This window comes from Lichenostomus cassidix, chromosome 7, assembly GCF_008360975.1.
Source record: "Lichenostomus cassidix isolate B80296 chromosome 7, HeHo_3.0, whole genome shotgun sequence".
Lineage (NCBI taxonomy): Eukaryota > Metazoa > Chordata > Aves > Passeriformes > Meliphagidae > Lichenostomus > Lichenostomus cassidix.
The window spans coordinates 8,770,099-8,842,187 of record NC_139488.1 but is presented as its reverse complement, the minus strand read 5'-3'; the positions used below and the strand labels follow the sequence as shown (position 1 = coordinate 8,842,187).

General features: G+C 38.4%; 1 long non-coding RNA gene across 1 annotated transcript; it reads right to left on the bottom strand.

Moving 5' to 3' along the window:
* Window positions 1-31,453: 31,453 nt before the first annotated feature.
* On the bottom strand, window positions 31,454-69,097 carry LOC146434482 (uncharacterized). The gene is made up of 3 exons (XR_014853402.1): window positions 69,033-69,097; window positions 68,594-68,811; window positions 31,454-32,533 (listed from the first exon to the last, which is right to left on the bottom strand). It is a non-coding gene; the product is annotated as an uncharacterized LOC146434482 (long non-coding RNA).
* Window positions 69,098-72,089: the final 2,992 nt, after the last annotated feature.

Sequence of the window (72,089 nt, the reverse complement as noted above, 5' to 3'; positions counted from 1 at the left end):
CAGTGCCTTCCACCTAGAATTTCCTATGGTTGTGCATAGGTTTCAGACTCCATACCTCTGGTCAATAAATAATGACTCATTTTGTACCCATGTTGAACCCAAATCAAATTATTTTAGATCAAGGGGGAAAAAAACCCACCAAAAAACAAACCCAGAACAAATGAGACTGGGTTCTCTGAGGAAATCCCACACTTTTCATCCATCTAAGTGCACAATAATAATAATTTTAAAAATCGTTCTTTGGAACTATTTTTTTCTTTGTTAAAAACTCTAATCAACACCCTAGGTTATCCTTTTTTAAAATTAAGCATTAGGGTAAATGGATTAAAGTATTCATAGTTTATTTTACTAGGCAAATTACCTGTATTACTTCATGCTTATTAACCATTCTAACTTAAAAATAACAAGGCTAGATTGTGCCTATGAATCCATTATTGGATTTGTGTCAGCAGGTGTGCTATAAACACCTTACACCTCACAGAAAATATTGCCAAAACAGTTCCAAAGTAGTTGAAAACAAATAATTTCTCCACTAAGAAAGTGTTTATTGTACATTGGGGTGGCTGCTACCTAACAAAGGATTTTGATTCTGTTGCTTTTGCAGTACTGTTGTGTTTTCAGAAATTTCTGGAGGAGCTGCTGTGGTTTGAGCATGCCTTGTTACCCACAGTCAGATTTTAGATATTTCATATCTAATGTCTTACTTGCATCCTCAATATATGAGCAATTGTGTTTATATACTAGGGTTAAATTTATTATTAAACTATCATGTAAATATCTGTCTTTGAGTACTAAAAAAAAAAAAATTGCAAAAGTTGAACAAAATTTTTTTCCTTGTGTATTCTTGGTGAAACAAAAGTATGCTTACAAGGCTATAAATACCTGTGGTTTGCAGAGTTCACTTTAGAGTTTCAATAATTACAGGATAGGAATGTAATGGGAAAAGTGTCTTTCCCGAAACAGATGGCAAAGTAATGTATTCTATACAGTTAGCACATTTGAAAGCTCACTGGGAATTAGTTCAAACTTGGAAAACAAGAATGTAAGCACAGCCAGGGAGAAGAGTTATAACATTCTACTAATTTGGGAAAAAGGGTTGATTGAATAAGAGATCTGGGTCAGTATTACCTACTGCAAAGACCAGACAAAGTGAAAGAAATTAAAAACTCCTGGAAAACTTTCCTAACTCCAGTCCATAGCATGCACAGTGCTGGGAGAGGCAGAGGCAGGAAGGGCACAGATTTAGAGAGGCAGCTGAAACCAGTGGTTTGATCTAGTGCTATCTTTCCTCCCTCTTTGGTGAAGGGATTTTACAAAAATTTCAAGTAGAGGTATAAATATTCTGACTGGCATTTGAAATCCATTTTGAGGCTGCCTGCAAGACTGAGATGCAAAAAGGGATTAATCTTGTCATAAACATTTTTTCATACATATTTATATAGGATGTGAAAAGCTGCTTCAAAGCTGCTCTACTATATGTAGGCAAAAATTAATTTCCCTGCACAAAGATGAGAGGAAAACAATTTCACAGCCATTTTTGACTAAGTCTACCATTTCCAGCATCATCACAATTATTCATTCACAAAGTTGGTTTCTCCCTTTGCTTCTCTTCCTTCTAGATTCTGCTAGAATCTGTAAGTGGTGTTTTCTGAACCATGCTTAAGTACTGAAATATAAACCAAATTACCCAACTTTCAGATTATTTAGCAGCTAAACAACTAGAGGCAGAGCTCTTCTCAAGCACAGCAATTCATCCTGAATGAATTATTATTCAGGAAGTTCTGAATGAAGAAGATGATGTCCTTAAAGAGTGAAGAGTGGATGGATGGATGGGTTTGTATCTTTGCTTTCTTTTTTCCTTTACAATTTCAATTTGACACATTTGGTAAGATCTGATGCAACCTGATCTTTCAGCCTTCTATTTCTAACAGTTTGTATTTCTAGCTCAACTTCTCCTTGTTCTCTTCTTTTTGAAGTTATCTGCCAGTTCCCACAGCAAATGCTCTTGTAACTCACAGAAGTCACTTATGTCTCTCCACTGGCAACACAGCCTTGCTTTTCCTACTTGTTCTGAAAGCACAATCATGTCTGCACACTTCAGCCTGAGAACAAGCAACTCTGCAAGCTCAGTGGCATCTTTCTCTCTCATCTCCAAATCCAGAGATGCAAAAAACTCTTTTTTTTTTTAATGGAAGCTTTGCTTTACCACCAAAAATGTCCCAGAAGAACCATTTTACTGATTTTGCCTTATACTCCAAATCCTTTTCCTTGACAAGTTAAACATGTCATTTGAATTGGGTACACAGCACATGTGATGTGCTCCCTTACTTGCAGAACTGTGTTAGAGCAGCAGCCAACCTAACATCTGTGGAATAACTGTCTAGTTCAACAACTAGCTGGATTTTTTTTTTTTTTTTATGAAAGAAAACTCAGAAATATGAGCAATTCTGCTCCAAGGACACTTTTGCAAGTTCTCTGCTTCCTAAAGTAGTATGCCACCACTTGCACACTGGTCCTTTTTTTTTTTTTTCATTTTCCTTTCCCCCTCCTACTGTGACAGCTGTTGCACAATTACTCGTGTTCCTTTGTGATTTGTCCCCAAGCCTGAAGTCAAAATTAAGTTGTCATAGAGTAGTGGATTTGACTTGCCAGATCAGCTCTGGGCAGAAAAGCTGCTCTATCAAGCTTGACCTGCTATTAAACATTTGTGGCCAAGAGCCAAAATATATGATCCTCTGAAAGTTAATTGTGAGGTTTTGTCTTTCCTCCCAACAAATTGCTCAGCAGCTCTTCCCCCACAGGGTCACTTAACAAGCAGGCTTAGTTCACCCAAAGAGATGAGGTTTCATTTCCCTGTGCAGGAACTGAGACTTTGGAAGGTGAGAGTCACCCATCCCTGCCTAAAAGAAGCACTAAAGGTTTGTGCAATCATCAAACCAGGGATTACAGAAGTGTGTGGTGGATTGCTAATCCTACAGAGCAGATCACAGCCTAGAAAACCATAGAAAACAGCAAACTTCTCATTTTTTAGCTTTCCAGAGGCAAGCTTAATAAGTTTTCACCCAGATTTTCAGGAAAATAATTAAAACTAGAACCAGAGCACAGCTGATGAAGATGTGGTTTTTCTGCCAGCTTCTTACAACTGTGAGAAAAAGATGGCTCTCCAGTCTTCCTCCATTTCTGCCAGCTCTTGCCATACTGTCCTGACCCTGGCATCCACAGGCACATTTCAGTTCATTGAAACTCACTGCACTATTGCAAAGCCTGGGACAGGAAAGGTGAGTGGAAGTAAAAAGCTAGGAGAAAGAGGAAGAAACAGAGGGAGTCCAATCTCAGGCACAAAAGACATGCTAACTCAGCTTCAAAACCATCTGATACATATTTCTAAGCAGTCAGTGTGAAGTTTACTCAAAAATCCATAGGAAGACTGGCTCAGTTATTCACTTGAGGAGCCCAAGGTGCCATTACAAAAGCTAGAAGGTGAAGGTTAAAATTGGTTTAAGATTTCCCTTAAAAGCTCCAAAGCCAAGGAAACATTTCCTCTTAATCATGTGAAATGTCTACTAGTAGTGTTTCCTCTGGGAGTTTTAATAAAATAAAACAGACCCAGGCAGCAGCACAAACCACAGCAAGCTGTTTTGGTGTGTGCATAACAGTCCCAAGCAGAGCACCAAAGATTCACAGAAAGCAGATAACTGAATTATCCCAGGCTTGCTAAAACCTCAAGTTAAAATATAATAAAAATTCTCCCTTTCTACCATTCCCGAACTCATTGAAGCTTTTTGGACCCCATCTTGTTTTGCAAGTTCCAGTAGCATGTGGCAGCACATTATCTTTGAGAAGAGATCTGCTCAGCAGGTCCTTCAGGTCTGCTTTTTTTCCCTGAGATGGTGAAAAGTAGATTGATTTGCACTGATACTTTGGCCAGTCCCTGTCTCCCCATTTGCTTCTTCACAGATTTTATGAAAGACATGAACTGCGTTGGCTGCCAGACTTTTATGACTTCATCTGCAACATTTACCATGTGCCTTTCCCAGGCTGAGCTCGTTTACTGCAGTGTCACTCTCTGCCAGGAAAGGTGAAGGCTATTTTATGGCTACACAGATGATTGCCCTGCACTCTGTACTGGCAGTAATGTCCCCTCGTTTGCCATGCAGCTTCCTGAAACGCTTTCCAGGGATTCCTGATGACTTCCCGTGCTGCTCGCACTTTGCCATCTGCTGCCCTGACACTGCTGTCACAAGGCTTGGGTCTTCTGGTGAGATGGAGCGAGAAAGTCCCGGTTTTGCATTTAATGACCCCTTTGTTTCTGTCTGCCTCCAAAGCCACTTTTTTCACATTCTGTTGGTTTTCAGAGGGTGTGATACAGAAAACAGCTCCTATGTCTACAATGGATGCTGCCCAAGCCAAAAATCTGTTGACCAGTGCACAAAAACAGGCAGCACAAGAGTCCAGCAAGAACAGAACATAAATGATGAAGGAAAATATCCCACAAAAGGGTCCAACATCCCAAAACTGACCTTCTAGTAAAGACTGCCTACCAGGGAGGAAGGTGGCAGTCCTTGCAGCAGAAGAGGCACAGGTTACAAGGAGCCACCAGGATCAGTGAGACAGAAAGAGTCTAATTGAAGGATTTGGAAGGTTTCCATGGCTGCAAGGAAGAATTTACAAAGCATCAAAGACACAAGCCAAAAGCTGTCTGCAGAGTCACTGCAAGAAGCCCCAGGGGCTGTGCTTACTGTTACTGCCCAAGTGCCAAGGATGAGGTGACTTTGGTACCCTTCACTCCCTTTTTACAGCTTCATATCTTGTGTTTCACAGCTGCAGCATTGCATGGAGGCCAAAGCTCCTCAAAATTTCTTTGGCATACTAATTAAACTGATAGATCCCTCCTAATATCTCGACTGAGTTGTTTTTTACAGACAACAATTTTTCAGTGCTTCTGAGAAATGAGCTGCAGGTCTCAAAGACATTCCCTAAAGAGCCCAAAATTCTTTTGAAAATAAATATGGCCTCCAGATTCTAAGTAGCATATTAAGCAAAAGTGTGCTTAAATTTGTTAATTGTGCCCCACAGTCTGTAAGCACTTGGGAGAATACTGGAGTTTTCCAGTAGTTTTTGAATTCTCCATCCCTACTCTTCCTTGGAAGTGACTATCAACTGATTTCCCCACAACTGTTATCATACTCACAATTGCCTTTTCACATCTGCTCAGACAAATCTGGCACACAAATAGAAAGATATTAATCATTTACAGAGTAGAATATTTAATGCCAGAATAGTGTGTAACTACACTTGTGCATGAACATATGTATTTTAGAGGTATACCAGAGAAAATGGGGTGCTATATGCTAAAATATTTCTTATCTCCATTCTTTTTAATTTGGAAGAAAAAGTAGGTTTGAATCTCGTATTTCAGGTGTTATTAAAGGGAAAGGTGAAAAACACTGAGCACTTGCAACCACTCTCAGAAAAAGTTCAAATAAAGTAATCATGAAAGTGTATGAACAAAGTATTTTCTGATGTACCACCTTTCCTTCTTTCAAGCACATTCTGTGGCTTCCCTCACCTGCTGTGTGGGTTGCACTTTATCATAGCACATTTTCATCTCAACTGTTTTATTTTATTTTATGATTGCTCTAAAGATATACAGCAACTCAGGAGGTGAGTGGTGACTGAGAGCAGGTTACAGCTGCTTGACCACACACTGCCTTTATGATTGAGATTTGTGCAACTGCTGTGTAAAATTATAAGCTAAGAAAAGATCACCTTTGCTCACGACCATATTGATGTGAACAGCTTTCAGGTGAGGGTGATCATCTGTAAGACACTTGCATGAAGAGGTTTTATAATTAGATTGGCTTTTTCAGCAGTACTTCAGTATGTTTTGAACTGCAATTACCTCCAGCTCTTTCCTGTGTCCTGCGATTCAGTATTACTGTACACTTATAAATTAATATTCACAAAATTCTTATATCTTTCTCCTACCTTCTGGAAACAAGTATCCAGGACTGAGTGGGGAACAACCATGAGTTGAGTTATCAAGAAATGGCAAACAACTGTCATGGCTGAACATGAAAAGCACATTAATTTTCTCCTCTACAAACATTCAGAGTAAAGGACAGACAGCAATTGTTTTTCTCCTCTCCTCTGAAAAGCAGCCTGTTAAGTGACACCTTGATGGGAAACTCTTTAAAGTTTTAACTAGGATGGCTTCATCCATGGAGCTAAGATAAGGAAGAAATCAATTTAAGAGCAAATGTAAAGCTTAACAACAGCAAAGGAGCATCTTTCAAATTACCTGACATTCTACCACTGATCATCCACCTCCTACTCTCATTTTAAAAGGAAACCTGAAGAGGACAGAGTGTTACTCTTGAACATTCCAGATGATGATGCAAAGTGCACAGGCAGCTCCAGGAGCTGCCAAAGGTGGCACAGAAGAGAAAGGTGACCAACTGTGGTGAAAATAGTAAGTAGACATGAAAGCCTGCATGACTGCTCAACCTTTCCTCCCTGGTGAGCCTTCTGAGGGCTTCAGCCACCCTAATGAACATGGCCCAACCTAAAAGGTGTCCCAGGCACAAGCAGAGCTTCCCCAGCCTTTGCTAACTTTTCCCTAGAGCTGGTGACATTCTACTGCTGCTCCAAGTTGTTGCAGCACCTGTACCACTCTAAGCCAGAGGAATTAACTCATATCTCAGAGGGACATTTAGACCTTACCCCTGTTGTTGTTACAGAACATTTTTTCTACTAAAACCTGTATGATTTTTGTAGTCAAATTGTTTAGGTGTCTAACACAGGAAAATTTCACAATCGTTATTTTGATGGTGTGCAGGTAAGTCTCCACTTTTTTGGCTAGAGTGGGCTGTCATTGTCAGCAAGAATCACTTAGCATTAGCTGTCCCTACAAGAGCAGTATAACTTGGGAAAGCTATAAAAACCTTTATTGTTGGTCAGTTCCCTCATTCCACAGAATTAGATTTTCACTTTGGTTATGAAGTCATTCCCAGGAGAGGAATATACACCATCTTCTTTTGAAAGAATTGATAACAACTGTGATTGTTGTGAATGGTAGGAAAAGCAGTGACAGACAAATGGGGTTTGCACCTGGAAATTCTGTCTTGAGCACATTAGAGATGCTCCTTTCTGCACAACAAGGATGAAAGGCATGGCACAAAAACCATAGCTGTGCATGCATTGCAGAAATCATAATGCCAAGCAAACTCTGAGTCACAAGGATTCTTCTGCAACAATTCTGATATTGCTCACTTACCTTTTGTTTGTCAGAGAGCTGAAGATTAAAGGCTTGGTTTGTACTGGAAAACATGAATTTTGATATTTATTCCCACATGAGGAATTCCCTGCATCATTCTGGAAACATATTATTTAAAGTATATCTTCTTTCTCACCCTGAGAAATGGATACTGATATTTTTGACAAAGGCCATGGTTTGGATGTGCCTACAAGTATATCTCAGCTCATTTAGGAAATAATTACTATATGATCACTGAAAAAGAGCTCAGATATATAAAAGTATCAAGCTTCTCTAACATAGGAATTGTGAATACAAATCATGACCTAAAAAAAAAAAAATTAAAAAATCGTCTGGAAGGCTAAAATATTGCTTTTGCTGAGAAGAACTAGGCTTTTCCCACAGCTTTCAATTTGTGATGGACTTCTTTTTAGGATCATAGAGACCTGCTCACAATTTCAATTCACATGTACTTCCCCTCCCAGTTACTTAGCGATTTTCAGAGAAGCCATGAACAAATGAGTTAAGTACTCACATATTCTAACTTGTGTTCAAAGCCTGAGAGAACTAGAAAAAAATTGCAAACTAGGTACAAGAAAGGCCCATTGACAAATGCACATGTATCATCATGTATGCATTCCAGTATGCATTGCCTGAGAAAAACACCTGAGGAAGCGATATCTTTAAATCATCCTGCTTCCACAGTTTGAAAATATTTCAGAACAAAAAAAAAAAAAGCTTACTTATACTACTTTGCTCTGAAGTTTTACTGTAGAAATGAAAGAGCAAGTTCTTGTAGTTGCCAATAAGTCCTTAAACTCATGCATAAACATTTAGCTAATTCCTGGATTCATACATAAAGACAGGATAGTTTGCAGCTGTGAATTGTGACTGTTTTTTAATAAAACCACTCTGTGTTTCCTGAGACAAAATCCTAAATTGACTTGTTGTGCTTTACTATAGTGCATGTATGGCTGTTAAATTCATTACTACATTTGGTGCAGTTTCACTTGCAGCAGCAGCAATTTAACACCCTGTAGTGGCAATCCTAAATAGAAAATTAAATTAAACATTTGCTTCAGTTCAAGCTCTGAAAACTATCTCTGTGTACAACAACATAAGATCACTGAATAATATGATATAACTTTTTCACACGTATTAAAAACAGGTCAACTTCAGCAAGGTAGGAGAGGTGATGAGAGAAATGGCAAAATGTTGTTGTTTAGCTTGATATGATTTCTAATGCAAAAACATAAATGACCTTTTTAACAATTGATCATGCAATAAAACCAGCAAGTATGCTCCTGGTAATACTTCCCTGGCATCCTACTATGGTGTTTACAATCATCTTCTCCAAGCTCTTCCAAATCGCTCTCCAAATGAGTCTAACAGATATCCTGGCAGGTTAATAGGACAGCTCTGCTCTCAGAAGTTTGTGCCAAACAGGTCATCCATGGATATTAACAGCTAGGAACAGTGCTATTAGATTAAATTGCGTATTTACCAGAAACGCATTAAACATCTTGCCCTTAGTAACAGGGTTTTCTCTTTTAATGACAATTAGTTTGTAAACTATTTATGGGAACTCAGAGACTAAAGTCAAAGAGGTTGTTAGGCTGCCTGTAAGCTTGGCTTTTCCTGTGTTCTGTTCTGAGAATTTGATTAAGGACAATGACTAAAATTACAGGAACAAGAGACGTTTCCCTTCACTGGTTTCATCTATGTAGTTTCAAGGAGAAAAGGAAGCATTCTATTCTCTCATTTGACATCCTCTTAAATGCACCTTAAAGAACACTGGTCTGAACCTGAACCTTACATTCTAACAAAACAGATGATCTCCTGTTGCTGAGGGTGGAAATCATGGGAGAAATGATTCTGCTGTGCAAAAGCAGAAGGGACTGCCCAGAAGAGCAAGAGCTGCAGAGACTGCAGTGCTGCTCAGCCCAGCATGTCTGTCAGAGCTCATCTCGAGTTTGGACTGAATCAAGTGCTTTTCACACCATTTTAATTGAATGACTGTTTCTGTTGAGACAACTTCATTCAAAAAAATTAAGGAAGAGAGCAAAGCCAAAAAAAAAAAAAAAGAAAAAAATCAATATTTACTGGCGTTAAGACCTGCTGACTAATTTGTATCAAACACCCAGACCAGCTTGTATCTTGCAATTATGAACCATATGAATTACATAAAACACCCACTGAGTACTGAGATTGATGTGCTTCTCCCAAATATCTCTTCACCTCAATACTGTCACTGTAGAAAAGCCACTGAGGTTGTGGGCAATTTTACAGAGCCTCATCCTACCCCAGCTCAGTGTAAGCCATGCCTGCAGACTTTCCCTGATTTCTGCAGGACATGCTTTGATTTCAGAAGTGCTTGCCTCTTCTTGCCCATCGCAACACAAAAGATCACAAATAAAAGCCATTTTGCCCTCAAGAAAGAAACTTTGGCAAAAAAAAAAAAAAAACCACTCCAAATTTGTCACAGTAACTTATTTAGAACAGCAAAAATAAAGCTATGTGGGAAAGACAGTGAATGATCTTGTTAAGGGCCTCTGGAAAAGTACTGAAAGATGCTCTTGTCTGCTTGAAAGAAAATTCTCATCAGGTGCAAGTTTACTTCCCAAAAAGTCAAGCTGAAAGCTTATCGGATTGGCAACGGATTACCTTACTTACAGCCATGTAAGTAATTTAGTGACACTGTGTTGAAATAAGATAAGACTGGGAGTAATTAGATACTTATTTAACAGACAAAACAGCAGAATACTGCACAGAATACAGACTTTGCACCATCTGCTGCAGGCCCTTTAAAGGTCGTCTGGATCACCTGAAGTGCACTTGTGCCTGGTAAGCTTAATTAAGAGCTCAGTGTAGAGTTTCACAAAGAAACAAATCACTAATCCTCCAGTCAAAAACAGGCAAATACATATGTGTTTAGCTTAATGCTTTGCAAAGCTATTCTTGACCTGAGGATTTTACCTTATTATAATTGTGCAAAAGCTTGTAGTGGTGCTCTAGAAGATGCCTGGTATTTTCTCAGTGTTCAGATAATTTATTTTTTTAATCATGTCAGGACTACAAGGTCTCTGTTAATATTGCTGGAAATAATTTCTTTAAGAAAAAAAAAGTTGCTGATCCCTAATAGCATTTCTTTAAACCCTGTAAAATCTGGACTGACTGGTATTATGCCAAAAGACAGCACATTTTCATTCTGTTTTCAATGCCATCTTAGCATCTCTTGCTAATTCAGTTGCTTCTGACCTCCAGCAACCCTTCTTTCCTACACAGGAACAGAATGCAGACTATCAAACCATAACAATAAAATGTCTTCTTTCCATCCTGACAGCTTTGTAGTAAAGTACAGAAATGTTTGCCAGCTTTGGGAAGCAGAGTCAAATTCTTGCATTCAAAATGGAAGTGAACTCTTTTGTTCTGGCCCAGCCTGAAAAAAAGTCTTTTCTCAAGTGCACCTCCCTGAAATACACCTAGCTGATGAGGGAATTATTTGCCAACTTTTCTAGTGGATATGGAGCTCAGGCCCTCATATATCATGGGAAATATGAATGCCTCAATCACTAAGAGAAGGAAAAAAGGGAAAAAGAGTCCAGTTAAAACAAAGTGGTTTCTTTTTCAAAACAGCCCTATTTCTGTAAATTACTCAGTGACAGTTCAGGAATCACTTGGTAAAAAAAAAAAAAAATAAAGCCTATAGAAAACCCCCATGTGAATGAACAACACATATTGCCAGACAGAACAGCAGAGTAACATACCTAGACACAAACAAATTTACATTCTTGTGTTTGTTCAGTCATAGAATAGTTTTTCCAACATCTCTTCTTAGAGTGACAGAAGTTGTCAAGTAGCCTTCTTAAAACTTAAAATTGTTTTTAAGAATCTTGCCTGAATGTATGACATTTTAAGTCCTCTCTCTTTTCAAAGTTCCAGCATGGCAATATTAAAATATAAGCCATTAAAAATGTAAAAGCAAGCAAAGGGGATCAGTGTGCTGTTTTTGGTGGAGATGAAGATCCTTAATCAATTTAAATATACCATCTAACATTATTCCTTTAGATCTTTCTCGACTTTAAAGCAAACATGGAGTTATATTTGGGATTGAGCCTGATACAGCTCAAGATCTGTCATAACGACAGGAAGAGTAGCAGGTAATTTAAGAAAAGCAGTTTTCCTGTTGAAGTAGGTAAGTGTTTTGCATGCAAAAGCAAAAGCCAACTCTGTATGAAAGGGCAAAAAACTTTCCTTAACAATGCAAAGTAGACAACTGCGAAAACTGACTGCAACAGCTGTAATGTGTCACAGTATCTATAATTAACAAATTTAAACTACTTGGTACAGATCTGAGTACGAGATACCACTCTGGAAACTACTGCTTCTCTTGTAAGCACCTAACGAGAGAACACTAATCATGGTAGTGTATTGCACAGCTTTTTTTAAGGGACCCTTTTCCTTCAGGACAGGAACACCTGTGTGCTCCTATGGGAAATACATCAGCCTGAACCTGAGCACGGCAACATGGTCCCTTATTCCTCCTGAAGTTTGGCTTCATGGGCCCATTTCAGCAGTCACTGTGCCTGAAGTCAACAGACTGGACTTTTAGAGATCCATCCAATACACCCTGAAATTTTTGTTTATAGCCTGTCTTTATGCCCCATGTTGTTCCAAAAGACATAGAAAAGTGTTGACTTATTTTATAATACAAAGGATGCAAGATGTAGATGGAGAGCAAACAATGCAAAAATCTTTTTGTCAAAGTGAAACTCAAACTGAGAGATTTTCAGAGACAAAATTCATCTCTTTCACTAAGCATATAACCCTTTGACTTCAGCCAGCAAAACCAGGGTTTATCCTCTGTACAAAGCTCCTGCCAGCAAAACACTGATGCCTGTGTGCTCAGGGTGCAGGAACATGGAAGAGCCTGTACTTGTAGTACTTGGCAGAAAGGAACATCACAGAGCTCAGGGAATAACCATCACCTGTGTGGGAGAGCCTAGGTGAGCTGATATCTGAACAGCTCTGACAGCAAAACCCTGCATTTTATGAAGCAATTTTGCTTTGTGGGATTGAATAGGGAATAGAACATACACAGGTGGAGGTTAGCAACAACTTGTGGACCTTAATAGGTTTTCTTCCCCTTTTCAAAAGAGATCCAAATGTTCAAGTCCTCATCCTTAAACTGAAAATTTTGATGGCTGTGAAAGAGTTCAGAAAGGATTGTGTTTATAGCACACTCCTCAAGGATATTTTGGAATGTGCCCCACCTCCTTCAGAGACACTGAAATGTAAAGTGGATTGAAATCTTTCCTGATATTACTACAAGTAAAGGTGGCAAAATGTTTTGTACACCAACATAAATAAGCTTATTTTACTGCTTCTAAGCAAAACTGAGAAATACTTAGAGAAATATTTAGAAAACCCTTCAGCCTTCCAAGCTTCATCCTTGGTACATTTAGATAACTAAGAGTGATCCAGGTCTTCCAAAAGCATAAGGTTTTCTCAAATAGCTTGAGAATAAACTGTAAAGTTATTTTAAAAAATAAATGTCTTGTTTCATAAAAGCAAATTAAAATTTAAAAATCAAAAACTCTCCCCTCCTCCAGCTTTCACCTCTTAAGCAATATCATGGAAGCATTCAAAGCAAATCACAATTCACATTAAACTGAAGCAAGTTTTACTAGGGAAAACAAGAACAACAACAAAAATTACTGATTAGAGCTCACATTGAGATCTTCCTGTCAGCTTTCAAAGTCAAAGCAATATATGTGTAAAGGTGAGATGGAATGATGGTGCTCTGCACACAGGAACAGACTGGCTGCTCAGGAGACAAAGCTCCTCACAAGCCAGCAGCAGCACCATGAAGGTGTGCAGACAATGGAGGGAAGCCAGCAGCTAATTCTAAGCCTAGCCAAGCTTGAAAGAGATGCTTTTCCCTCCCTCCAAGAAATTATGGAAAGGGAGCTCAGTAAAGCACTTGGAATTTTTCAGGCATCTCTCTCCGCTCCCTTCAGTTTTATGGCACTCATCATAGCCCATCCCTTTCACCCTTACATGCACAAGTTGCCACAGGCAGCTTTGAAGGAATGGATCAGTGCTTCTGCAAAACAGAAACACCACTAAAATGCTGCAGGTCAAAGGAATTAAAGGATCTCCTTCCTTGGGCTATTTTAAGGATACTGTAATACTACTGTAGTGTAAGGTATCAGCTTCAGCTATTAAGTGCCAGGCTGTTTAATGTATATATTCTTGCAGGAGGTCACATAGGTTTAAGCAGAGAAACAAAGCACTTAAAATTTTATTTGAGACAAATTAAAGAATTAGTTACCTCTTGAAAACATCTAGAAAAAAAAACTTGGTATTCACCAAGATTGATGGCAGAAGTGACACCAAGGAGGTTGGAGGAAAGGAAATGTCAACAAGGTAATGAGCACCCCAAGGAACTGCTCAGGGCTGACCAGAGCAGCTTTTATTTACGTAAAAATAAACCACATAATTGCTGTCTTCCAAAATTACAGAGTTATTTTTCACATACATTGCCTTCATGGTTGGTATCAATGCAATTTTTGCTTACAAAGGATGTCTGCAACAAATTATAGCACTCCCCCTCCCCTTATTAATTACAATTAAAACATTCCTACAAAAGAGTTTCTTGAACAAATAAAGCAATCTATCATTTGTGCATGCTTAGAAGCTCAGATTCACCAATGCTTGTTCCAGCAGGCAACATTTAGTCAAGGAAAACAAACAAACAAAAAAATCAAAATGGGCAAACATGAGCAGGTCAGTCTCCACAGAGACTCAGCTGGAATGATAAATGGAGCCCACACATTTCACACTTGGACAATTTGGGAAACAAAATTATTTGCTGGCACTTGTTTCTTTTTCAGTCCTGACGTCCAAACAACACAAAAAGAACAGCCCTAGTCCCACAAAACTCTTGACAGCATTATGTGCATTATGCATGGAGTTCTCTGCTCCACAAAGCCATTGTGAGCTTTTTCAGCTCCTATCACAGGCTGGAGCAGAAGCAAAACTGAGATGTAAGCCATGAGAGGGGTGCAGCCACCAGGCAGCTATTCCAGCTCATCCTTTCCATCTGCACTGACAGTGATTCATTCCCCCTGTTGTCCCTCAGAGCAGCTAAAATGCCACTCATTAGCAACACTGGAAGCAAGGAACCTTCCTCCTAAGCATCTCCCTTACTCCCAAGAGATCCAGCTTGGGAGGAAGAACAGGACTTCATCACAGACAAGAGAGACAGAGTGAGGGCATTAGGTAGGAAAAGCAGATGGCAGACAAAGGAAAAATGCACAGCAGGAAGGCCAACAACCAGAAAAACAGAGAGATGGGCAGCTGAGGCCAATTGCTCACAGCTGGGATTGAGATTTGAGTAGTGGGAGACTCAGTTTTGATACTATTCTCTATCCACACTTCACTATACATCTATGGAAACAACACAAGCTCCTCACTGAAGGAGTTGTTTCTTAAGAGAAGTTTAATAATATTGTCTGAGGAGGGTGAAGAAATAAAAGGCAAGATAAAATTAAAACAAAGAATCTGATGAAACTGGCAATATTTTATGGATACAAAAAGGTACTATTATCATGTACTTAACCCTACACCCACATTTCTTGACAGAAATGTGTATCAATCTGTTCCTCTGAATTGTTAAAGGCACATTTAAAAGCAGAAAACAAAGCCAGGAAATGTCTTTCACCAGCATCCATTGTTCCTAAATGTACAAAGTGATATATCAGGTAAGTATTTTGGGTAACAGTGGAACCCTTACCGCCTTGGAGCCATCATGGTGGCACAGCTGCAAGAGCTTTCCTCTCTAAGTAACTTGGTGGCAAAACATATCATCAGCAGAAGAGGCACTTTAGGAGCCTCTTGGATCCTCTCTCACACCTGAGGGAACTCTGGAGAGACCTCTGCTCACTCCTTTCTGGAGTCCATCTAGAGCACTCAACACCACAAAATAACATTTAAGGGACTTCTGCTGCCTCCATGAATTCCTCTTCCATCATCTACTGTGGAAGATATCAGCCCCAGTAAACTCCAGTTCTGTTTCATGACACAAGACGAAAAAGTTTGTAATGATCTGTCTAATGATACCACCTCATCAAAAATTTTATATTACAACAATAAAGTGCCCGTTTGTTTTAACTGTCTATTACTCTCCAGGGACCAATTCACATTGTACTACATAGGATTCACACATACCCCCTGATGATTTCATATCTGTTTTCCCCATATTATTATTTTATAGATTATTTTTCTTGAGTGTTTTTACCCCTCCATGATACAGTGCACCAGTGCTGAAAAATGTTGGCAAAAGGAGAGACAGACACATTTTACACTAAAATATCAAGGGAAAGAAGTTCCAAGCAGCAGCATCCATTATCTGCAGATAAGATGCCTTTCATTCTTGGCTAACACAGGTAGTGGAAGTGGTTACTTGTACCTCAGTCTGAAATGATCAAAGTAAGGAAAAAGGATTAGATGTCAAAATACTTGAAGTGTATCCCTTTGATCAGGATCAAAATCAAGACTGAACTTTGAATATAATGTTCTAGTACATTTCAGTGGTCCTTTGAAGGGGGAAAAACTTAAATTCATGAGCAAGTAATACTGTTGCTATGAATGGGATAGGAAAGCTGACATCTTATTCTCTTCTAGTTTGGCAAACCCACCATGCTTACAAATTTCAGTTCTTTCTTAAGAATCTGAATTCCTGCTTTTCACTAGGGCTGCATGACTCATGTCATCGTCATACACTGTGGTGTTGGCATTGACGTTTCACTCACACTGTCTGCCTCACAAATGGATTCACTTACACGTCACCAGGTACAAAAACATGTCTTTGTACCTTTGTTTCATTTCTATCCATGTCTGTCTTTCATTTTTATCCATTAGCTAAAGTAGACTCTGTTTTGTATCATGCTCTACAGTGTTACATGTTATTAAAAGATATTAAGGAAATGTTGTCCCTTCCCCTAGAGGCGCATACAGGACACTTGGGGAAAAAATAAATAAAAATAGCAAACAAAACAAAACAAAACCAAAAAAAATTCAAACCCACTCAACAAACAAAATCAGAGCAATGTTAAAGGACCAAGACAATGGGATCATATAGTAAAATAAGTTTTTTGTGGACAAACTGACTACAATAAAAAAGTGTTCAAAACAGTTACAAAATAAAATTAGTAATTCCTGCGACCTCTCAGTTATCAGATCACTAATATTTTGAAAAATGCAGAGGATGATATTCAAAAGGAACAAGTAGAAAGGAGAAGTGCTCCTGAAGGTCACTGTCCATGCAAAACGTCTGGACAGAAAACCTTCCCAGTTAAATTGCTACCCACAGCTGGGGGAGGATGGAACTGGATGATCTTTGAAGTCCCTTCTAACTCAAGCCATTCTAAAATTCATTCTATGATTCTATGATTAAAATTGTACTCAGGCCTGAAATGTAGAATTATGAGCTAAACAACATGAAAGGTCTGAAGGTATATAAGTGGTTTCCAGACTTTAGGAGTGAAGAAACAAAGAATTCAGATTAATGCACAAGGTCATATCAGACTCAGCCAAATTTAAGCATCCAAGTGGCTACATGGGCTCTCAAGACAGCTGTAAAAATGAATAAATCAGTAGCACAAAATCATGTAAAACCAACTGGAAGTCAGCATGCAGTAATAAATAGGACTGGGGTGCTTTTAGTCCTGTACCAGCTCTATCACAAAACAGCTGCTAAGGGAAAATTACAAGTTCAGGCACTCAGTGGTAACTTCACAGTAACCTCACTTCAAAGCCTGGATTGAAATTTGCTATTTTGACAAAAGAAAGCTCTTCTTTGTAGCCAATAAAGACTTTTCAGGGAATTCACTGTGAATATGCACAAATTATCTTTATACATTCTGAGACAGCATGAGAGAAAAAAATAAATGACTGAACTAGTAACTGAAATCACAGTATTGGCTAAAAGATAAGAGAATAGGGGCAAGGATTATAAAAATTAAACTGTTATAGTTTAAAAACAAACCACTATGAAAGATCATTACAGCATGTCTGAGCCAAAAATAATGCAGACAGTCAGCAATACAATGTCAGATTTTTATTACTCTTTAGACCCTTCTATGATTAGGAGCTTGTTTGCTTGCTTCAGTGTTGAGAGATGAGTGTGTTTGTTGACTTTTTTAAATGATGCCCATTACTCACACTGTAGGTTCTTACATTCCATCATTGTGACACCAAGTTGGTTTTTGACCAGGAAGATAAAATGCAGCTAATTAGTCTACAAAAATCACTTGCAGTGGAAGTACTCCACCCCTCATTAAGATACAAAGTAAGGCTGGATGCTGAAGCTGTCTTCTATTCACTTGCCAGAAACAGTTCGTTTTAATTTCTATTCCTATGGTATAAAATGGTACAAACTCATACACTGGAGAAAATTACTAACAATAACTCTTGCCAATTTAATTTTTTATTTCTCTGAAGAAAGAAAACAAATTTTAGGAATTCCTAGCTAATACAACTGTTGTTAGAAAATACACATTGCAAATCAGCAGTTTGTGTGTACCTTGATGGGCACTGACCAGAAAAAGAAAAAAAAAATCCAAATCTGATTCAATAAAGTTGTTGATTCTGCTGCCCTTCCCATTGTAAATAAAGATGAAAAGCACAATTACTCACAGCCTAAAAACCTAGGAGCCACTGAAGAGCTCTACCTCAAAGTGATGAACTTGAACCATAACTAAAATTTCCTTGTGAAGTTACCAGATTTATTCTGGAGTGGTTCCACTTAAGAATGTTTTGAAAGGATTAAAACTTTGCAGCATATTAAACTCTGCTAAAAAAAAAAAAAAAATTAATGTAAAATGTTTTTTCCAGGTAGCTCACAACTGTATGTTTTTTCCATAACATATTTAAGATATTTTCAGCCACTATATTTAAACAATTAATGGTATGCTTAGTTCTCACAGCACTATTGATAATGCATTTCTCATCAAATTTTGAATTCCCAGGAGAAATGGTATGGAGGGTGAGATTAAGTCATGTTCCCAGACTAAAATTAGGCCTTTCTCAAGAAAAATTATTAGCTGCAGCTACCTTCAGTCTCTTCCCCTGCTTTTTCCGCCTTATTTCAAATACATCTCAACCTAGAACTCCTTCTACTCCTCCCTCTGAACTTCAGCAAAAATGCAGATAGAAGGCTCAGCTGAGCATTTCAGCACCCAGAATATACACACACACAAACACAAAGATAAGCCACAGGGGCCAACATTTCACTTGACATCACTTAAAATTTCAGGTTTAAATAACTCGAAGTCAACTGAATCAAGGTAGATATGGATCAGAACTACTTATATGATTCTAAAGAAGCTCAGATTTGCTAACATGCAAGTAGCCAACAATCACATAATGAAGGAATCCAGAGCATCCTAGTCTAGTATCACCTGTGTCTGCATTTGAGTCTTGGTCTTTGCATTAGAAAATCATGATTACAATGAGATTAAACAAGATGTCGTGATAGGAAGCAGCTTGAGTAGCAGAAATCAGATTTGAGCTGTATGTTTAACCCCCTTTGAATCAAGTGTTTTAATTTTATTGTAAAAACGTTGCTTCTTTATGTTTATATATTTTTCCCTTGTTTCCAATCATAGCTGAGCACATATAAGTCATGTTGAGAGCACCTACATATTAATTGAAAATGCACACACAGCTGGATCTCAGGGGTAAGAATGATATTAATATTAGTGTTTCACCCATGGGCAAGCTTTCTGGGAAGTATTTGTCACCCCATTTTCCCAGAGGGACTCAAATATGTAAATAAAATAATTATTTCTTAATAGTATCTATAGAAACCTTTTTCTATTCTCAAAGCATTCAGAAGTGCATAATTATGTTAAATATCATGTCATAGTACCACAAATAGAACATATATGATAAAAACCAAATGAGACATTTAAGTTACTAATTAGTAGTTCAGAAGAGGAGATTTTTAGTACGAAAGCTTGTCTGAAACTATTATTTGATACTGCTAAATGTTCTATTGTGAAGAAAAGCTGATTAACTCACAAGTTGGGAGAATGTTATTTTGGAACATTCCAGCAGCAGGTCAGTGTCTTTTACCAAGAGAGAGATATGTAAACAACAGACATTCATAATTCAGAAAGACAACTTTGAAAGTAGAACAAACACTTATCTCCTTCAGGAGACAAAAAATTCAGAAAAGAGGAAAGGATGTTCCTTACCATATAGGCAATTTCAAAAATTCATATCACAGGCAGAATTATTTTCCACAGATTCAAAACACAAGAAAAGCAACAGCCTTTGTTTGGAGCAACTTTGGCTGAATTCTTCCCCTTTCACACACTGAGCTGAAAACCACAAGGCACTGATATTTGATAATTATACTCGTTGCAGCTTTTATTTTCAAAGATTTATATAAAGAAATGTGTTTTAGCACTATAGATTTCTGAAGTGTAAGAGGTAAAAGTATCATCGTTGGTGTTGCTATAACAAATGACCCAAATCAAAACAGTTTGACCTTGAATCACCATAATGTATTAAAAGAGGAATTTTACAGCTCTTTCTCTCCTGTTAAACCCTCCACAAGGTTACATTATCCTAGAGCTGTCAGAGTTCTGCTTTGTTAGCACCATTTCATTGTAGCAGAGATTCTAACAAGCCAACTTTATTTTTCCAGTTATGCTTTTTACAGAAAACCATCTATTTCTATACAATTTCTATTGAAGAAACTGAAAAATGAATTTCAGGCTTTTTAAACTGAAAAATGTGCCATCTCATTGAGGAACTGAGCAAGTGACACCTCAGCACGAGTCCAGGAATAACTAGATCAGATCTCACTGCAAACACCAAGCCAATACCTTCCTGTGTCCGACGGGACATTCACATGGTGGGAGTCTGACAGAAGCAGCAGATACATTGAATTAAACCCCTTCTTGAAATGCATTCCCTGTAGCAAAGGACAGGGCTAAGCACCCGAGTCATGTTGACTCTTGGCTCACAGAACAAGCAGGGCTTTGTACCATGTCAAAAGGAAAAATGCTCAAGGTATTTGTGACAACCTGTCTGTCACCTCAAGGGAGCTGCATGGAACAGTTACACTGGACACACTCAGCATAACTGAAATCAACTAAGTTTCTAGTTTAAGCACACTTACACTATGCCCCAAACCCACAGATTGTTGTCTCCTGTAAAGTATTGGAAGAGGGAAAAGAAGCTCTGTAAAAATTTTACTGCTCCTCAGCACAGGACAGATTTCTGAAAATAAAAGCTCTCTCTATAAACTCTGCCTTAGGAAGAGCCACTGGTGGCATCCTGCCCACAAGTGCAGATGTGAATTAACCCAGTTTTTCCTACAAATACAGCAACATTAACAGGTCCTGCGACAGAAATTTAGATCATCGAGCATCAGTGCACAGAAGAAATTCAAACTGTTAAGCTCACGCAGCTACAGAGGACAGAGTGAACAGTAATGATTTGCTACTTTACACACTTAAGTGGCAAAAATACATAACAAAACTTTAAAAAGCTGGCCATACACAATACTGATCCTTTCAGAAGCTACTTATTCGAGTGCTAGCATAGTCCAGGCGTTCATTACAGGGGTACTTGATGGAAAGCACATCAGCTGTGTCAGCTGCTGTTATCACACTCAGCCAAGGGATCCTGCAGAATCCACTAATCATGGCTTAGCAGCAGGATTTAGGGGATGAAATACATAGTTGAGACAAATCATCAATAAATCTGCTTTCAGATACAGTATCTTAATTAAAACTGTTCATTGTTTGCTTTTTCCCAGGTGAAATTAATTGCCTAGAGATCGTTCCTGAGATACCCCAATGCCAACCTTTCATTGACGGCCACTCCTCAAAAGCAAATGAGCCAATAAAGCATTAACCACACACTTTCCCCAAATGGAATCAAAACGTATGATTATTCCAGTCCACTGAAATATTTTTAAAAATAATTTTGCTAGTTTTGCCCACATAAACTCATAAAGAGCACAAGTGACCAAATTTTCACAAGCTAGTTTTGTTACAAGAGCTCATTTGAGCAATCAACCACAACAATAAAGCAGAGGAAGGCCATTCTTAAGGACGTGAACTGTTTTACCTTATTTCCCTCATATGCCATAACCACAACAGAATCCTCTGCTGCTCAAGAAAAAGATGTTCTGATTGTTTAAGCATGGAGTACCCCACCAGGACCTCACTCATGAGCCACACCTGAGCCTGACCTCTCATTCACTGAAACCTAAGATTACTGCAACAGCCAATCGTGTAAAAACAGCATCCTGAAATGTAGCAAAAAAATACCAAAAGAAATTGTAATAGATTGAAAATAGTTTGTGCCCATAGTACTCAAAACTTAAATACAACGTTTAATAAGCAAGAAGTAAAAGAATAGGGAATAACTGGGTAGTGCTTTCCTTCTCCGCAGTGCTTGATTTAACAATAGTCTGCAATGAAAAATAATTGCTCAGATTAGCACCTCTTCAACACCTTTTCAAAACTGTGTAATTAAAAAATGAGGGTGAACTAGGGGAGAAAGCTTTTTCTCACTATTTAATATTAGGTATGTGTTATCAGACAACAGATCCCAGGATTCAAGGAAGGCAGGTGGCCCTTTTTAATATTCATTTGAGCGTCGGTGGCGCCTGAAGGACCCCAAGGGGCTCAGTGGCAAATGGCTGGAACACCGTGGGACTGTCCCTCTGCTGTGACTGCTCCACTCCAGACCACCGTGGGTGGGACAGACAGCACCAACAGGCCTTACCCACTGTGGGATGGGCTTGATTTTCATGTTAGAGCTGGAAATAGCAATAATAGTAATTCTCAGGAAGTAGGCTCCTGATGCCCTGAGCAGCAGAGGGCACTGACTGTGTTCAAAAGGGATCCTAATTCCAGCTGGCTGGGGATGCTGGACCATCCTGGGCCACCTGGAGAGGATCTGGAAAGGCACCTGTGTGCTCATGGAGAAACACAATCTCTTTGCTGGTAGTTTCAGAGAAATGCTGGAGATGCCTTTGAGGCCACAGTTAGAAATCCAGGGGGAATTCCTGACAGTGGGGCTGTCTGCTGCAGGAAGGCACCACCCTGTGCAGAGACAACTTGCTTTTCATTCTCAGCCATTTTGAAATGTTAGTGGAGACAAGACGTGGTTTTGGTTTAGTTGTAACTAAACCTCACAATGGTGGAGTTTTTTTCACTCTGCTTGTCAGCTCTTTCTTATATGCTTTCTGAAGAACAGATATGTGGATTCTGTGTTGGGTTATGGCGTGTGCAAGTTCTTATTATATAATTATGTATTTTATAATGTATATATTTTATAAAAGTATAATGCTTATTTGTTTTGACAGCTTCTCAATGCCTGATGAAAGACAAACCAAAGCAGCATGGTTCAAAGCTGGCTTTTTTGGGCTTATTGATAGATTTTAAAGTGATGGCTTTATGAGAGCATATTTTCTTTTTTCACTTTTATGGAGGGTATATGCTTGGTGTTGGAAATATGAATCAAAAAAGAGACGATGGTAAAACACTGTCTTCTAGCTCTTTTCTGATAGTGTGAATATACACTTGCTTCTCTAATCTGTCTTGAACTGTTTATATCTTCATGCACACACATCTATAAATATGCAAATATTTAACTATTTATCCCTTTAATTCTTCTTATCCAAAAGGCAAACATTTACATCTAGGTTTCTAGACCATCAAATATTACAAAATATCTTTAGTGTTTTATTTTCAGTGGAATTCTATTAATTTAGATCAACTGTCTGACAGATTTCCTGATTGTGCCTCCAAAATTGCCAACTCCTCTCCCTCACAAAAAACATCTCATTTCAGACTCCAAAAGCTAAGGCTTCAGATTTGCAATCATTTTTTGCTGATGTCTAATGCTCATCTTTGAGAGTAAAAAGCCAGGGATGAACACCTTTAATTTAAAGTTCTGGTCACAGTCAGTAAAGGTGATAGACTCAAGTAAATCTGAGGATTAATTGAAGATTAAGTGTTAATCTGTGAACCATATTAACAAAGATGCACAGGCCAAACCTCAAACCCATGGGCATTTGATGTGGACACACATCTGTTGGTCAGACACACACCTTGATGATCCTGCCTGCAAGGTGCAGAAAAGCATTTTTAAAACACTTGGCACTTATGGAAAGAACAGAGCCTCAAAATGGAAACTCATCCTGACCAAAGTTGACAGTTATTATGACCAGTTTGGCTGCCAGACCAAGGAATCAGTAATTCAGACAAGCTCAGTCTGCTATTAGGTGCTGGAATATGCCTGAAGCAATGTGGGACATCAGCAGTTTAGAGAAAGAGCTGATGCTCACTTGCCCCTGTACCAGGAACTCTAAAGTAATGATGACTTGAGACAAAAAAAACCCCCCACAAAACTCAAACTATGTTTCAAATGAATTTAAATTAATGTGTTTTTTATAGGCTTTGATTTATGAAGATAAGAGCAATTTATTTGCTCTGAAAGTAAATTGTGTTTGCAAGACTGAGGTCTTTGTTCCAGTAAAAATACAATTATCACAGTTATATCTATATATCATGTTCAAGTCATATTGTGTATATGTGCCAATTGTCAAAAGATGTAAAAATAATTTGTGAACATTTAATTACTTTAAAAAGCAAACCAAAAAGGGGACAAAACACCAAGCGTATTCTGCCCCTCTTTATTTCTTCTTCTAATGTGTTCATTTAGATTTATGAACAATTTACCATTTTTTGATGTAGTACTGGATTTCAAGTTGAGCACAGTATTTTTTGATTAGTGAAATTTTTTCTTAACAATCTTAGGTTCTTCTTTGAAGTAGTCAGTTTCACAGTAATACCTATATGTGAAAAAGTTTTTTTATTTTGTAGCAGAGTACTCTCCTTTCTCTAAAGAAAGCCAGACCAAAGTTTTTTAAATCTCTCTTTTTCATTTCTATCACAGGGCTCAATGAATCCCCATAGATTACATATCCCACTGATTATTTGTTCAAACTATCTTGATCAAATGGATGTGTGGCTGCATAACAAATAACCTGAAAACCAATGTTAGAGACATTAATTTTCCAGAGCACTAAATCTTCATACAATTCAGTTCTTTCACTCAGAAAAGCATGTCCTATTATATATGGCTCATATCTATATCGAAATCTCCAGGTAGTGTAATTTCAGCTTTCAGGGTGAAAAACTTCACTATTTATTGGATAAATGGTAGGTCTTTAAAATCACCAGCAGATATTCATACTCACTAACAACTTGAAAACCAGGCAAGTCTCTGTGGCTACAGCTGTAATGGGAAAATACATCCAGATTCACGTGATATTCATGAGCTCCAAATTTACTCATAGATCAAATCTTTGGAAATCCTATTAAGGGTAACACCTTGAGATGTCATGATTAATCCATACTAGTCCTTCAGGAAATCTTTGTGTAGTCACTTTAAATGCCTCAGTAATTAATTCCTCAATGTCATTTGGCTTGACTCAGGAACATGATTTAGGCTATGCTAGAAATAATGTTGTCTTCCTCATTGTAGATGAGAAGGATATGTGACAATTAGGGATAATTTATGCCCTTTCACTTTAGAGGTAATTATATATTTTCATTTTTCTTAAAACATGATTCAGATTTTGATACTTTATTGCATGGCTACAGAGAAATATCAATTTTTAAAACTTCTGACTGTGAGATAACATGGAAAGGTTGCCCATTATACATTTCTCTGGGTGGGAAAAAGTGCTAATTTATTTGGTCCAGAAGATAATAGACTTCTAGTCTCAGATACAGAAGAGAGAGAAACCTGTTTGGAACCTTCCCTGGCTGGAATTAGCCAAACTGATAACAGGATGAAGAGGAGTGGTTGATGATGTCCATTTCTCACTCTAATTTCTGTGATTTTGTTTTAAATTATACAGGGTAAGGACCTGGCGAAAAAAAAGGTGGCCAAGTGAAATCTGTAGTTGAAGTAGATGCCCCACTGCAAAAGAGGGAAAGCATCAAATGCAACACTAAAGTCTCAGTGATAATCTTTGTCATTGATTAAAGATGGAACTCAAGAATTTATATATTTGGGGAGAGAGCACATCTTTGGAGGAAATCTAGACAAGATTTTTTGATATTTACCACAAGCTTGAAATATTTTCTTGAATAGAATTCAGGTGCAATATTGAATATGTATCTAATGAAATACACACTGTGTACAATCTGAACATCTCACACCCATCCATAGGCTTCATCTACCCACATTTTAGTGCATTTAAGGGCAAGCTGGACATTCAAAGCTACTAGATCAGAGTTAAATCCTTTAATGATGTGAATCTCAGATTCAAATCCCTTAGGAGGTGAACCATTTCACTTGTAAAATTTATTTAGATTTAAATTACTACTTGTAGTTTTTAACTGAAATCACAACAAAACTAGAGACTACTCTGGCAAAATAAAAGCATGGGAGATAAATAGGCAAAAAAACAACTGCTGTGTGTAGAGTCCAGGGTTTTTAATAGCAATATGGTTGAAATTTAGTGTGTATGTGCACACATAACACATATATATACTGCATATACTCACAAATATATAAATATGCACATACTTAGTTTGAATATTTACACACACTATCTCTGTACATATTATAGAGTGTATGTAAATATTCAACCCAAATATATATATTTATGCATTTGTATGTGAGCATTGATGTGTTTGTAAGTGGAGGAAAAGACGCTGGGGACCTCAAGGAGCAGAGATAAGTAAACTGTATTGACTTCCAGCAGGAATCCAAAGAGAACAAACACACCGCGTGGAAATTGGTGTTTACTCAACCAGAAGCCAGGCTGGTGTGATCTGATCCCCCTGGCACCAGAGCTGCGAGGAGGAAAATCAGGTGTTTCAGGACATTGCTGAGCCGAGTTTGAAGCTGTGCATGGATGCTCTGCCCTGAGGCGCTGCACACTCTGCTGCAGAAATGACCCTCTGGGGCTGCCCTGTGCTGACACAGCTCATGGCCTCCTGGCAGAGGGATATAGGCCTTTTCCTTCCAGTGGAAATCAGGTTTTAAATGCTGATTTATTACTTGGGCCCAAAGATGTAAAAGAAAATATTATGCAGTGAACAATTTATTGCTCAAAAACTGACTGCTTCCAGGTATGGTTTAAGACGACTATAAGCAGATGGCTTTGTAAGAACTGTGAATAGTCTGATCCATTAAACACTTCCATGCTTGGTTTACTTTCTCTTCATTTATAAACTTAGAGGAAAACAGACATTGATGCTCATTGTCAGGCTGGAAAATGAAGAACTGAACTTCAGGAGGCAGCAGATACCTCTGCTGAAAAATTCTGTACTATAATGATTTCAGTACCTGTTCCAGTGCTGTTCATTTTTTAGAAGACACTTTCACCCCTTCTAACTCAGCTATCTGTGTTCCACAAAAAGGAGGTATTAGCCTACATTAAGGATTCTCAAGGAACAATACCCTATCCTTAATATTAAGGAAATATCCTCAGTGTAAAAAAAAAAAAAAAAAAAAACCCAAGGTTACTATTGTTCCTTGGCAGAGAGAATCTATTTTATGGGTCATCAGCCACTGAGAGTCACACGTGTTGCATGGGGTTTGACCTATATTTGAAAAAGAAAAAAAAAGTGTGATTTGAAGTGTAAGGACAATCACATTGGAAAGGTAACTATCTTTTCTTTAATACCAGCAGTACCAGAAAAGCCAAATGGTGACACACTGCTGACTTTGCACAAAGACTATATTCATGTTTATTTGCTTTTCCTCCAGACCTTTATTACATTTTAAAATTTATCTATTTCTATTCTATTGATTCTCCATAGCAGTGAAGGCTAAATTAATTTTGTTGTGTGGGTCATTTGATGTATCAGGAGACAAATTCTGCCTGTTAGACATGGTTTAGAGGAGACAATGCAAGTCTAAATGTCTGAGGTTTGGCAGTTTACAAATCAATTATTTCTGTTAGAGAGCCAACTGCCGTACCAACTGGGAAAGAGATTATATCAGATTACTGCACTTTTAATTAGCTGATCGTGACAGGCAAGGCTGGAAGAGGAAAAGAAATCAATCAGAAGCTGCCAAACTCGGTCAGCCGAGTACACAGTGCCATTATTGAATCTTAGACATTGTTCTGAAGCAGAACTTGATCTCCAGGGCTCCGAGAGGGGACCTGCCTCACACAAGTGATCCATCTTAGAGCCAAAGGTTATCCTGGAGCAAACATTTCCAAACATTTGTTATAATTAGCCTCTGACAAGATCTGTCACAAAGCAGAATCTCATTAGAGGGGGAGGAGGAACAGAGCACACTCACCCCAGCAACATGGCAGAGCATCCAGTGCTTCTGCCCATGGGAAATGCTTGTGTGTGTGTAAAACATGCACGTGAGGATGCACTTTTGTGCTCAGAGCAATGCATTTTGGCTGACAGAGCTTAGAGAAATTTCTTTCACCTGACCAAGGGACTGGAGTGCTTCAAAACTGAGCCACTATTTGCTTTTCTATCTCATTGCCTTTATAACAAGATAATTCTAGCAACCCAGAGCATCCTGTCCTATAAAGCAAGATTTATGGCATGCTGTCTTGGAACCTAATTTTCTCATGCCTTCACCTCACACAGTGATTTGCTCTGTAAACTACACATGCAATGGCCTTGCATCAAGATGGTCCCTCACTGCACAGGCAAAGGGAAATCAAGGTTAGCACAGCTGAATTATGGTAAAAACCCCAAAACATCCAGGGACAGAATAAGTTCCTACATTTTTGCAAGCATACAGAAAGCAGGGTGTCTGGCTCTCACACTGTGTTAATTTTAGGAAGTCTTGTTGAGCTTCCATTGTACATTGGCAAAACGTTTTTCAAAAATTCATCCATGAACTGACAGAAGGGCAATGAAGCTGGTGAAAAGTCTGGAGCACAAGTCTGATGTGGAGAGGCCAAGGGAGCTGAGAGTGTTTGTTCTGGAGAAAAGAAGGCTCAGGGAAACCTTATTGCTCTCTACAAGTACCTAGAAGGAGGCTGGAATGAGGTGAGGATCAGTTCCTTCTCTCAAGTACACAACTGAGGGAGAGGAAATAGCCTCGAGTTGTGCTAGGGGAGGTTGAGATTTGATATTAGGAAAAACTTCTTTAGTGAAAGGAATGTCAAGCATTGGAACGGGCTGCCCAGGGCAGTGGTGGAGTCACCATCCCTGGTGGTATTTAAAAGACATGTAGATGTAGCACTTAGCGACATGGTTTGGTCATGGGCTTGGCAGGGTTAGCTTAAGGGTTGGATTTAAAGATATTTTTCCAACCTAAATGATTGTGTGATTCTATCATCCTCATGCAGATGTCTGGGTGGCAAGGACCTGGTAAAGTCCTTTCAGTTTCTCATGTGCCTAGATTCTGTCAGAAGAGGACATTCAGCCTCAGTCTAACAAAACATTTATTGATGCCAATTATGTGGTTGGCCCAAGGATTGGAGTTAATTCAAAATCCAATTAAACACATACTTCAGAAAATTGTTGGATCAGAATGATGTTGTTCAGCCCTTTGCAACATCAAACCATTCCTGGTTAAGCATTTAAATACCTTCAGTATTTCAGCTGTAAAGTATATTTTGTTCTGAAGGTGGAAAAAACAGCTAAGCATTCCTTACCCTAGTATATTAACATCCTATAGCTTTTTGTCCCATTTGCTAAACTTTGAGTCAATTGCCAATCACATTAATGTGGTTATATACACGTCTTTTTTTGTTAAACAGGATGATTCTTACCTAGCAAATAAAAAAAAAAAAAAAAAAGGCATGTTATATGATAACTAAACCCACTGCATGTCACTTCTGTGGATATTTTCAACTTCTGTGCTTGATGTTTGGCACCCTGTAGCTCCACGTGGGGGTTCTGTTTTGTCTAGTCTTTCTTTGGGTTTCATTGATCAGGTGGGTGCAGAAGCAGAACTTCTTTGTCACTTCACTGGAAGCTGTCTGGATGGCTGCAAAGTGTATCATAAATCAATTCTGCTCAGAGGATGGCTCGCAACAAAGTCAATAACAGAGCAGGAAAGCACACATGCTATCAGAAGAGCCAGAAAGAAAGAAGGAAAAAGCCTAGAACTCTGCTTAAAAAAAAAAAAATTGAGCTGCAGCCAGCTTTTGTCAAACACATGGTACAAGGCCACATTCCTTGTTTTCTTCCACATCCTCTCTTTAATGTCATGCCAGTTAACACACCACCATGATGAGGATACATACAAAAGCAAGGATCAGCTGAAAAATGGAATGTGTTAGTTCACCCTTCAAAAATAATTTTCTGATTTCTCCCTAGTGCAGTCTACCCCCAAGCTTGGAGGATTTATAACTACGTCTTCTACCTCTGTAAATTTTTTTGTTTCTCAGTCCTATTATAGCCCTCTTTTTTCAGTTAATATTTCTGTGTTGGACTCCGCCAAAATTATTCGTGCAATACTAGTTTATGTATTAAAGCTGGAATAAAATTTTATTTATGCAAAACCTAGTTGGGCAATGCCACTGTACATCTGGTACCCCAAAACCATTCTGACATCCATTAGATATAATATATATGATGATGGGGAAGAAGAAAAAAAAAAATTGCACAAACTGATGACAATCTGTTAAAGTCATTGTCAATCATTTGTCTGTAGTAAAACAAGTAAGCAATGTTAAACAAAGTGTGTCAGAGTTCAGGTAAAGTCTTAATTTAAACACTAATAATTTTCCTCCAGTAAGAGTCTGAGCACTGAAATCATTAGTGTAATTTGCCAATGTGTGTGAAACCAGTAACGAAAGTCCTTTGGGTTCAACACAGATTTAAATTTTCTTATAGTTTGTTTTCATGATGAATATTAATATTCTGAGTCTCCCAGTTTCAAGTTGCTTATTTTTTGATTTTGTTCTCTAATAGAAAGGTTGGTTTTCAAAGGAAGCTTAGTGCCTTTTTTCTGGTCCGTTTGTTCAAAAGTTTAAGGATTTTAGGCAATTCCTTTGAGAGTCATTAGTCTTAACTTAAGACAAATATGAAAGTTAATTAAAAGTTTAGTTTATTGACAGAAAAAATAAAACTTTACACTTATTCACTCTGGAAAATAATGAGCAGGATTAGCTGCCAGCTAATAAGTAAAGACTATGACAAAAACACAATTTAATTTTTCATCACTTCAGTCAGAAATTGTGCATTTCTGGGTTTGTTTTGATCTTTGTTTTTGCTTATTAGCTGTTATCTCTCCATAGTCGTCTCCACACCTCCCTACTTGATTACCAAGTCCAAACATACTTCTAAGAGTGGCTAAAAAACAACAGGAGTTCATATCATTAATGATGGTTTTCTTTAGAAGCAAAAATGGAGATGAGGCCCATGAAGGTGTAACCTTCCCCTCCTGCAGCAGCCAAAGAAAGAGAATTTGCTTTTCATTCTCTGCAGTTTCTCCCATCTCCCAGAATAGCCTAGAGGGAATTTAATTTTTTGCCTAACATGCAGAGCTCTTTGCAGATTGATTTTTTTTTTTCCTCCTGGGCATTTCTACCATTTCTGCCTTTAATAATTAACTCTGGAATTTGACGACTGCTCCAAAGATGTTCTGACCGACAGGTTATCCAAAACAATTTTTTCCAGCACTTCGAGTTCTAGGACATACAAGGAAGGGAGGGACAGAGACTGCTGCTTTTCTCTCTCTGTAACTCCAACGTTGCTTTCTGAGAGCAGTTCAGTTTCTTATTACAACAGACACTGGGAAACCATGCAGAGTGTTTTGCTTTCCCCTGCATTGCACACCTCAGCCACAGATTCTGCCATCCACTCCATCTCAGCCGAGTGGTACCAGCAGTGTCTGTTCTTTCCCAAACACTTTTCTGTCTCATCTTATTGCTAATGTGTGATGAAGGGAGCATGAATTTTGAATGCAGCAATTATCATTCAATAGATAGGTTTAAACGCTCTGCTACTTAAATCCACAGAGGAAAATTTTTTTTCATGCTGGTAGAAAAAAAAGCCATTGAAATAAAGTGGAATCAGTTTTTATAGAATCATGTCTCTTGAATTGCTGTTGTGGTTTGAATTTCACTACTTCTCTTATTACAACTCAAGATACAACCCCTTAAAGCTAAACCTTTTTAAATTGTTTGAGCTAAAAATGGGTCATCATATATATCATCCTACACCTGATGCTGACCAATGTAGAGAGTCATACAGAAATACACAGATAGCCAGTACAGACCAAAAAATTTCCTGGCTTTGTTCTAAATACGTAGCTCAAGCCATAGCCTGTAGCATCAAGAGATTTACTAAACTACAGAATTTAATTAATTTCTACAAATACATAATTCTTTGTGAACTTAGGTTGACTTAGGATATATAATCTGAGAGCTAGTTCTCCCCATCGATCAGTCTCTGAATGCATGCTGTGATATGAAGGGTATTTTGAATGGTGGCTTTGAATGGAATGACAGGGTTTGCAAGTGTTGAGGAATCACTGAGCATTTATCACATCCCATGAAACCAGAATAACTTATCAAACCTCATGACTGCTGCTGCACAGTGAGAAATCTTGCCAAGGTTTACCAAAACCAGTATAATTCGGTTGTCACTTCATACAGAAAAAAAAAAAAATCTTTCTGCAATCTTTGCTTATATAGTCAGAGTCCTGGAAGGCAAGAACACCTTGAGCTGATGAGAGAGACAGATTGCTGTACTTGCACAGCATGACTGAGGTGCCAGGCTTCCCCCACTGGCTCAAGGGATGCTTTGATGCAGAGAGAAGGTGCACCCCAGCCAATTACCAACCTCAACGTGTGCTCAGGACAGTCTCTTTCCTGCACAATGATTCGCAACACAGCCGCTAATGTTCATATTTAGAGACAGGAATATTTTAGTGGGGGGCAAAAACACCTATCATAACAAGCAATAGAGAGGAGCTTCAAGCCAATTAGAGAAAATGGACCACAGTGAGTCAACATTCAATAGCTCATGATTTAGAAAAGTATTCACCTTGAAACAGTCAATATGTGCATTACACATGGATATTTAACCGAATACCTCACCCATAGTTTAATTAACTGTGCAAACAATTAGCAGTGCTCCAGCACAAAGACTGAAAATTCTCTGCACAGCTAAAGTGAAAATGCTGTCATTCTCCAGAAGTGAACTCTGTGATATGGCTGGTTCCACAGACTGTGAAGAGATCCTTACAGATATCCAGGGAATCCTGGTTTTATGACATCAACTTATTGATCTGTGAAAATTTTCCAGAGGAATGGAAGTATTAACAAGCAGTAATAACAACCAATGCTCAGTGGCTGGTGAAGCACAGAAGGTTTAGTTGCATGCTGACCAACAATTACAGTATCCCACTCATTTTCTGGAAGGCAAATGAAGTCCAAATTAAAGCTATGAGTCCTCTGTGCATCACACAAGATAACATCTCTGTGGCTGTCTCTGCAAAAAGTGGAACATCTCTTTCACTATTCTCTGAAAATTACAATATCGATTTTTATTTTCTAATTAACTTTAGGAGGCTAGTAGCTATATTTTGTTACCTTTCCAGTGCCTGTGCTCAACTTCCTAAGTGGAGAAGCAGGCTGTGCAAGACTCCCAGGAGGAGAGCACAGTGCTCCTTCAGGGCTCTCCTTGCTGGAGGGAGCTCAGGAAAGAGCCCTACAGCTCTGCCTTTTCCCCACACCATCCACCTGCACATGGTGCTGCCCCCTGGGCTGGGGATCTTAAGCAAACACGGAAATATTATCTTGCACCAGCAGTTTTCAATTTTTTTTTCATTTGAGTTTTCTTAATTATTTTCCTGGGAAAGTACATACAGTAAATATAAGCCCACTGCCATTCAGCTTTAGTGACCTTTGTGGTCCATAGTCAATTTAGTCTCCAGAATCTGTGTGCCAAAGGTTAAAAGATCTGATCTCACACCCTTTTGAAAAATTGATTTGGTAAAGCTTGTCACTTTAAGGGATGGACTGGCTGCCACAAGGGTAAGCATGCCTTTTGATTTCATTACTTCTCTTTCTATTTAAATCTGTGGTCAGACTGGATGAGCAGAATTCAAGCTGTAAAATGCCAGGTGGGGTTGGGAAGCCTGTAATAAGAGCATCCCAGTGGGCAGTGATGGTTCCCCTATGAGATAAATGCTACATGTCAAGGGGTTCAAATACTGCTGGTGAAAAGCACAGAAAGGGAAAAATTAGAAAGTGCAAATAGAAAATAATCTCAGTCATTGTGAAACCCAGGTATTTATTTTCATAGCAACTGATCTATAGGAAAAGCAATAGACTCTGGACCATGAGGCAACAGCAAGCCTGGCTCAGCCATCTAAACCTTTGCCAATTGGTTTATAAAAGTTTAACTGCATCTCTCTGTCTCCTGTGGACCTATGGAGAAGACACATCAAGTGCTGATATAGATACTGTGCAGTGCAAGAACAAAAGGAGAAGATTTCCAAAGTCAGCCACTGGGATGTGCAGTATCTTCTCTGCTCTCCCTGGCCATGAAAAAATCTTTTTTAAAAGAATGGTATTTTCTCCTGGGAATCAAATTTCTGTGCTAACCTGCAGAATTAAACTTCTCATTCCCACAGAGATATACTTATGGACCTGCTTAGAAGCACCTGTGGGAGCCAAATTACAAGATTTTAACAAATGGCCTTTAAATTCATCTTGGCAAAGCAGGTAAAGAAGGTGCTGAGCCAAGAGGATCCTCAGTCACTGGGTGCCAGTGCTGTCCTGCCACGGCTGCTGAATTCCCTGCTCCTGCCTCACACTTCTGAAAACAAAAGGGGGGCATTTTGTCATTGTTTCTTGTAATAAAGTGAAACCGGCCAACATCTGAGAACAAAAAGAAAACGACAAGCTACTTAGTGCCATGAAAAGAACAGATAAGGAGTTTTTCTTCGTCTAAGAAACTTAAGTCTCCTTTCAGAAGAAAAGAATGAAAAGCCCAGAAATGCTGCACACCATGTCGTGAATGTGACCTTGGCAGAGCTGCGGAAAATTATACAACCCGAGTGCCCCAAATGATTCCTCTTCCTGAGTGGGAGTGCTTCTGAAATTGTTGGTAACCTGAACCTTATTTTGTGGCTGTATTTTAGTATGTATATAGAGAAAAAACAAATTCTCTTTGAAAATAATTCTCTCCCACTAAAACTCTGAATTATATGGACTAATTATTTACATCCTTTTTACGACCAGAAAATATCTGTTTATTTAATGTTACAGTTCATTAACTGACTTGCATTTCTTCATTACAGCCAACTGAATTTGGTTGGTGACTGTGTTTTGCCTGGTTTTACTTCTGGTGATCAGCAAAATGATACATGATCTGAAAAAGTCATGGATGCAACCTGCCCTTCAAGGTATATCAGTATCAAAAGGTACTCAAGTGACACAGCTTGTGTTCTGAGCCATTCAACCATAAAAATATCTAAAAAAAAATTTAATACTCCATGACACTTCTGAAGGAAATAATAATTGGAGTTCTTGTAACTGAGTGACAATGTTGCCAAATAAATCCCACAGAAAAAATAGCTAGGAGAGACAAATTAGTTTATAAATATATTAATCAAATAGCACACAAATATACATCAAGTAGATAAGCTGGTCTCCTTCCTTTCTGAGGATTCTTTATGGGGTTGCTCAGAAGGGATTCCCAGTTTTACAAAGGGAGGACACTTGGAGTTATTTCCAAGGGACCATCACTGCGGTCTTAACAGGACATTCTGCAGGCAAGAATGGGAGCACACCACACATGGCCTAGAAGTGTTTGAGCAGGAGAGAAAGGAGAGAACAAAAGGAAGACAGCTGGGAGAGGGGAAGGATTGAATGTACTTAACAGTTTCAAATGGAAGACCCTTGATTTACTGAGTTTGAGGAATAGAGAGTTCAAATTCAGAGTTTGATAAGCATGATTACTTTTTAGCTTGGGTGACTTGAGTATTAGTCGTTGCTGGTGTTATTTGCTGTGGTGTCTCAGAGGGTGATGAGGATAAGAACTCAGCACATCTCAGGAAAAACAGTTTTGCAGAATAGCCCTGGCCACCTGCTCAACCACCAACTGTTCACACTTTTTTTTCCCACTTTTTAAAGCAAATGTGCCAAAGGATATCAAAACATATTTATCAGAACAGTAAAATAATAAACTATAACAAGGTGTCAGTTTAAATAGGAAATGTAGTGGAAAGATATATTAAAAAGGTTTGAAAAACATTCCTCTCGCTTCTGTCCTTGAAAGGTAAGTTAATCCCTCCAGTATTATTTTCTAGTTCAGCAGCTCCCTGCAGCTCCCTGGGTTTTATAGCCATAGAAACCCATAGCAAAGGCTACCTCCTCCTGCCACCTTGAGACTTTTGCTCCTCTTCCCTCCCCTGCTCTCATATCCTCACATCCCCTGACACCTCTCCATGCTGGGCACACTCAGCAGATAGAAACTGCTCCCTTCCCTCCACAGCAACCCCACTGAGCAGGCTTTTCCCTCCTTAAGTCAACTTACAGCTCACACAGAGTCCTTGGGCACAAACTGGAACAGACCAACCTAAAAATGCACATCCTTTCTGCCACTGTGTTATAAAGGGAGGCAGCTTCGCTTGGGAAGACCTATACACTGTAGCTATCTGATATGGAATTTTCTCTTCAGTGGAAAGAATCTCTTTCCTGCTATTTTTACCATTTAAATTCAGAATGAAAATCAGAAAATGCAATTCCTAACCTGACAGAAATTCTGGTTTTTACCTACTTAAAATAATTCAGAATATGCTGCAGCATATTTTCTCCATGGAATAAATCAGCACATTGGGTATTTTAAACAAACATTGATTTTTTGATTAAAATACACATGATTTCAAAGGGAGACTCAAGCATCCTATTTTAAAAATGCCTTTCCTTTTGACTTAATCAATTTCTCTTACAGCTATCCTTATAATAGCTCAAATAATTTAAATTCAGTTTAGGAGAGACAGAAAACAGAATGTTCTCAACAAGGAACAATTCCAGTTGTTTGTTATGTTAAAAGCACAAACATTATATTAAACTCTGCATCCAATAGTCACGAAGAAATAGCTAAATTTATATGGTAGACTATGATTTTCAGCGTTTAGCTGTTTTCTCAGAATTTAAAAAAAATACTTCTTCTTAAATAGGATGGCTGAAATCATTAGTCTATTCCTTCTCTTCTCTCTCTCCCCCTCCCTGCCCCCACCATATTTTTAGCAATTATTTTTTTTCATTTTCAAGGTGAAATACTTCCTTTTATTCAAGGCATCTTCCTAGACTGTGGACTTCTAGGATTAAACTAAAAAGCTGCATGTTTAATATAGTGCCATGGAGTGTAACACTCCTATCTTGATATCTTATCAAAGACTAATGGGGTAGGAAAAATGGTCTTACAAATTTTCAGCAGGGAAATGTAACTTCTTGTAAAGGCTTCAAATAAAATCCACATGTGACAGAATCTCGTAGACTTCTTAGATTTCTGAGTGCTAGAGGAGGATCCCCTGTGCTGCATTCCCTGGCAAAGGCCACCAGCAATCCCCAAACTGCCTCATGCTGGAGCAGTGGAAACCTTTAGGAGATGGTAGAATCTGAAAGTCTAAGTATAGAAAACCAAGCCTGAGGCTATTCATGCTGTACTCCAGCTGACAGCAGACCAGTGATGGCTGCAATCATTTCTTTGCAGAGATGCACTTGCAGAGAATCTCCAGGTGTGCTAAAATCTCTCCTTTCCAGGTGACAGTGCAATCTGTCTGCACCATTCAGCTAAAACATTTCATGGCCACAGAAACAGCCACATTCCTCTTGGACCCACACAGGCATGGTCAGCAATAGCACCAACAGCCCTGGCTTAAAAATGGAGCCTGTGAGGAGTTGCTGAAGCACAGCATCATTCATTCATTCTTTTGGAGGTGGTTTTTCCTCATGTTGATGTAAATCAAAATGCCCTTACAGTCCTATGTTGTTATCACCATTGCTTCCTTCAGCCTAACAAGTTGGTCACATGGATGTGTCCTAGTCTGCTGTGGAGTTTAGAGTTTTCTGTAATCAAGTCAAAGCAAATTTGATTAACAAAGATCTATTTATTAAATTCCTAAGTAAATCTGTTTGATTTTGAACCTGGCAGCCAAAGAGCTGAGCGAGAGGACAGAAAGCACAATATCCAAAGGAGGGAAAAAACATGCCAGGCAGCTAAAGATGAAGGACCTTAACCTCTACATGTAGCACAGGGGAAGATACCTGTGTCAGGGGTGGATGGAGCCAGGTCTGCCAAATTTACTCTTTCCCTTCTTCAGGAGATTAGGGATGTGTTTTCAGGCAAGTAATTGTTGTTCTCCCCTCCCTTGCATCCTTAGAGCAGTTTCTGGTGTTACAAGTATGGATTCTTGATCACATTATCAAGGTGCTCCATTGTATGTAATAAAAAAAGGAGGCCAAGAGGAAGCAAAGTGAGAAGGTGATCCAACACACCTCAGATCCTAGCAGAAGTCCAGTTTTTGTAATCCCTGAATTCTCTCTCAATGACAACCATAGTGGTTTGCTTGAAAAGAGGTAGTAAAACAGTAGTTTGAACTTGGGAACAATTCTGTGTATTAACTACAGCAACAGTCCAGCTGCTGATTTTACAAGAAAAATGGTCTAATTACTTATAATTGAGCAAATTCTATCATGGTCCTTTGTTTTCTGGCATTCATCAGTCCCACTATTTGTCATATGAAACTGCTCAGAATTAAAATCCACATCCCTCCAGCACCTCAGCAAAGTGTCACTGGCCAGGGCTCTTGTTCTGATGGATGGCACCAGTGACAGCTGCCAGAAAACACAGTTAAATTGCTCACAGATACCTTGAAGGTGTATGCAGCAATACATATTACCTAAAAAGAACCAATATATATCTTTCTGTTCATCAGTTTTGTACTTGTACATTTTATTCTTTAATACCAACCCTCTAAATCCAATTTTTCTGGAGTTAGTTATTCAGACATCACTGGTATGATTAATAAAAACAGAACTGGAATTGACAATGGCTAGATTGAAACGCCAAGCCCAACCATCAGAAGCTCTGAATTGGCAGAGATGTATTGACAGAAGTATGCCAAGGGTTTGGACACTTATTTTTAATGCCATTATTTCAGTATCATATATGTACTGGCAGAATATTCACCTCCTAAGCTTTTCTACAGAAATAAGCCTAGAATTTTGGTTTTTTTCTAAACTGTCAGCTGATTCTAGAAGGGTAATTTTCTTTTTTTCTTCTATTGTTTTTGGCTAGCTAACTGTATGTACTTGGATTTGTAGTGAGGCTGATCTGTCCTAATTTTTAAAGCAGACCCACCCTGCAGAGAGCTCAAATGGATCTGTGAGACTTCTTGGTCATGACCTATGAGTGGATCTGGGAAACACAGCTTCCAGTTCCCTAGCAATTTCTATTTTTCATTTAGCTTTGCAAAATGAGTCTAACTGCTTATTTTTACAGTATTCAGCTAATTTCAAATTTAATTAATCTGACCAGACTCTTTTCCAACAAAACCTGCTCTGTCAAAACATTTCTAATCAGCTTTAATAGCAGTGACAAAATCTGTGTTTCTCAAAGTATATGGTTATCATCAACAACCTTCAGCTCTGCACAAGCTTTATTGTACTGACAGTCCAAAAAACCACAGAAGAAAACACTGTTCAAAAAGTAGAAAGACGGGGGAGAAGTAGCTGAGGTCAAACTTGAGGTCAGCAGAAGAGGCCTCAGATGAGCACAGGTCTCCTGGCCCCTGCTCTGGGGCCAGAGCTGGCCAGGGATGTCTCTAATTAGCACTGCAGACATCCCTTTATTAATGTCAACGATATTTACCTACTTAAAGCTGAGACCACAGTTAAGGAGTCACATTGAGGTTCCCTTGAAAATCCAGGTTGTTATTTTATAATTAGCATAGTATATATACACACTGGACAAGGCAGTCTCAGCCACAGATTGAATTCAGCAGCTCAGCCTTGGCAGTCAGGGTACATCTTAAATTCTCTAAAGCTGTTGATTTAGTTCCTGTTAGTTTTAGCAGGGAAGAAGCTGACCATACATTTGCTTTGGTACTGCTGCATCCCCAGCAGGTTCTGATCTTTCTTGGCGATAAACATATTTACTATCATCTAAATTTTCTGTTTTCTTTTTATCTTTTAATAAATTAATAAATATACCTCAAATAATATCTTAAGTCAGTACAACATAGGTATCATATATTAAACTATTCCCATCTCCTAAAGTTTATAACAAAAAAAGAAAGAGATGCAAAAGTATTTCAACTTCAACTGTGCAACTTCATGCAGAAGTAGATGTATAACTGTATGTCTTTGGGTCCCTCCCGTATAATATACTGTTTCATAAATTGCCATCTCTATTATTTGAACAACCACAGAGAAATCAGGATAGGCAGGGACACAAAAATAATATAATTAAAATAAAATTAAATTGGACTGGAGATGCCTGACATGAACATGCCATGCTGGAAGACAAAAAATCCTGCTCTGCTCTTCCTTTTGTATCATTAAAGTGGCTAGATCACACTTTGGAAAAGAGTCTAGACTAATTCACCTTTCTCTCTGATAAAATGAAAGGAGAGGTTTTGGCAACAAATTAATATCCATCAGTGACTTTTGAAAAGTTTATTAAGATAGATTAAGTATTATGAAGTGATGGAAAAGCAATTTTGAAGTAAAAATAACACAGATTGGTTTGGTAGCAAAGTAATAAAATATTCGTTTAAATGGTTGAGAAATAACTGTTCCTTTGAGAGGTGGACTCAGTGTCTTTGCAAAATTTATGTCTCTTACATCACCTACTCATAAAATACTTATAAATATTAAAATATGCATACAATATTTTTTGGAAACCTACTTTTTAATAATTGTGTAGCTTGACTTTTATTGTTTGAAGATGAAATTGTGGGCTTCAGGGATAGCTTAGCTTACCTTTTATTTCTTTTCTAGACAAGAACTTAGTCTAATATTTGTTTTTAGTTCCTTCCCATCCAATATTCATACATACAGAGCATGTTTCTCAATGGAAACATGGAACACTGGCATTTACACCAGTGTGAGCTCAGGGATGTCAGGGTACCAAAGGCAGAAATCTTCCTGAGCAACTTCCAAGTGAGCAAACAGAGTAATTTATTGTAATATATTTCATTATTTTTCTTAAATTACATGGTAGGTTAAAAAAGCTTCCTTAATCTTCTAATAAATTTGTTGACAATCAAATTTGACTATAAACAGGCTTAAACTCAAGTCAATGGGATAGTAAACAGCCCAAACTAGAAGAGTTGCAGCATTTTGTGTTTGATGAGCTGGTCAGTTTGGTAGTAGGAAGAGGTAACATACACAAAAAAGTAAGAGAAAGTACATTTTCATGTTTAAAATAGCTGAAAAACAAGGACTAGTATGGAACATCCTAAACACCTGCAATTACCACCTGCTGTTTTCTTTATTTGTATGTGGATTATTTGGAAGTTCCCTTGTAAAACAATTTTTTCCAGTTCTCATTTCATATTATGGTAGACTGGAATAAACTTTTGACCCATCTCGGTATGGGTATTGCTGATACAGGTTTTCAGTTTCTGGGTTTTATGCTCACTTAGAATTTTATTGACAAAGTAAAGGTTTCTGGCCAAGTATGGCTTAGATTTGTGGCCATGAGAGGTGACTATTCAGTGAATGTTTTTTCATCAAAAGTGCCTCAGAAGCTTGAAACTTAAATTTACAGTCAAAGTTAACATGAAATTGAAATATTAATCATCAAATAAATCAGCTTTAGGTAATATATTAACCTTTATAAACCACTAAACAAAAGCTCAAGGTGAAATCTTGGCCTCTTTTTTTCCCCCAGTGACGAAATCCAGCAAGGTCTGTGGAGGATTTCTGACTTATTTTATTACTTAAGTAGATGAATACATTTCCTAAAGTCCTCTCCAAAGCTCTGTTGGAAGACAATTAAATGCACTAGGCAGTAATCTAATAACATATTTCACACATAAGAACCTGCATAAAGAAATGTTTACATTCCTGAATATGATGTAAGAGAGCTAATTTCCCCGCCGAGGGAACCTGAATATAGAAACCTGAAATATAGCTTAAGAGGCTGGAAGAAAAGCAATCAATTTTTTCCCCCCCTATTAATACTATTTCTACTTGTAGATGGACACCAGCTGCTCTGTCATTGAAGCCCAGAGCTGGGTCATGCTGTGTGGAGACACCTGAAGCAGTTCTGGAAGTAGATACAATCAGGCTTGCTCCATAGGATGCTGTGTGTGGCCTTCCTACCTAATGCAAGAGAAACAGAGTACCTCACCCAGGTGCACACAGCTTCTGGCACCCCACCTGGTCTGCTTGGTGACAGACAGGGCTCCTGATGAAACCTCTGTTTCTATTGGTGTGCTTTTCAAAGTAAGGGCTTTGAAGGTGGGCTTTCGTTGTCTTTGTGGAAGAGAAGTAGCAACTGAGAGGCAGAAAGATTCCAGTATCTAGGCCTGCCCTTTGCCCTGAGGGAGCAGATCCAAGATCATGGATTCCCAAGCTTTTACTGACAGGTGTTTACTGAGAGACTTCACAGCATTCCCAGCCAGTCTATTACTTATTGCAAACCATCTGAAAACAAGCTCAAAGGTACAGAAGGTAAATTAAAATTCTACCTAGAAAGCTCAGACAGGTGCCTTGGGGAAATCACAATCTGCTCTGACACTTGGTGAACACTGTTTACGTTATTCATGAGATCCACATGGGTTTTATATGTAACAATCCAAACCAGGAACATGCTAAGGACCATTGTCTGGCATTACAGATCACTCAGCCACCACTCCTAGTCTTAGGCTCTCCGTTGGTTCTGCTCTAGAAAACAAGGACTACTTTTGCCCTTGGACAAAATTTTCTCCTTGTTTTATACATCAAGTACAACTTCACAAGAAGCCATCACTGAACTGAAGAGAGCATTTAGTGTTTCTTACAGGTAGGAAGATTTTGCAAGATTTTAGTGGAACCATGGAATTGAAGGAAGAAAGAGAGGGAACTTTACACTTATTTGTGGATAACTCCCTGCAGGTATGAGAAGCGTTGCAGAAGAAGCAGGAAGGTTGTTTTAATGGGAATCCAGCAATACAGGAGGCTGATGGCATGGGCTAGTCAAGAGTCAGATAAGTGGCTTCTCTGTAATGAATGGGAGATTATGTAAGGAATGATAAGGTAAGAATAAGAAAAGGGGAATAGAATGTGAGCAGCTGAGAAATTGATGGTGAACAGCTTGTATTTGATTAGATTAACTTGAAGAGAACCACAGACAACTGCCTATAGAAGATTTTATAAATGAAGAAGTAGTACTAGAAATAAATCTTCTCAATACTTTACTGGAATATTGGGGAAAAATACAGAAGATTATCTTTGTCAAGTATCAGCAAAAGAATATTTTGAGTGCTGTAAGTAATAAAGTCTAGATGAAAATTTCACCTGTGTGCTTTGAAATAAAGTCCATGTTTTAGTTTTGTTATGCAGGGAAAAAAAGTCTGCAAAAGTTCTATTCAACTTCTGTGCCGCAAAGAGAAATAACTCACAGATAATATTTGTAGAAGAATAGTATGATAGTAGTGATATTCTCTACAATGATTAAGAAAACACATAGCAGGATTACTTATGGTAATTTAAATTAAAAGTCCAACTATCCACCATGTGTTACTAGGTGGAATTGTTTGCAAACAACAGGAAAACATCTGAGGCACAGTACAAGACTGAGTAAAACAGCTGTAGGAAAACTTTGTGCTTGCTGGTGAGGCTTATAGAGGGAAAACTAAGGAAAAAACTTTCACTAGTTTTAGCGTGTGATATTTTTGTACTTTTCAATGCCCAACTCTTTTGTTGTGACACTCATAATGACTCTGCTTTGGAACACTATTATGCTCACACACTGCAGTTATGTAGGAGTGATTAGCTTAAAGAAAAATAACTTTTTATTAGCCTCAAAGATGTGCTGAATTCTAGTTCATCTAAGGGAACATGTTGTTGGCACAAATAGAATTTTCAAACTGTTTCTTCACAAGTACTTTAAAATATTTTTTAAAAATCAAACATATAGTTATCTGAATAAGTTTTATTCTTATATTGAGTTAATCCTGCTATGGTATTGGGCATTTTAATTCCAACTCACAATAAACTCTCGGTGAAATAAAATTTGGTAATATGAAGAAGTGATATTAATAAAGCATTGATGTTTTATTTTTCTGCTGCTAGTGAAGCAATTTAGTCAGTATGCAAAGAACTCCAAACTATCAAGTTCTCACTTGATATTTTCAATAGCAAGAAAATGCACATTTAGCGAGGGACTAATTCTGGAGATGTTTGATTGCACCAAGGAACTCTACAAATCTAAATGGCCATGACGACTGTAAGAACTCAGCACAAGACCAGCATCACAAACAACATTTTTACTCCTGGCTATTCCTCCTATCCAACAAAACTGGAGCAGACCTAGGAAGATAAGGACCATATTTCCATAAAGTGATTATCAAAGACTAGATATTTTCAGAGGCCCCACAGGCTCCAGTCCTTCTCCTGATAGAGATTGATCCTGGAGAGCTTGTCCTGGGTTCTGAGCTGTACTTGTTTACAAACAAATCACAGACTTGATGTTTTGTTTTGACATATATTTAAACAGGCATTTTAAACAGTTAAGCTTTCTTAATTTTAACAGAAAATGGGCTGCTTCAATCTAATTGCTTTAGTCTGTTTGTAGAATTATTTGCAATTCTAATTCTAGCATTGCTTGCAGCTTGGAGGAACTGTGGACTGATAAACTGGTTTGGTCTCTGCATAAAACAGAAGTTAATCCTCTGTAGGGTAATGGAGTGAGAATTTTTCCTAAAAATCTTGTAAACTGACCCACAAAATTTCAGCTTTACATAGGATAAGTCCCTGGGCAGTTTTCTACTGAAATACCAACACTTTTACCACATGAATGAGATTGTACCTGTGTCCTTCCCCTTCTGTATTTCATGAGGCTCCTGCCAGGACCTGCAAAATCAGTGCAGAGGGAGTACACAGAATGGTGTTCCTATTCTGTGTTCAGGCTCCTAGTGGAACTGGGCCTTCGTGAAAGGAGTCTTTTGAGGAATTTAATCACTTTTAATTCGGCTTGATCAACTTTTACAGAGAAGTTTTTCACAGCGGGACCCTTACGGATGTATCTTGGTGACACCTGCACTCATTTTGGCTCCAAGATAAATGAACTTCAATGACTTCACCAAGCAAACAAATTCTGCATGTTGTTTTTTCAAATCACAACTCTTTCCACTTTGACTTCACATTGTACCATAAGTTGAAAGAGTGCATATAAACACTGTGCAATCCATATCACCTCCTGAGCTGTTTAAAAAATTGCATGGTCAGCAGCTCCAAGATCCCACTTTGTACATAATTAACATCAGCAGAGGTTAATTACAGTTACCCATACAGCAATCAAGCAGAGGGTAAAATTAATCTGAACAGTTTAATCACTAAAAAATTATTTTATATAGTCAATGTGATAATCACCATATAATAGAGTTGATATTTTTTAAAAACACGTTCTGAAATTTGGCCTATTCTGCAAGATTTATGTGCAGGTAATTTTATAAAACATGTTGTTAAATCAGGTAGATAGGCTGTAAATACTCATAACCACTAATAGGAACACAAGCAGCTGCACAAATAATGCAAAGGAAGAACAGGTCAACGATGAACCTTTATAATCTGAAAAGAAAATTTATCTAAATTTGGTTGTGATGATGCAGGGATTTTCCCTTCACGATTACTGATCTCCAAAGTGCAGCTGCAGTGCTTCATCTATTAACCCCCTTCCTCCCACATTCTTCACCCCAAGCTGGATGACTTTCAATATCTTACTATTTTTCCCCATGTCTCAAAACTTGGCTCTAAATTTTCCAGTGAATGGAAAGAAATAGATAGTGCTGTGTTCCTTTTAAAATACTTTTGATACCCTCTGTTCATGGAGCAGGTAATGCTTTATTTGTTCACAGAGAATGAAAAACAAAAACAGAGCATGAGAAAAAAAATGAGAGGAAGGAATATGTCTTGCAAGCCCTTGAAAGGTGATAAAACTAGATTGGCTTCTTAGTGCATGTAATTTTTACATGGTTTTAATTGCCATCTGAAATTTCCACTCAGTCTGTAAAACTACCTGGTTCAACTAGATGCAGGCATGCTGTGCCAGGGATTTATCACCAAAATGAAGTAATTCTTTATTGCTATTGAAAGACTTGTTACACTAAAATGGTGAAATTATTACAGGGCTGCAAGACCCTTCCTACGGCCCTTCCAATTTGCCATTTTATCTGTTGATGTCTCTAACTTCAAATGCTGCATGTTGAGAACATTACTGGAAACAGAGAAAATGGTCTGGAAGTTGTTTGAGAAAAGGGAGAGAACCCTTCAGATGTGCTCAGTCAGATAATAAGCTCAAACATTTACATGTACCTCGTGAATTTTGGCTTCTGAAATAACTGAACTAGAGAAAAAAAAAATTAAGAAATAGCTTCTGGCTACCTGTTGCTCATGGAAAAAGATCTGCATTTATCTTCCCATACAGTCACTATATAAAAGAAATAAAACACATTATTCCCTCTATTTTTTCTTTATTTTTTTTCCCCAGTTCTTGCATTTCACAGCATGAACAGGTTAGGCTGATGTGTAGATTACAGGGAAGTCAGTTTATAGTGGAAGAACCTAAACTTGTTGGAAGATATCTTCCTGTTGGTTGAAAAAAATGTATATTTTCACAGGAAAATATTGGTTTATATGGTAACAAAACCCTGGAAAATAAAAGAACTAAAACTAATCTAAATTCTTGAAATGAAATACTTTTATTTGAGTCTCAAACTGGAGATTAAATATTTTTATTCTTCGGGGATAGGCAAGAGAATGTTTAACAATTATTGAAAGGAAGCATAGAGTATTTTTTTCCTCTTTAAGAGCAAAAAAATGGAACAGTAGAACATTATGGAATCTCACTTTTTCCTTGATGGGAAACATAATGGGGGTTTTGTTCTCCAGTCAACACCTTTTACTCTTCCTGCATTCTTCTAATCCATTGGAGCTCACTTGCACAAAAGAGCAGATTTATTCCACAGAATTTGTAATTTAAAAAGCAATTATCTCCCAAAAATTTCCACACGGTATAGGGCACAGAAGCAACTAATAAAACTGTTAACAATTGCAAGAAAATTCCCAGCATAAGCAAAGCATACTCCTAACTTCCTTTTTGTACCATCAAGATAAAGGAGGATGTGATTTCCAATGTACTGTTTATTTTGGTTTCTACATTTTACTTATTGGTTTTATATGTTACATTCAGATAAGAGGTCTGCTTCCCTGTCTGGCTGCTTGTTATGTTCTTTTCTCAGAAAATACTACAAAACCTTCTTTCAAAGGAGAACTTTCTATTGTGAGTACTGCTTCTTGCTGCCACTTTCCAATTTAATTACCACTCACTAATAAGAAAGTAAACCAGTAAACAGTAAAACAACAGAACAGTAAAAACCTATACTTCAAATAAAGTTTTTACAGCAAAACACAAGAGAAGTAATAGAGCTCCACAACATTTGCTGGTACCTTTAATATTGCTTCTGCTTAAGTGGAAGGAATCTGGATAACAAGGTAAATAGAAGCAACCTGAAATCTTAAAGTAAATTATGGAACATAGGGTTAGAAGGCTACAAATAATTCCTAATAAAAACAAGAAGGAACTGCAGCACTGATTATTTTTGCAAGGAAATTGAGAACTGTGTGTATTTTTTAAATAAAGAAAAATAGTCTGTCAAATTCTCTTCAAACACACTTTAATTCTTACTTTACGTTGCTGGAGGTTTTCAAGCACCAAAAAGAACATGTTGTGGGTTTAGGCTTGGATAGTTCCAGCCCTTTCACAATGGGTCTTAAAGGCATGGTTGGCTGAGATACCTGCTTGGCTTAGGGCCCTAATGAGTTAATTAAGCAGTTCATGGTGGCTGCACTTCGGAAAAGGACAAAAGCAGGTATTAAACCTTAGTTCATTTTTAAATGCTCTAAAGCAACTAAGGTCAAATGCAGTAGTTCAAACCTTCAGTGAAGAGCCATGGGAAACTCAAGGTCAATCAGCCCCTGGGATGTTCTCACATTTCCCTGAGGTGAAGAGGCAGCTCCTGCCAAGGCACAGCCAGGGATGAGCTGGCCAGGACAGCCCAAAGCCATTTGCTCAGGTAAATAATGCTGCCCAGGGAAGGGAGCATGTAGAAAGGAAGAGGTGGAGCATGGAGCATGACACTCCCCGGAGCACTGGGGGCACATTTGCCAGAGCAGATTTATAACGAGCCAGATGGACACACGTTAGAGAGGATATGGCATGGAATTCATGCTCAACTTTCATCAGTTGATAGCTTACCTCATTTTGGAATAAGCAAACAGCTAGCACCTAATTTTACCATCTCTAGCAACTGATATCTACTTATTTCCATCTCCCACCTACCCATTCATGCAGCTTTTCCTGTTTTCTATTATATATTTTTTATAATATTGTGTTTTTAAAAAATAGTTTTCTCTTACCAAACACACACACACAGAGAAGGCAAACCCTATGGGCAAAGTGGTAATAAAATTAAAATGAATCTAAATAGAACTTAATTCTCTGAAATCAGTTTTGTTCCACTGCATTTAGCAGTCTGAAATAAAAGAAACCATGGTTTATAATTAAAAAGGAGATCTAATGGAAATTGAAAAACAACCTAAATTTCCATCAAAAAGGAGGGGGAGCCAGTTTCAGATGTGAAAATTTGTCTTTTATCTGTATCATTAAATAGCAAACATTTAATAGGACAGTTTGTGGAATGATCAAAGTTATTTGGGACACAAATGATGCATAAATCCCAGGCATGACCTGCCATGAAGAATATGATACCCTGCTTTTTAGTGCTTATTGGGATGTAGCTGTCCAAATGAGCAATACTTTAAAACACTGTGATGGACCATGATATTTGGAAGAAAAGTGAACATACATCACTAAAAACTTCAGGAATCTTATAAGAAAGAATTTTTGGTGAGCAAAAGACATTTCTAAAATTAGAGAATGCACCCAGGATGCAAATCTGGAGGACAGAAAACACCACAGATTATAGATGTGAACAGACAGGAAAGTCACAGAAATGGATATGAGCTGTTTTAACACTCGAGTCATTTGGGATTCCTCAACAATTCATCCTACCTCTGTTTCAGGGACTCTGCCAAAAGGCTTTTCATTCTTTCATCCACTAAAAGCCCCACCAGCTGCACCTTGGTGCGTGCTCTGAATAGATGTATTAGATACAGCTAACAAATCTCTGGGCAATGGGATGGGGGACAGCAGGGTGGCAGGAGAGAGATGAGATTTTAGGAAAGAAAAGGGGAAAGCTATATTGAAAAAAATTTGTCAAAAAAATTGTGTTAGGGTTTTCACCGGCACTGCAGAAACACATGGATTTTCTCCTGGCACAGTGAGAAATCATCTCAGCCAAGGGGAGTGGAGCACCTCAGTGCCCAGAGAACAAATCCTGTGATAAGGACTGAAATGGTTCATTTCAGTTTTAACTATGCTAAACTTTCTTTTCCCATCATAGTGATAATGTTTGCTGCTTCACCTCTCTGTCCCAGACAAACCAGTAAGATTCCCTCCCTGCTGGAAGACTCACATGAGACATCCTATTAGTGGTGACTGGACACTGTAACACTACCCAAATTTTGTGAACTATAATAATGACCATGACTTTGGACCCTTAAATGGATTCTACATAGCTCTTTAAAAAATCTTTATTTTCCTCTAGCTGAATTTTTCACTCTTTTGTACAACCACTTGTGCTTTTCTGGGACATAGCTCTACTTGCCCACTGCAGGTACTTCAAGCCTAACCCAAAACTACTGATACTGAGAGACAGATGGCCCTTGAAACCATGGCATTCTGAATCTGGTTCTCTTTCTTGTTCATAAATTCCTGTAAAAAAACCCCCGAAAACATTAAAAAAAAAAAAACCAAAACAAAATAACAAGCTAGTACTTTATTCCTCTTGAAAACAATATTGACCTTTGTTTGGCTTTTCATCCAAAACATCATTCCTTTATGAAGAGCTATTAATTTCCAGATGGAATGCAGGACACACTTTGTAGATGAGCCTGACTCTGTGGCAGAAGAAGCCTTCAGTTTTAGGTAAACTATAAGATATCCCTGTGATGTGGTTTAAAAGCCAAGTCTTATATTTTTTACTTCTTTTTGTTGACAGCCACAGTGTTTTAAGCCCATTACTGACTTGGCCATGATGTTTGACAGCTCCCATTCAGAGTGTTCACATGAACAAAAATTCTTTGTATTTAGCAACACAAAATGAAAATGTTAATTTCTAGTTTTAGAGCTGCTTCTCCCCCTGCACCTCCCAAATTTCCTATATGCCCACCAGAGTAGGAATCAAGTGACCTATGAACTAATTTCTACGAACTGAACCTTAAGGAGTCAGCAAAATAAATCCTATGGCAAAAACTAACAGAGCAAGACTGTATAACTCATTGCTGTGCCTCTTCACAGCCCCACAGGAGGTCACTGAGATCACACCCCACAGCTTCAGAATCATCTCCCTTCATTTGCATTTTATCTAATTTTCTTTCCTCTGTCTCAGTACTTATCATAATTGCCTTGCAATGATTTTTGACAACTACTGTGAATACAGGGAATATGGGCAGTACATTGGCTTTTACAGGCCTAAAATCTCAGAGGCTGCCACCATGAAATACTGTGCAGAATAAGAGAGGAAACCCCCTGGTTTGCAGTGGAGAACCTCAAGCTAGCAGGTGGTTTATCTATCAGCAGTATTTTTGGTTTTACCCCTAGGTTTCTGGATGCGCTTATTTGTCACCCCTCATTATTTATAACCATGAAGTTTGATGCACAGCACAGAATTGCAGTTTAGATTTGCCTGCTGGAAAAAGTTAAAGCCTGTGGTCCATGACATCTTCCTGAGGAAACAGCAGAATTAAATCAGTGAAAAGTGATGCAATGCTTTTAATAGCATTTAATTGGTAATTGGATGTTCTAGGAGTAAACAATTGTTAAACAATATTGATGAAAGGTCTGTCAAAAGATGAATACATTGTCTGATAAGCAACTGTGTGGGCAAATATTTCAATTGCTCCAGTCTAGTCAGACACGCTGTGTCTGAGTAATTCCTGAACCTGGTCTTTTAAATCGAGCTGGGCTGGTTTCCAGACAAGAGCAAATCTATCCTCTGGGTTGCACAGCTAAAGATCTCAGTGCAGAGCTGTGATTGTTGCTCCTTATGTCATTTCCCATTCTTTCAAATCCTGATGTTTTATGTTACAACACTGTTTTTGTTGCTGTTGCTTTAATCCCCTAGACACAGATATATTTAGAAAGCAGAATAACTAAACTACTGTACAGGGCTTTGCTTCATCATTACAGATTAGAATTTCAGTTCTCCAAAGCTTCATAATGTGGGATACATCTTTGCAGGACTTACTTAGGAGTTACTCTGCAAATATCATAGGACTTACACACAGGTAAACTTTAACTGAAATTTTCTTGGTCTGCTGGCAAAATTAAGTACTCATTATCTCAGTATTTAATGGAGGAGAAAAAGAGTGAAAAGTTTCCTTATATTTTCATGATGACCATATACATATGTTCAGTTTCATTTTATATAAAGAGGTCACACTCATGCTTACAGTTATAGCATCTTCGCAGTACAAAGACCAAAACTTTCTATTTCCCCCTCAGGGTTACTAATCACAAATAAATACAAAAAACAGAACTCTCCAACCTCACTTGTTACTGGTCTATGCAGGGAAGGTCAAATACAATTATTGTTCACCTAATGATATGTGAAAGCTGAGACAGCTGCGCCTTTAAATTTGTCATTGTTACAGAAACTCTGTTTTGAAAATCTGATATTGTAAGACATAAACCAGTGAGAATGTGATAATACCCATGTGGGCTTTTTTCACCTAATCCAAGATATTATTTGAGCAAACACAGAGTTATACATTACATTTTAAAATACTGGTATCATTGGTGGCATTTTTTTAATATAAAAGTAGCATTTACATACTCTATATGTAGTAATTTCAGAACACGTTTTTCTTGATAAAATTACTGGAACCAGCAAGAAAATGACAAAAATCTGGACTAAACATGTTCTTATCCTTGAAGATATGTACCCTTTAAAAGTTTTGTAGGATCCAAGTAGCTTAGGTGCCACTATTAGAGTGATTCAGATATTTAATGATCTGTATGTCTTGGACTTTCTGGAACAGCTAATGTACTACCCAAAGATACATGCAATTCTAATATTTCCTTTATCACAGAGATGGAACTCTTTACATTGTATTAACATGCCAGTAAGACAGCATCCAGCTGGGATGCAAAATAATCTTTTCTTCTCTTTATTTCTAAGATTGGAATTAATCCCTGCATTAGATACTGACAGAATTTATTTTGGGGATTAAATTTGCTCAAAGGCTTTGTTCACAGGAAATGCAGCTTGTGATACAGAGATGACACCAAGCATTATCATAAGCTAATAAAAAGAGAGATATAATAAGGACCAAATCAGTAGAACCAAATTCCAAAGGTAAAATTCCCTCTGCCTGCAAATTTGCTTTCATTTTCTCGCCCCTTTTCCCTTGTACCCTTCCTGCTCTACTTTTGGATTCAAACTCATTTCTTCACCATGTTATTTTAAGGAGTCGATGAGAACCCAATAACCCCCCTTTGCTAAGGAGGTGGAAGAACTAATTGCTTTTTGTTCACTATCTTGGCTGATGGGTGAGAAACTAAAACCCAATTCATCCAGTAATTGCTATGTTCATGAAAAACAGCATCAAAGCCTTGATGCGTTTTACTGTTGTCTCTTGGGACGGCTCATGTCTAATTCTTATGCTGATATAGCTCATAATATAGTCCTCTGACTCTTCTATTTGCTCTTGCAATTACAAGGGTTCTTATTCCATTGTGCATATTCCTCTGAACTAAGATTAGCTTAACTGAGCTTCCTTTGAAAACCTGCCTAGCCATCAAATGCATCAGGCCTAATGCATTCTGCAGCCACGCAAAATCAATGAACAGCACAATTTTCTGCTTCCTGCAATGATCAATAGGATTCACATAATGGGTGGAAAATTTTTAATCATGACAGCCCAGCATCTAGCTGGCATAAATCTTCCCTGCATTATAACCTCTCCATTTCCCACTAGTGCAAATTTGCAGGTATTGAATAATATTTATGTAGCAGATACATTATGAAAAGCAATACAATTAGAACTTCACACTTCAGTGATGATAGGTTGAGCCCCCAGAGGCCCATTTCCTAGACAATGTACTGGCTTCCATGTTCCAAATGCAAAATCCTATTTTCTCCTCAAACTGTGATTTTTGCTGAAACTATACTTCCCTGGATCAAGTCTGACATGGCTCAGGACAATGTGAATTCAGGATGACCATAGCTAAGAATAAGTGCATTTGAATGAGAAAATAATCTGCCACCAAAAAAGCAGTTCCTGTCTCTCACATAGCTTGCTTTTTCACCTCTGTCCTGGCTCAACTCATCGAGCTGCAATAATATCTCCCTGGGCTATTCCTCTGAAAATCCACCAGGGAAGAAGAAAATCAACTGGTACTGTCCCCATTGACAGTGTGACCTGAGGCACATTTGCTTTTTACAGGCTACAGTCAGCTACCACAGGTACTTGAGTTAAAGGAAGTAACTCTCCTCTGCACTTTTTTAATAAGAATCGACAAACAAATGCAGAATTGCAATGTTAAGGATTTTAGCAAAGTTTTATATAAGTCACATGCATATTTCTAAATTACTGTTTTCTCAAGAAAACAGTAAAAAGGAAACTTTCCCTATTAAAATATAAAGACGATTTAGAAAAAGTGCCTAGAAAAAGTTTCTTAATTTTAAATGTCAGGACCACCCCAATATTAAGGTATGCCAATGACTTTTACTGGTCTTTAAATCTACACACCTCAGGGTTTGCTGTTAACTGGAAAAGAGAGGAGTATCTGTGGTGCAAAGGTTTAAGAGTGACACAGCAGCTAAACTTCTGCAAGTTACCCTGAGACATAGCCCACCCTTCTGCCTGGCTCTGCACATTGTGGGTTCCACTGCCAAATGAGAGCAAGCAAATTACCTGTTACAGACTGCAGTTAGATAAATCTTTACAGTCATGTTCTAGGAACGGATTTAATTTTCATCATCTGCCATTATGTTATAACCACAACCCTATATGTGGTTTAGTGCCAAGCTATTTTTTTTGTCCTTGCCACAGTGTTATAAGAATATCTTTATGACTCCTTATGCTCAGTGAATCAGAATAATGATTCTCTTTGATCTTAGCACAGAGCAGGTTTCACTGGGTATGAACAGAAGTGCCAGCCAAATGTGAACTGCTCAAAATTTACACTGGTAAATAATATTCAAAGAAGTCAAAACATTGTGTCACTGCTCAAGTCTGACATTCGTTTCTGCCATAAAAATGAGAAATAGGCAGGGGACAGCACAGTTTTAGACTATTCTTATAACAACCACAAAAATACAACTGAGAAAAGCAAAGGGTATGTGATAAGCACTACATTACCACACTATCACAACCACAAATGTGTACAAATTTGCAGAGCTTTAGAAAGAAAGGTTCTCTCCTTTTCCTTAATTTTTGCAAGATTTTTCTAAAGGACAAAGTATTAACTTGCAACTTACAGTGAAGACACATTAATATAATTGCTCAATATAGATGCAGGATTATAGTGATTCCATCAAATATCCAAAGATCCAAGATGCAAAAGGCTTTGTAATATTAATATGGGGGGGAAAAAGAGAAAGGCAGAAACTCAGTGAACATTTGGCAACATGTTCAGCTGTTACTTCTAAATTCTCAGGTGTGAATTGGAATGAGAAATGAGAAGCCTTAGAGCCTCTTTAGTCAGAGCATTGACTCAAAACTGTACAAGCTCAGAGTGTCTCCTGTAAGCAAACGTACTTCTTGGCCAGCAGTCTGTATGGAAACTGGCAATTTTCTCTTCAACATTGCTTCTGTTGGCATTTAGCATGGGAAAGAGAACCTGACTGAGCCATGTCTCTGAACTGGGCACAGATGAAGGCTACATGGCCACTGGAATCCATAAGGAATTAAATATGCCGTTTTAAAGCCAATATAACAAAGGAATGTTGGATTTCTGCACATTGTATCGGCTCCTTGTGAGTAGATATAATTTATCCTGTGGTGTGCATATATGGCATTTAGTCACTCTTCCATTACTGTTTTTCTCCAAGAGCTCTTTTCTGCAAATCAAGCTAACTTTTAGCATGAAAAATGAAAAAAACATAGTACTAACCAAAAGAAATGCATCTGACTGCCTCCTGACCACTCACTGCAGACATTTATACTAGTGTAGCAGTCAGGTATTTTCTGATGTCATTAATGACTGACTCTTTTTGATCTTAAACTTGGCAAATTAATGATTCTAGACAGGCCCAAGATGACAAAACTTACACATTTGTTGACAGTGACAAAAATTTTCCATAATCTTAACTAAAAAGTTACATAAGAAATGGACAAGATTAACACCACTTGAAGGTCTTAAGTTCTGCCTGTTGTCAATTATTATGCTATGTAGCTATGGCTTTAAGTACTAACAGCACTTAGTTATATGTCCTTTGTAACAACGTTCCATTTCAACTTCACATCCTGTTAGCATTCATCTCTCTAAATCATTCATGCATGCATGAACATGCACAAATATACACACAGAGACATATACAGTTACTTGGGCTACAAACATACTAAAACCAATATATGCCTGTCTTCTTCCTGTTTAATTTGCTGTGTAAGCTTTGCAATACGCTAATTTCCTGATAAAAACAAGAAAAAAATTATTGCAAGGTTATTTCAAAAATGTGCAAGATTAATAGGTTAAAATGCATTGCTAGCATCATTTCTTCTCTCCATGCTCCAAGTAATCAGAATGTTTCACCCTCTTTTATGTTGCACATTAATTGAGGTTCCATCGGAGCTGGAGAGCCACAGTCTAGACAATATAAAACACCACACAGAAATGACAGTGCCTGCTGGAAAGACTTTATGTTCTGGTAGTCCTTTTTGTCATTATAACTAATTATGTAGGACCAAATAAGCCTGCAATATTAGCTCAGCACTCAGGGGTTCCTAGAAATGGATGCTCCCTGTGATGCTGTGGATATTAGAAAATGCAGTTTCACAGTTTTGTTGTCAGCAGGGTCAGGTGGTCTATTAAATACTGTCAAGTAGGAGAAAGGAAGGGAAAAGAAGAGCAAGTTCTGGTGATAGAGCTTGGCTCTCACTGACACTTTCTACTGCTTTCATTTTTATTACAGTTTGTTCCTAGGTAATGATATATGGACAGAAAGAAATTTCAGTCTACAGCCAGCTAGGCTCAGTGAGATGTTTACAGCCAATCTCAATGTACTAGGGACAGGGAGAAGTTCTTTCAGGGAAGAGAAATTTTCCTGTGACTATTATTCAATATTAAATTTTAAAAAAATAGTAGTTTAAAAAAAGAAATATCTCTTGGGAAAAATAAAACAATTAAACATTTTCTATTTATATTTTTTAGATTTTTATATGAACCTTTCAATCCAAATTAAATTGTTTTCCAGGAATTCTAATATTTTTTATAAAATCAGGTTGTTTTCCCAGAAACCTTATTTTCTTTATTGAAGATGTTTTTTGAAGGAAAACTCATTTTTGTCAATAACACAAAAACATATGAGACTATGCTGAGTACTGAGAAACATATAATAGCTTTCTCTTTCTTAGATGTTTTGCCTTTGACAGAAGTTAAGCTGCACTTTCAGTAGCTTCCAGGCAAGTAATGGGTTTCTGTGCTGTTGGTATTGCCAGGAGTGCGATGCTGTTACCCGGTGATACTTTCTATTAAATGTTAAAAACTGCGTTCGTTCTCATGGAGTATGAAATTCACTGAAAATCTGGAAGAAAATCTATCTCTCCTGATGGCATATCTGTAAGGTAACAGCAATTGTACTCAGTGTTAAATCCCACATTTCCTTGATTACAGTGCTGCCAGTTTCCTTTTCCTGTAGATGAAGCTGGGCTTTCACTGGCTTGGTGAACTCTTGAAAAGTGAGAAGCTACAAACACATCCACAGCTATGTCAGGGTTCCATTTAGTGCATAATGCAAAGACATTTACATCTGTAAACCACATCAGTGTGCTACACAAGTTACTAGCAGTAAACACTCTCGTACTCCATTTTTTCCTGGCCACATCTGGGGAGGAAGAGATGATTGCTGCCATGAGTGAGAAATCATCTAAATCGACAAAGAACACTGCAGACACAGGTAGGTTCTGTATGGCCAGTGGTTCACACTGGTTCAAGGCATTTGGAATCAAGCAGGTGAAGAAATCTGCTCCACATTCAAGAACATGTGGACCACTCTGTTGACAAGAATATGGCAGCATGTCTTCCCTTCTCTGTTACAGTTTTGTGGCAGAGCTAGCATTTACTCAATTCCAGTGTGGTTTTGTCCCTCTGGGACTTACATCCACACACTGTTCCCTTGCACATTTGCAAGGCTGACTTCTCTCCTTGCTGAGCACAGCCCTTTCCCAGGCACCTGCCTTGACTCCACAAGCCAGTCACCATTGTTTCCAGGATATCACAGTGATGTGAAAGGATCCCTGTTCATGTGCCTTGCCTGACCACTGGAATAAACAAACCGAGGTTCAGGCTGGCAAGCAGAGCCAGGAGATGATTGTTCAGCTCTGGCGTTTTACATTTTCATGCACTAGGAAAGCATCTATAAATAGCCTTTGAGAAACATAAACGCTTTAGTATAATGGGATTCATGTTTAATATGGGCAATGACTTCCCTTCCCTTAGGATCGCAATTAAAATGTTTAGACAAAATTAAACTGCTTCTTGGGAAGATACAATGATGCAGAGCACAATATTTAAACAAATTCCCAGTGCCTGACAGAAAATGGCTTTTTGCAATCAAGCTCCAAAAGAGGAGACAACATAGCTGTTTATTACTGCTCCATATGCTGATGAAATATGGGCACTTGAGCACCAGTATCACAGAGGCTTATAGAAAAGAGGAATTTCTAGAGAAAATTACATTACTTGTTTCTGAAAAACAAATTGGTAGCTGTCTGAGGCAAGTTTGGGACATGTTTTCATTATTAACTAGCATCATGTGATTAGTCACCTCCAGCTTTGGCAAGACAGATTTTCATGTACGGAGCAGTTTGAGCAGAAATTGATGCCTGCCTATTATTTGAAAGAAAGAGGTTTTAATCACAGCATTTTCTATCCTTGTAAGATCCTTGGCTCTGGCTGTAAAGCTCCCGTGCAGAGCTCAAGCAGGGAGGAAAGTTAATTGTACAATGCTTTTATGAAGCTCCAGTTAATCCAGGAGCTAATCAGGGATTGTTTAGCCCTTGGCACAAACTGGAATAATCTCTGGGCAGCTCCCACCTATGCCATTTTCCAATCCTCCACAATCATTTGTTACAGCATATCCAAATTCAGATAATATTTTAGGAAGACAACTTGGAATTTTTTTCCTCTTTGCTACCCCTGCATTTAAGAAGGTTAGGAAAGGGTGTTAGAACATGGGTTTCTTCAGAGCCCCTTTTATTGCAGGAGATGGTGACTAAGAACAAGCACAAAACCTCCAATTCATCAAATATTAAAGACAAAATTATCTGGGTTGGGCCATCTTAAATGGGCTATTTCATAGTTTCCAAGTCTTACCTGGGGGCATATTCTACATAGTCACAAAGGATATCTACTACTCAACTTTTACTATTTAGTTAGTTTTAGGCTTGCTATTCTGATCACTCTAAACTACACTTCTTCAGTGCTAGAGGGATTCAATTTTTACACTTCATTACTGCTATTAGGCCTAGGTAGGTGACAAAATATATGATTGTTGAGAACATAATTACGCTAAGAATTTATATCTCAGAGAAATTCTGAATTTTTTCTATACTACTGCCAAGACCTAATGAGAAGAGGAAACAGACATAGCAAACAGAGACATTTCTGGTTTAACAAAGCTTTTAAAGCTAAGCACCACGTTGAAAAACTAGTCTTTGTATTGCAAATAAAGGGTTTCAAGACCTATTGATTTCTTCTGTTAGTATTGCCATTCTGTCAAAATCTATACTGCCCTGGAGATATATACTAAACACCCAACTGAAATCTGTGATTCTATAATGCTTTTCTGTTTCCACTTCCTTTCCTAATTTTGGTTTCAGTCATTTCATGCTGTGTGTGCAACCTGTCATTATGTATGTGTAGTTTCTGTCATAACATATCCTTCTTTAATTAATGTGTATGGCCACGGTGAGATACATTCCCAGTGCCAGCTTTTGATTGACTGCCATGTGCATTGACCTTGCTGACCTCAGCTAAATTTTCTTTCCAGCTCTTAAATGCCAGAACGCTCATAACACGCTGGAGCCTTGGAAGTGCAGTGACATCTGTTCTCACAATTTTAGCTATCTTGGTTCCGTCAGAACTAGAAAGTGGTATTTCCCTCTCGCACGTGTCAGCTGTTGGAGCCTTGCAGAGCTTTCACGAAACCATGCTGAGTGGAAGGCTGGTGCAGCTTGAACCCTAAGATTGAACACAGCTTCACAGTGCATGCGCTCGCAGAGCTCCTTAAATCCCCCAGTCCCTCTCCACCCGCCTGGCGGTGCAATCAGCACCGATAAAATCAGTGGAAACAGAGCTGAGTTCACTCTGGTATGGATATTCTGCTTGTTATAACTCATCATGACGCTGCACAGCTGATTTCTGCTGGCATTGTGACCTCATGGCCAGAGGGGAGCCTCCTGTGCTGCCATGTGGGAAGGGCTCGGTGGCCCTCAAGGGCTCCATCTAGCACATCAAACCTCCTCATGGTCCAACATTAAATCTTCAAAAGTGCAGCATTTTGAACTGGGATGTAATGGAGACACTTTTAAATTTTATTTTATGAACCTCAGCTAAATTTCTTGTTTGAACTGGCCTTTAAAATACTTATTAGAATATAGCTAATTTGTCACTAAAAAACCCCCCAAGAACTCGAGCAAGATCCAACTAAAGTTCTATGGCTTTTAAGTGACTCAAGAAATCTGTTCTTCCTAGTACATAAAAATGAAAAATTCATGGTATGTGTGAAGGTAAAAAGAAAGAAAAAAATTATTAAAACTAACATGACAAGAGATGACTAACTAAAAGTACTGAAGAGTCATTAAAAATTAAAATCTCTTTTGAAATAAGGAAATATCTATATAACACATTCACTTTCTGTAATATCTTAAGCTTTGTCCAAGTGCAAAATGCAGCCCTTTCTTCCTCAATATTTTCCTGAAAATATCTAAAATTTCATAGTCCAGACAACCATTTTTTTATTCTGCTAACATATGCAGATTGTATCACACACACACACTTTTGTAAACTCAATCTTGAAGTGCCTTGCATTTTCGATGAATAAATGCAAATCAAAACACAGCAATGAATTCTGAGGACAGAAACTATTAATACTACATATATCCTCTCACTTCCAAGCAAAATACTTTAAACATTACACAACATCAATTATTCTTCAGTCATTATTAAAAAGAATTCTTTCTTCTCTTTTAATGCTACCAGTCCCTTCCAGAGTAGTCCCTGGCAGGAACACACACTGACATGCCAATCCCAGGGCTGTTTTGTGAGGTACAAAGTAAATACCACTCTAAAGTAGGCTCTAAAGACAGGATTTTCTTGTGCTGCCACCAATTTTCTCTGGAAACTCTTTGCGTAAACCTAGCAGTACCATATTCTTTTCTTTCAATCTTATGTTCTTCTTTGAGAGTGACCCTCCTTATAACAGCTTGATTTCAACAGAAAAGAAACTTCCTTTGGCTTGTTGGTTTTCCCCAACTCCTCAGAAGGAAGGTAAGTCTACCCCTTTTTGAGTAAATCATGATTTTAACTGGTATTAATGACCAGGCCACAACAAAAAACTGTTAGGTTTTCATTACATAAAACTATAATAGCTGTTAAGTTATTTACCTCTTACTGGCAAAGAGTTAGGCCACAATTGTCTCTGCCCCTAAAATCTGCTGTGCTAATCTACATCCCATGACTATATTACCTGGAAGAGACATAAGGAACCTGAAACCTGTCTTCAGATGGTCATAGAAATATCTACTGTTGGGGAGGAATAAGTATTAATGCTGCTGGTGAAACTCTGGGCTCTTGCTTCAGCAAACACCAGCATCAGTGATGGAATCAGTCTATTCCTGTAGCCATGCATTATTTCCAAATTCAAACTACTTGTGCTAGCCAAGGGCAAAGAAACTGCTGATTCTGGGGAGGGCTGATTTTTGGGAAAGGTCTGAGCTGAGAGTCAGGAGCTGCTTCTGCTTCCTGCACACCTGTCCAGAGTCAAACTGACGCAAGGCACAGTCTGAACCTGTCCCAGCCTCCAGAGGCACAGGGAATGAAATGACACCAGATAAAATGTAACAGGTCATAAATACGGTCCTCTGATTAAATTTTAACTGCAGAATAACACCACCAGAGCAGACTGAAGAAGGAAAATTAAGCTAGATATAGGAGTAACAACAGACTACAGGGAAATAAACCCCAAAACCAAAAACTGCACTACATAGAAGTTTTTACATATTTACATACTTTCCTCCCAAAGTCAAGAGTGTTAAAAATCAGACAGAAGAAGCCTTCCAATATGCAAATATTATGAAATTTAATTATTTTTGAAAGGCATAAATTATTTCTTTCTATTATTAAAGCATTAATAGTGCTGTTTTCTCAATACATAAACACTGGTCTGCTTGCACTAACATAGCAGTCTTATGCATAAAAGCTTTGATCTCTCAGTGATTGCACTTAATATTGCATCTACTCAACTGCAAAGGCAGCCTGCCCAGAGCTTTCTTAGTTGTTTTTCAGTCAGAGAATATTATGACTGAGTAATAAATTGAATAATGCAGATTTAGAATAATGGAATTTTAGTTCACAAAAAAATGCTCAAAACTACAAATCATAGTGAGCATAATTTTCAGGCAAGTGTTGACCCTGTGCTTTCTTCACATTCTTCAGAAAGAAATTTCTTTGTTCAAATGAGCCTGAATTTATTATTTGAGCATTACTCTAAACACTGCATTTCCCCATTACACCTAAAGTTTATAACCTGACTGGCCCCTTGTTTCAGCTGATGAACTTCAAGCAGTGAAGTGTAATTTACTCTGACATACAGAAAAGCTTGAAGGTTGCCCACTGAGCTGAATCCAGGCTTTCTGTAAGCAGGCACCACCCACAGAAATTGGTAGGACAAGACTGTGTGTTAATATAAGCAAAGACAGTAACTGATTAGAAAGGCTCCAAGTGATCCTTTTATTTAAAGTTCCTTAGAAAGGGAATGTGAGAGGGATAGCTTGACCCAAAAAGCTATGCTCTCCATCCTGCAGCAATTCTGGGATCAGTTCTGTTCAAGTACACATCCAAGGAACTGGCTTTCACTCACTCTCTGTAGCCAGAGTGCAGAGTGGTGATGAAGTATTCCTCCATCACTTGCCACAATGAATTTAATGTTTTGTGGTTTTTTCCCTCTCTGGGAAAGTTATCAGACATCCTGCTATGTTTGTTGACAACTTAGATACAAGCACACCCAGGTCTTTTTGTCCTCAGTCCAACTCAAGAACACAGAACAAAGAAGGTGGCCTAGGCTTTGCCCCTTGGAAGTCCCATAACCCAGGTCTTTTTCCAATGCACACCTTCATGTTAGGAGAGTAATCCTTTGCTTCTTGAGCGCCTCTTCCCCACTTGTCAAACACTTTTACAGACCTTAGACTCTCTCTGTGTCACTGCAGCAGGATACTGCTTTTGATTCAGACTTTAACATCTCAGCTAGCACAAATAAAAATTAGGAAGATTAATATACTTTACACAGGAGCAGGGGGCTGTAAGATGGGAAAGTCATCACTGAAATATGCAGGAAGAATATGCTTGCTTATTTTATTGTTTCCTGAGGGTTGCTACTCTCCTCCCTTCCACTCCATCAGAACATAAATTATGCTTGTGCTTCTGTACACCCACTGAATACCAAATCTCCTGCTTCGCCTTCCTTCTTATGAAGATCATGACTTGGAGGAGCAATAATAGCCACATTCTTAGGCTACAATAGCAACATTTAGAGGTATTTGTCTTTTCCGATTTCTGACAGATCCATTACCAGTTCATTAGCCTTTAGTGGGTAGAGACATTCAGTAAACAAATGAAAGTAACTCCATTTAAGAGCTGGTGAGCTAAATACAGCTCTCCTGCTTAGCCTGCTAATTATATGGAGTGTTGCGAGTGCACGCGGAAACAGAGCCATCCTTTTGCTGCAATTTTAGAACATCTCATCTTAAAATTCCTGAAAGCTAAGACACAAAATCAGCTTTCTTTGTCAGAATGTCAGTGGCTACAAAGATGTGAAAGGAAAAATCAGTCCAGGAGAATCTGAGCTACTCCATGTTGCTGTAGTCCAGCAATACAGAGAATATATATTCTAAATTCCAAAGACCATTATCTTCCTCTTCCCCTCTATTCCCTTGTTAAGGTGGCAGACTGTTCCAAGTATTACAAAAGCATAGTAGTTTAAAGGCCAATCTCTTCTTATTTTTAAGCTTAAAAACATTTTTAAAATACGTACAGAAAGAGTGGCACATAAAGGCCTAGTTCTGATATGTGAGATACAAGTTATTCTGGAATAAATAGCTCACTATAAAAGCCACCATACCAAGCAACAGGATACAGCATTACTTGTCCTTCTCCGCATACTTTTGTCTACCCTACATTAAAATTCCTGCAGAGAATCCAGGGAGCTGATAATTTTCTAACATTTGGACAATAAACTCTTTAAGATAGTTATCTTAAGTTCACCAACACAAAGGGATTTTACCTTGGCCAGAATGGGGGTAAAAATGACCTTACCTTTCCCAGCTAGTGCACAAGTCCGCAGAAACACAATTTCCATAGCAGAAATGCAATTGATACACCAAAGCTAAGCTCCTATTGCTAATAGCCATGTACTTTTTAAAATTTATTTTTGAGTATTTTTCTTGCTGACACTAAGTTTCTGTGCCCCATCAGGACAAGAAACCAGCTGCTTCTTGGAGTTTTAACAAGAAAGCAGGTTCAAAGTCTGTTTCCCCCTAAACCATTGAGAGTAAGGTAGTCGCTTACCCAGAGCTAATCTAAGCCTGACTCAAAATTAATTAAATGGCAAGAAATTGCAAGCACTCTTAACATAACTGTTTCTACTTGGGGTGAAAAGTCCAAGGCAAAAATGATGATTCAACATGAGGAACCCAAGCTTTTGACTTATTTCAGAAGACTGAATTATATTGCTGGTGCAGACACTGGCTGTACTTTGACAAAGCTTGATGTAAATGTCAGAGATACACATTTTGGGAAGATATGTTATTGCAGGTTCCTGTTGTAAAGATGCTTTTAAGAAGCTGTTGTCTCTTTTCCTAATTGATCACAGGAAGTGCATCTCTTGGAGAAGCAGTGAGAGCTGGGATCAATGACAGGCTAGTTTAATGCAGCTCTTAACAACAACCTGCAGAGATTAGGAGGCTGTCAGAAAGATAACACCGGAGATTTATAGATTGTTTTCTGAAGCCATTCTCAGCTCTCATGGGTGCTCTGTTGTGTTTCTCTATGCTTGGATACATAATATGTACTCCCCATATAGATCCAAGCTGCAGTTCCCATTTATGAAGAAAACGGCATCGCACCTTTATGTGCTGCTCGACTCCTAACGCGCTGGGAGAGCAGGAAGACAGGTGTCTGCAAGCCAAGCGAGTTAAGTAGTTAGAATGGCTCAGGGAAATCTGAGTTATAGCTGCAGTTTCTTCCGTCACTTGAGTAGGGCATAATGGGCCTAATTCAGCTCCTGTAACACCACTAAATCGATGGAGCAGCATTATCAACAAATGAGCCCCCTGTGTGCTGAGTCGGGGCTCAGGTGCTGCACTGTTTGGGTTTGAAGGTCCAGCTCCTGAAAGGCACTTAACTCCTCGGGGAGGAGGCTTCACTCCATCAGGGCAAGGAGAGTGTCTCTTTTCTCACATTCATAGCTCAGGAGGCAGTCAGACTGAAGTGCGCCAAACAGAAGGGGAAATACAAGGTGCTCTGCTAACACAAGAGGGGAGCAGCACTATTGATTTTCATGGAATTAGGCTACCCTGGACTAGCTGAGGATCTGGTCCCCTTCTCTCTGAATTAGCCAGTGCTAGTGCTGCACTGAGCTTTCCCCAGCCCCTTTGACATCTATATAGCAGCCTTTCAGAGACACTTTTATATTGATGGGATTTGCCTATTGTAGCTTTAAAGACATAGCATGTTTTACCTAATATGAGTGAGACAGGACTATTCATTGTAATTATTCCTGGAGATCATTTCACTTGTTAGTAGTCAGAAGAGTGCAAAGTAAAAATGAATTACCTGAACAGTCACTATTTGAACAAAGGGCACTCTAGTCCAGGCAGAGGAGAAATTCTGGATGTACAGGGAAAGGTTACTCCCTCAACAGCATATAAATCATAAAGATAAAACCAGTTAACCACTCCTTTATGGAATATTAGGAAGACTTTCCTATGACTTTTGGTTTGTTTTATTATTGTAAATCAGGAGTAGAGAGACCTTAAAGACAGAACTATAATGTATTGGGCAGTCTCAGCCCACAGATTAATCTACACTTTTCTAGCTCCACAGAGGACCTGCCATCATTTTCATAAATAGATGACAAGGACAAAGATGGACAAAGCTAATTAATTTAGTTCCTCATGAGCTCCGTGCAGTGTACAAGGTGATGACTTAAAACCAAACCTCAGGAGCTAAAGATACATAGCAGCTAAAGTGGGTTGATGTGATTTCTTAAAAAACCTGAGGAATTGCTACCAACTTCTACATGAAATTTGGAGTCTATTTCCATTAGAGAGTACAGGCAAAGGGGCAACAAGATACTTGCACACTATTTTCTACTTTTTAATTTAAATTAGGAGTGTTTAGTTGAGTAGGGGCACCCAAACTAAAGTACATCCTTTAGGAACTAGCACTGAAAATAACTGGAAGAAAGAGGTGAGTCAGTAAGACTTGTAACTTACAGCAACAAAGGAGTTTCATTACATGGACTAAAAGTGCTAGACAGTTGTTTCCTCACACTGATATCTTTGTGTATTCCCCAAAACTTCTTGTGCAGCCCCAGCCTCCTCAGTGGCCAGATGATGGTGAAAAGCAGAAAAGGCTTTGACTCTGTAAAGATTGCTCAGCAATAACCAAAACATCCCTGTGTTACCACCACTGTTACCAGCACAAATCCAAACCACAGCCTCAGAGTAGCTACTGCAGAGAAAATGAACTCAGACCAAAACCAGCCCTGTGCACAAACACACAAAGATGTCCAAACACACAGATGTTGAATACAAGTCCTTCACAGCTTGGGCACTAACAGAAAACAACTAGAAGATCAGATGCTACATTAATAAATATAAAACTCAGTCCAAATGCACTAGATAACATCAAACACTGGGCAGATGCCCACTTCTTTCAACCTGGTAAGAGGATGAAATAGAATATAGAACACAAACAATTAAAAATACAAAACAAAAACCAGCCAAACAAAATCAACAAAAAAAAAACCAAAAGCAAACAAAAAAAACCCAACAAAACCAAAACCCAAGTAATTCTGTTTCCTGGGTGTAAACAGTTGACTTTAAAAAAGATGGGAATACTCAGTATAGCTGAATACAAACCATTATATCTTTGATAAAAACCATGTGGCAGACAGGTCTGAAACAGGTGGATTTTTTCCTCAACCTTAGTTATATATTGAAAGCAAAGATTAGGAAATACTGCTCTATAGCAGCTGGAGAAATGCAGTGAAGAAAGTCTATATCCACACTATATTTATATGAATTTTGTGTGAAAGAATTCTCTATGGCTAGATAAAAAAAGGAATTGTGATGGTAAGAGCATCTGCCCAGGAAGAGGCCCTTCAGAACTGAATTAAAGCAGCAAGAAACACAGCGTTGGAAATTTAAGTGGGGATTTTCAATATTAAATATAGTTTTAGTTTAAGACTATAAGGTTATTATAAGTGTTACAGAAGATGGACAAAGCATGAGATCTAATCATCCACAAGAAGTTCAAAGACTGTTTTTTATAGTGAATTTAAATTAACAGCAATATTGAGGGGTTGTTAAGGCTCATTGTATGCAATAAAAGAAATAAAATATAGACCAGCATAAACTGAAGGGGTTCATGTTAATTTTACAAAAGATCTCTGGCTTAGAGCAATAAATATAAATATGAAAAAAATTGTACTTCTAATGCATTATTTATTGAAATTGCTTTACTAGTGTGTACCATCAACTAGAAACTTGATCACACTCAAATAGATTTTACCTGGCTGTGATGTCTGTCAGTAATGACTCACATTCATCCCATGTTTACAGCCTACTGTAAAACTACTTCTGCCCTGTAGGCACCAGCAGCGCACCTCCTAAGACCTGACCCTCCCACCAAAGCTGGCTCCACAGTCAGGCCTACTTTTCCACCAAAACAGAAAGCCAGAATTGGCTTTGATGGAAACAAACACCAATTGTTGTTTTGCTTTATGTGATTCCACTTGGCTGTTTAGAACAAGAAGTGCTTATAACAGACAGCCAGATGAGATGCCATTGCAGAACAAGAAATATATTTGGCCATTTGATGGCAGTGTTAAATTGTGCATTGCAACATCTTCCCTAGGTTCAGGTTTTGCTCTTAGGACCATACCCATCTCCTGCACCTCTCCTGGGGTTTTGGATCCACAGCTCAAACCTCCTTTTTTAATATACAGATATCACAGGAGAAAAAAAAGCAAACCCAAAGGTAAACACACTGTTTTTGATTAGGCACAGTATGGATTAATTTAGCTAGAAGAATGTCTTGGAAATATTGCTACTTAATGTTTGAAGATATCTTGATGTTTTGAAGGACTCAAAGTCCCTACTACAATATTCTGGATATCATTCTACCAAATAAAAAACCAACCCTTAAGTAATTTGTAGTCAGAGAGGTCCTGATAAAAAACCCTGCAATATTAAAGGAAGCTTTTTTTCTCTGCATCTCCAACATTACCAGTATCAATCTGTAGCAATAAGTCTAGTAAAGACAACAAAGATTTGCATTTCACTCTTGTACACATCCAAGACATCAATATGCAGGATTCAGGACAAGTGACTAGATCTGAACACATCATGTCTCATAAAATAGCAGTCATTCACTTCTAGACAGTCTCTATATTTATAGCTCTAACCCACTGTCAGCACATCATTCAGTTGAGGGAGTGATTCAGTTGCATGTTCTAATTTTTGTTTGTTTGGGTTTTGTGCATTTGCAACAGGCAACTCTTTTTTCAGTTTTATTAATTGCACAGAATTACTAGATTAATCAGCTCAGGAAAAGGTTTGCATACAGCCTGCAACATCAAAGAGAGAAGTTATCACATTCATTTATTTCCATCTCACTTTGCATGAAGACTCCCAGCATGCAGGCAAATGCAGAAGCCTGTGCAGCAGCAGGGACAAGTTTTATCCCATACTTTTCTTCAGTCATAATTGCTCCAAGAAACCAAAATTATTCTACAAACATCCTGAAGGTTAGAAGGTTCTCACTTTGAGAAACTTCCTCCAACATTCTCACTTGTCTGTAACTAAGTGGCATTAAATCCATTGGTTCTTATCTACAGAAAACCAGGAACAGAAATAATAGGCCTCTCTGGCTTTTCAGTCTGGACAACGAATGCAATGAACAAGAGCCCGATGATGCAAAGATATCTCTGAAGTCCACAATTTCAAGTTGACTAATTTTTATCTATAGCAGTGGTGGGTTGATCTTGGCTGGCTGCCAGACACCCCTCCAGCTGATCTCTCACTCCTCCCTTCCCAGGAAAAACAGGATTAAAAAAGCTCATGAGGATAAATAATGACAGGGAGATTAGCTATTAGTAACCATCAGAGCTAAACTCACACAACTCAAAGAAAATTAGTTTCACTTATTAGAAAATAAACAGAAGATATAAAACACTTCGCCCCATTCCTGTCTTTCCAAGCTCAATTCCATGCCTCTCCTTTCCCTCCCCAAATGGTGCAGCGGTATTGGAATAAGAGGCAGAACCCAGCAGTACCTCACTGCAGCTCCTTGCTCCTCAGGATCCTCTCCTGCTACAGAGTAGGCTCCTCTCCATAGGACACAGCTTTTTCAGGATAAAACACCTCCTGTTGAGGGGCTCTTCTCCATGGGACACAGCTTCTTCAGGATACACCAGCACCTATGGAGACTCCTCCATAGGACACAGCTCCCTCAGGGAGCACCAACCTGCTGTGTCACAGAGCCCTCCACAGCCTGGGAAGAAAGAGAGGAACGTGAAGAAATTTCTTAATGCAGCACCTGCTTCTTCTCAAGCCTTAATAATCACACTACCTCTTTTATAATTTCACTTTTTTCAGCTTCCCCCCTCACACTAGAGCTCAAGGCTTTCTCACCCTTTCTAGACAGGCCACAGCTGCCCCTCACAAAGGCTGCCTGCAGCCCCTCACAACCAGACCTCTGCCCCAGACATTCACCACAGGAGCAGCTCAGCATCACAGCCACCAACCAGAGCTTGGGCTCCAAGAAACAGCTGTGTGCCCAGAACATTTGAAATAAACAAACTCCTCTGGGGGCTCCCCTTCACAGGACACAGCTCCCTCAGGATAACCCAGCTCCTGTGAGGGCTCCTCTCCATGGGACACAGCTCCCTCAGGATAACCCAGCTCCTGTGAGGGCTCCTCTCCATGGGACACAACTCCCTCAGGATAAAGGAGCTCCTGTGAGGGCTCTTCTCCACGGGACACAGCTCCCTCAGAGAGCACCCACCTGCTATGTCACAGAGCCCTCCACAGCCCAGGAGAAAAAAGGGGAAACTTCTACTACAGCACCTGCTTGTACTCAAGCCTTAGTGATCACACTATTTCTTTTATTATTATTTTACCTTTTTCAGCTTCCCCCCCTCACAGCAGAGCTCCAGGCTTTTTGACCCTTTTTAAATAGGCTGCAGCCTCCCCTCACAAAGGCCACCCTCCACCCCTCACACCCAGAACTCTGCCCCAGACACTCACCACAGATACAGCTCAGCAGCACAGCCACCAGCCAGAGCTTAGGCTCCAAAATGCTGCTGCCTCCCCAGGAACCTTTGAAATAACCCAGGCCAGTGTTAGCAGTGATTGCACTCACCTGGTGATAATTAGAGCCCTCATTGAAGGACAGGCACAAGACACAGCTGGTGTGATTTTTCAATTCAAACTGTTGAGGGAAGAAAAGACCTAAAAGATGCTGGTTCAGCTATCCCTTGCAGAGCAGGGTACCATTCTGTAGTTAGTGAGAAGATGGCTTTCTAACTCAGTTTTCCTAATACATTATATTCATTGACTTCAGCATCAACTCTTAGTCCACTAACATGAATCATGGGTAGCAGGAATATAATGGTCAGCTTTCTCATTTTGAGTTTTTACTGAAATAAACCTCTGAATCCATCATGTTTCTGAATATCACCTGAATATTTGCCTCTTCTTACTGTCCACCTTGAGGGACCTATAAAATCCAACTGGACTGATCTTTCTAGTTGATAGGTTGCCTTCAGTTTTACAGCTTCCTCTTTTTCCTGGAGCATCAAATATAACCAGATAGGACAATGACCTCAAGTAGTTGTGGAGAACATGGGAAGACACTGCAATCATATTAGCAGTCTCTAAATTATTCAGAGCACTTTCTGGTAAAACGGTGCTGCAGGACAATGAGAGCAAAGAACAATTCCCAGCAGATCAGATTTTTTTCCCTGTTGCTGTCTGTAATTATTTCTATCGGATAAGTTATTTGCTATGCAAGCTTACCTTCAAAAGCATGTTTGTTAAAAAGAGAAAGAGGAAGAAATCCTTCGTAGGGCCTGCACATGATTAAATGGCTTTAACAAAGCATAATGAATAATAATGACAAAGACCTGTCAATTGGAATTTTAAGCATTTTGGCTTGTGAATTGGAAGAGGCAATGATATCAAGATGACTACATGCAGCAAATAAATGGGTATTTGCCAGTGCTGCCTATCAGTGAATATTACAGATGAGCTGTTACTAGTTTGCATATTTCTGCAAATAACATTCCTTCTGTAATTTTAATGTACTCACAGAAAATGGAAAAACACTATGGAAGTATTGCATTTGTCAATATATTTTGCAGCTCTCTGGGAGCTTGTACAATCCAAGAAAAATATTAGGTTTTTTTTTTTTTTGGTTTCTACTTTTTAAAATGGACCTTAGACAAAAGTAGCCAGACAAAAGTGCATGTGAGTCCTGGCACTGCTACAGGAAGGATGACTCAAGGAGGGATATCTGGGTCTCTTGGGGTGATGGGTGGTGATTATTGTGGTATTCTCTCCTCAAAGCTCTATGCAGGAAGGCAAATATTTGCATAAAATTGCACAGAATTGATCCCTTTTTTATTTCCCCATTATTGTTATCAGTTATCTGGTAACCGGGATTTGATATAAGGTGTAAATTAAGCTAATCACTTCTTTAAACTACTTTGCTTCCTGGAAAATGTCTTTTTGCATGAAAACTTTGTTTCACTCCAGAAACTAATTGGGGGGGAACTGATGTTTCCGCCCCTCTGTTATATTTTCTCACATGCAGATGCCTAGGGTAATACATCCCTCCTAAAATATGTGGTTTAATTTTTCTCATTTCACTGACAGAGATAGGGCAATACAGGTGAAATGAAATTGAGAAGGAGTTTTCCAAGCTTTGCTTACACCTTTCATCACTACCAGCTTCAAAATTAAATTAAATAAGAAGTTATACAAATATTTAGATATAGTACTGTAGCAGACAGGAGCTGAGGAAAGGACAATAAATATCATAAAACCTTAGTTTTCCAGCCAGTTTTCCTTGACAAATATCCTGTTCTTTCATACAGCCTCTCTGTTCAGGCAGGCCCATGGAGAGGAATGGCCAGGCATCTATCACTTTATCACTCTGACGACATTCGTTAACAATGTCACCTTTTCTTTAAACCCAGAGTTTGCTCTAAGAAATCTATTTTTTTGACAATATACTGTGTGGCCAAGGCAATTTTTAACATCTATTACTCCTGTGTATTGTGTTTGAAATTGATAGTGCTGAATGTGTTACATTTCTACTATCAGATACTCATTGTGGGAGATAGAAATGCTGTGAAGGCCACTAACATCTCATTGAAGAGAAAGAACAGAAATCTGATGGCTTTCCATTGAGGGACAGCTGCTCAAAGGGAGGTTAAGTAAGCACAATATGTTGGATACTACTTTTTCCCCACTGGAGAAATGTGTACCAAAGTACTTCAGAGCTCTCCATCAGATCAGTGTTCTGGTGTCAGTGTTGTAAACATTTTCAATAGGATGCTGGCTGGGAGAAGTGGCGAGGGAACAGAAAAGAAGAAAAGGAGGAAAAAAAAAACAGGGATCTTTTACAGGAAGTGACAATTTTTTTCAATAATGAACAAGCAGACATATTCCTTTTGAATACAAATATTTAGCTGTGTATAGACAGCTTTCCATTAATAACAAAGAGCAGTGGAGCAACTGATTATGTGCCAAAATTCTGCCCTGTAT